The 70060-nt window shown below is 47.4% G+C and overlaps 3 protein-coding genes across 3 annotated transcripts in view; 1 reads left to right on the top strand and 2 right to left on the bottom strand.

Annotated features, from left to right (window-relative positions):
* Positions 1 to 1397: 1397 nt before the first annotated feature.
* Positions 1398 to 28533, bottom strand: LOC126644677 (golgin subfamily B member 1-like). Its single transcript, XM_050324297.1, is given in 23 exon segments — positions 1398 to 2641; positions 3016 to 3121; positions 4529 to 4663; positions 5289 to 5386; positions 5524 to 5682; positions 6587 to 6718; positions 7347 to 7512; positions 8195 to 8373; positions 9751 to 11701; positions 12526 to 15073; positions 15076 to 17563; positions 18452 to 18525; positions 20440 to 20536; positions 20827 to 20918; positions 21592 to 21730; positions 21732 to 21998; positions 22804 to 22917; positions 23355 to 23477; positions 23989 to 24147; positions 26867 to 27013; positions 27304 to 27456; positions 27869 to 27965; positions 28476 to 28533. Coding segments are annotated over 22 exon segments (9552 nt in total). The 5' UTR covers positions 27959 to 27965; positions 28476 to 28533; the 3' UTR covers positions 1398 to 2506.
* A 7039-nt stretch (positions 28534 to 35572) lies between these two features.
* On the top strand, positions 35573 to 40529 carry LOC126644720 (guanylyl cyclase-activating protein 1-like). The gene is made up of 4 exons (XM_050324388.1): positions 35573 to 35770; positions 38204 to 38353; positions 39841 to 39931; positions 40402 to 40529. Exons 1-4 carry the CDS (start codon positions 35573 to 35575, stop codon positions 40527 to 40529), a joined length of 567 nt encoding a protein of 188 aa, XP_050180345.1.
* Positions 40530 to 45437: 4908 nt separating this feature from the next.
* LOC126644420 (collagen alpha-1(VII) chain-like) overlaps positions 45438 to 70060 on the bottom strand; it is an 88516-nt gene continuing 63893 nt past the window's right edge. Inside the window, 15 exon segments of the mRNA XM_050323762.1 lie at positions 45438 to 45482; positions 46436 to 46606; positions 47123 to 47188; positions 48902 to 48940; positions 50186 to 50234; positions 51483 to 51536; positions 53357 to 53434; positions 55169 to 55285; positions 56265 to 56327; positions 56821 to 56883; positions 58330 to 58383; positions 58533 to 58586; positions 59569 to 59649; positions 61865 to 61900; positions 68541 to 68612. Coding sequence (XP_050179719.1) covers positions 45469 to 45482; positions 46436 to 46606; positions 47123 to 47188; positions 48902 to 48940; positions 50186 to 50234; positions 51483 to 51536; positions 53357 to 53434; positions 55169 to 55285; positions 56265 to 56327; positions 56821 to 56883; positions 58330 to 58383; positions 58533 to 58586; positions 59569 to 59649; positions 61865 to 61900; positions 68541 to 68612 — 1011 coding nt within the window. The 3' untranslated portion in view covers positions 45438 to 45468.

Consider the following 70060-nt stretch of genomic DNA (forward strand, 5'->3'; position numbering starts at 1 on the left):
CTCCCAGTGACCTGAAAACCCCTTTGATCAACCTTGGGCTTCTTGTTGCAACATCACCAGTACCCACATGAAAGAACCACAGACTGAAGGCTGCTCTGAGCTCACTCAGTCATATGATGACATCTCTGATTCAGGGCCCAGGGAGGCAGCAAACTGCCCCAAAATGAGGGTCTGGTCTGCACATGGGGGCCTCTGCTCTGCCCAGGAGTGACTGTGACCATCCCTCTCTGTTGTTCCTCCTCAGCTCTGGCCTTAATGCAGCTCTTGTTGTGAGAGGGGGATCGATCTGACCCCAGTGAGGACACCTGCAGAGCTTCCTCCTCTGCTACCTCATCATGTGCTTTGTCTGCCCTTCCCAGAGCCTCACACCTGTCCTGGGATGGGAGTGGAGGGTGGGGAGGCCTCCCTTTCCAGCTCCCTGCAGTCACTCCTCCCACCACCTTTCTCCTGGCACAAGACCAGACCCTGGCCCAGCCCCAGTGGTGGTGCTGAACTGGCCTGTGTGTCCCAGGGATGGCAGAACTGTTGGTCCACCTCCTTCTCAGGCTCTTTTGCAGATACATCAACACCAAGGCAGGGCAGGTCCACCAGAGAAGACACAAAATGTTGAAATGTTTGAGACAGGAAACATCAGCTAAAAGGCCCCATCTTGCATCAGGTCAAACCACAAAGCTGTTCAGTCAGACTATGATTATCAGACCAGGAGTCCTCTCTGAGGTTTGGTTTTATTTTTGTATTTAATCCAAGTGGCAACTGCTCTATACTGGCAGGTATAAAACAATTCAGTGTCTCTGATTCTGCAGAATCAGTTCAGGAAAACCTGCGTGGGCTTTAAGGAAACAAGACTTGGCTTATAATCCTTACTCCTGTTAAACACAGTGGAAAACACAGCCAGGGGGCTGGCTCTTGTCCCAGCAGAGTGTGGGACTGTAGGTGGTGACTGTGAACAAGGGTCTTTGCCTGCAGAAAGCTGAAAGGGGACAATTTAATTGTCCCATCTGAGTCAGGAGCACATTCCAGCTCCCTGGTGCCAACTCCTGTGCCTGTCCTGGGGTTGCACAACCCTGACTGGGTGCAGTGTTTAGGCAAATGAGGAAAAGTACACCCAAACAGATCTTGTTTTACTGGAATTGCTTTCACTGTTCATAAAACGGGACCTTAAAATCATTAAATCATTAGTTCCTCCCCCTCCCCACCACGGGACATTGTCTATTCCTTCTTTTGGCAGCTGAGCAAGAGGTGAGATGGGGAAAAAGGCATCCCATCATTGTATAATGAAACAAAATTTTGCAGCAATCACACACAGAGGGGACCTGAAATCCCACACTGTCCCCTCCAAGGTGCGACACAGCAGCACTTACACCCTCAAGAGACCTTTGACAGTGACATGACCCAAATTCCATCTGAAAAATAAACTTTATTATATATATATACAGGAGCTCACGCCCCAGGAAGCTACAGGCAAAGTATTTGGTCACTGAATTTCATGTAGTTGGAGGAAATCCACACCCATAGTCACGGACAGGGCACAGCTGGGGACGTAGTGCCAGTGCCCTGGGCCTGCCAGAGATCCAGCTGCTTGAGCTGCTGATGAAACCACAATCCATCCTCAAAAAGGGCTTTGTGCACTGGCCCAGAGCAGCCTGGTTTTGCCAGCAATATCAAAAGAACTACCTCTTTCCCATGGGAAAAATGCGACTGTTTGGGTCAGTCTCGTGCCAAGGGGCCAGTGGATGAGAATGCAGGAGCAGGGCTGCTCTTGTTTCTGTTGGTAAACCAGCACCTTCCACTGTCAGAGGTGGACAAATGCCACAGATAGCAAGGTTTTTAACTGAAGAGCTACAAAGTTTCTTGCTCCCTATTCCTTTTAAATAACTAAATTCCTGGCGTTATTTTCCAGGCTTGCCAGGGCAGACATGACTGCTTTTAAATGGAATGCTCTGCAGGGGCCAGATAAGACCAATTTTGGCCTTTCTTCAACAGGAGATACAACCGAGCAGGAAACGCAATTTGAAGGTTCACGTTCCTTAAAAGTGCTCACAATTCCTTAGGATGTGCCTTTCAGACAGCACTGAGGGATGGAAGAAAGGGAAGACAGTTCTGTGTCTTACATCCAGCTCCAGGCTTTCCCCAACTCCATTCATGGATTCAGCCTAAGGGAGGGAAGATTCTGCAGCTCTAGGAAGTGCTGAAGCACTGCAGCAACTCAGGAATATTTTTCTGACTCCTACCACGGCACAACACTACCTAAAATGAGTGGTTCTGCTTCCAGGTACGGGAGCAGACGCTGCCCTCGATGTTTGCAGCAGGACCCTGGCTCAGAAAACGAACCACTCCTGCAGAGACAGCGAGGGAATGGCAAAATATCCTGGGAGCAGCTGACAGCAGCACCCAGCTGCTGCTCCAGGGCTGCTTTGGGAAAGGAGGAGGCGGCAGCTGGGAGAAGTGCTGCCCATCAGCAGGGAATGCAGGCCCTCAGTGCACACAGAGGGCCCGTCCCTCCTGCTCACAGGTGGCCTGTAAAGCACAGGAAGAGCAGGACGTGGAGGGCAAGCAGATATGTGGCCACCAGCAGAGGCAGGTGGGTCCGGGAACGGAAGAGAGAGCGTAACAGGCGGCGCAGTCCGAGGGTATTCCGGGTCTGGAAGAGCCAGGAGAGACCAGTCAGTGCAAGGAATGGTGGTGTCCCCAGCCCCCTTCACCCAGACCACGAAGATAACTTTAAGCTAATAAGCATAAACCTTCCCAAAGTCATTACACTGGCAGGTCCCACCTCCTCTAGGTTAATCCTCATGAAACGCTCTCCTTCCCCTGCTCTCTGCAGGTTTTCCAGGAAGCACCCCCTATCCAATTCTGCCTCCAGCATGGAAGACAGAGCAAGGCAAGAGCCAAAACCCAGCCAGCCCCTGACAGATTTGGGTGTGCCCACAGAAGGATTTTAGCTGCTGTAGGTTCCCAGTTTCTTGGATTCATCAGGGCTTACATAATCGACAGCTGGGAATGTAAAGTTCTTACTCTGCTGGAATTGTTATCCATGGAGTCGATCAGCAAGGAGTGCTCATGACCTGGAGCCACATCAATGCTGGTACTTGAGGAGGACGCCCACTCACTTGACTGCAACCTGCCACAACAAACAGGATAATTAATTCACTTCCTTATGATGCCCCCAAACCAAGATTGTCACCGAGCTCAGGAAAGGACGTATTTCCCCAAAAAGGAATCGACCCCCCACAGGCACGCCCTGGCCTCACTGGACAACAGCTGGTTCCATTTGTACAGCTGGGGTGCCTTGGAGCTCACGCTGAGCAAAAGGATTGGGCAACCCAACCCCGGCAGGAATCGACCCTTCAAGCGGAATTTCACGGTGGGACTTGAAAGGAGCCAGGGCAGAGGACACAACTGCCTGGTGGAAATTCTGTGAGGTTATTTTGGAATAACCAGCTCTGGTTGCAGCAGTGTTGGTTCTTGGTAAGTGTTTTCTAGTGGCAGAGGCAGCACAGCCACGTCCTGGGGCTACCATTTGTCAGTGAGATCAGCTACAGGAGGCTTGAGAAGACTTCAGTGCCAGAAGGAGCTACACTTGTCCAAGCTGTGTAGCAATTATCAGGGAACTGCATCCAGAATTCCCCCACACAGATGGCTATTTTTTGGTCAGATCAGCAAGCATGCCAGAAAGCAAGCCATTGTTTTTTTTTGAACTACAAAATGGAAATGCACAGTTTAAGTGCCTACAGTCAGGTCATGTGAAAAATCCACCTCCACAGCTAATGAGGAGAAACAAGAAGTTTGAACGTGCCTGGGTACTGCAGAGGGGGGAGGAGAGGAGTCTAGGCTGAAGTTGAGCCTGGGAAAGGTGGGGGAAAGCATTTTTTTCCTCACTGTGTAACTGTTTCTTAATAACCAAATTAATGAAAAGTTTCTGTTAACTGGCAATACATTAAAATTGAGTGACAATTCTTCGAGTCGAGACTGTTTTCTGCAGGACAGACAGGTGCTTACTGAGGAGACAAATTCCCTGGGAGCATGAGAACTCCTCTTCTGCCTGTTCCCAGTCTCCAAATTATATTTTCCAGTAGTTAATTTCTCCAATCGAGAAAGCTACCATCTCATTTCTAGACAGAATTTATCTTAATGTCTTGTCATTTATCTGATTCTATCTGCCTACAGTTGAAGAACTGAATTTCCTGAACTCCCCAGAACGCTTTTTTTTTGCAGTACAGGTGACTGAGCACCACATGAGTCGCCCAGGGAGGTTGTGAAGTCTTCCCCCTTGGAAATATTCAACTGCCATCTGCACATGGTCCTGGGCAACTGGCTCTAGGGAGCCCTGTTTGAGCAGGGGCTTGGCCAAGATGGTCCCTGGAGACCCCTTCCAACCTCAACCTCTCTGTGATTCAGTGCCACAACACAGTGCAGCTGTTTCTGTGCCCCCCTCTGACAGAAGGATGGGATGAAGTGCAGATGAAGAACAGAGCTGGAGCCATCACACTGCTGTGGTGACAGTGCTTGTTTGTTTCAGCTGCCTCACCTCCTGATCTGATCCTGGGCCGCAGAAAGTGCCTCCTCTGCAGCGAGGCGACGGTCCCGTTCCTCCTCCAGCTGCTCCTCCAGATACCTCAGATCCTGCTTTGTGCTGCTGTGTAAATGCTCTGTTTCAGACAACCTGGCAGAAAACAACCAAGCACATGCCAAAAAAATTTGGGCACTCTTCTGTTTCTGTTGCATACCCTGATGTGAACAGACTCAAATTACCTCCCACCTCTCACAGAAGACTTCGTTGTCTTTAATAACATTTCAATTATTTGGAAAGCACGAGAGAAGATAAATTCCTTAAAGCTTCTGTTTCACATCAGGAAGGAATTCCTTGGCTGTGCTCACCTTCTGAAAATTATTTTGAAAGGATATGAGGAACCAGGTGCTGGATCTTAGTTCCAGCAGGTTATGAGGAATCATGTGCCAGGTCTCAGTTCCAGACACTCTCAGGCTACAGCCTGGAGACCAGAACCCCTGATACAACCACAGCAGACACTGAGGATGCAGCCCAGCAGATCCAGGTCTGGCTGGCACTGCTGCTGCATGTTGCCACTGTGGTTTTTTTGAAGCTCCATCCAAAGAGATAACTAACCACAGCTGCCCAGTGCAGGCAAAGTTCCTCCAAGTTCACAAGATCCCAGTGTGCCACTGAGTTTTCCCTACACAGAGTAACAGCCCTAACTCATCACTAGCCCCGAGCCCCCCATCAACATCAACATTCCCACCCCTATTTCCTCAGGCTTTTTTTTTTTTACCTCAGCTGCAGCTCCTGCAGTTCAGGTGTGTAACTGCCTCTCTGCTGCTCGTTCTTCTCCTGGGGGGCTCCTGGAGCAGCATCTGTTGCAAAGAGCTCCTGAAAGAAAGAAAGAAGGCAGGAGTGTCCTGCAGACCACGCCGAGCAAAGGGGACGGACACAGCCGCCACGCCGCACCCTCAGCAGAGCCACCACCCGCAGTTTAAGCGTCCCCCTGGCCTGCACCAAGCCCTTACCACGCCCTTGTCTGCAGCCTGCAGCTCCTGCAGCTGCCTCTCGAGCACCAGGCAGCGGTTCAGCACCTCGCTGTAGTGCTGGTGGCTCTCGCAGACGCTGCGGCCGCTCCCGCGCAGCTGCAGGGAGAGGGCGTTTTTCTCCTCGAACACCTGAGACAGCTGAGAACAGAACACAACAATGCCAAGTGAAGAACTGAGTTTTGTGAAAGTAACATTTTTACTTTGTGTAACTGAAGGGTAAGAATTCTGTAGAGAACATGGAGCTGTCACACTGCCCATCACCAAGGTCCAAAGACCAGTGATAATGCCCAAGGGTAGCTCGTGGCCGAAGTTCCCAGAACAGGAGCCCCCAAAACACCACATGCTGTACAGAACACTGCATGCCCAGTGCTGAGATTCACCTAAACCTTTCAGAAATATCACCAGTAAGTTATGAGTTTATTTCCTCACTTCCTCCTTGAAGGCAACTCTCTTTCTGAGGATGGGTAAATTCTGGGTCTCCCATTTTCAGGGTGGGAATCGACCGACTGTGATTCCCCACTGAGACAGAGGAACTGTTTCAGGCTGGCAGGCAGCAAAGGTGACAAGCTTGCCTTCCCAAAGAGGGAGTTCCTTCAGCAGCCCAGAAAGCAGGAGGAGAGGAAATACTTCCAAACAATAGACAAGGAACCTGGAAACAACTCTCTTCATGTGGTCTTGCTCTCAGGTCCCTCTACCTTGTCTTCCTCTCCCCCCACACGGCTTCCACTGTCCCCTCTCTCTGTCCTCTCTCCCCTGTCCTCTTCCCTCCTTCTTTCTCCCTCTGGTCACTTAGGAGAAAGGGCCCTAAAATTCAGTGGCAGAAAAGCTGCTGATTCAGACCCTGCCATTTACCCTGCTGGGTAACAGCAAACGCATCAGTGTGGTTCCAACACTGCTCTGTTGAGAGATGTATTTCTGATTTTGGGTTATTCACTGAATGCCAACAAGGACAGATTCATTCCTGCTCCCTGAACCCTATTCCAGCCTTCCCACATTCCTCATCCCAAGAAGACTGCAAGCACATATGGGATATGATCAGTACCTTGCTGTTTAACTGCTGAATTCTGAGCTCTTTTTGGTGCAGTTCTTTCAGGCTGTCACTCAGCTGGGCCTGGAGATGTTTCATCTCTGTTTCCAGGCTTGAAAAGTCCCCTTTCGAGACTTCTGGAGGAATCTGCCAAGGAAAGAACAGTGAAAAATATATTGCATGTGTGACAATCACTCTTGTGTCAGTCCTCTCTGTTCAGTATTCCGAGGTCAAACCCAATATTATTCCCAGACCTGGAACTTGACCTGCTCAGGCAAAAGAGCAAATGGGGAATAAACAGAAATATCCTGAGAGCCACCTGAAAATCCAGCTAGGAAAGCTCACTGAGCTCGCACATGTGATGGGTCCTTCTCAAAAGTTGTCTTAAACAATAGAGGAAGGAAGAAAAAAGGGCACGTGAATGAGAAAAGATCTCAGATTCAAAACCGGTGCAAGAAGCAATTCTGAAACAACCAGAGAGACCCCTGAGAAGTTCCTACTGCTCTGAAGGTGCCTGGGAAGCCCTGTTTTCTTCGACCCACTTCCTTGAAATATTGTGAACAATGAACTCAGGGAAGAGCACATAAGGCTATGCCATCATTTCTCCAATTTTCAACGACCCAAGTTAGATTGGTGGTACTGCCTTCAGAGGCCCCACAACCACCTCCAACAGTGAGCCTGGAGGAGCTGGATAACAGGCCACACACACCCTCCTCTGGCTCAATTTCAAGCCTCACATTTCCTTGTAGCAAAGAATTCGTGCCTTTCCACCCACCTTGGTTTGGTGCTGCTCCTCTGCAGTTGGAGAGTTGCTGTAGGGCAGCCTCATTTCCTGGGTGATTTTTTGTAGGTGGCTCAGCTGCTTGTCCTTCTCTGCCATGGCCATCAGGTACTGCTCCTTCATGCTGCTGCTCTGCTTCTCCCAGGTGCTCTTCTCCTGTCTGCCCAGCACAACAGGAGGGAAATTAATCAGGGGGTGACCAGCACCACTTATATCCAGCTGCACAACCCTGCAGAATGTTCCATCCTCACACTTTTGGTGTTCCCAGCCCCATTGTTTTGATCTTTCTGTACAGATGTGTCTCTGAGGTAGCTGAAAGGATTTTCCTCTGTTTTTAGAAGAGAGGATATGCCTGACTAGTTTTACTCCAGTTGGAGAGGACAATTTGACTAGATTTGAATTACAGGCTTTTTTAAATAAAAAGAAGACCGAGAAAAGTGAAACAAAGGATTGGGCAGTCATAACAAAATGAGCATTTTCTAAACTATGACATCACTGGGATAATAAAGAGTTGCTCAGCAGCAGCTCGGAATGGAGAGATCTGTGATTACACACACGAGTTCCAACAAAAGACACAGCCCATCAGATGACACCGACCACCACCACTGAATAAAGGAAATAAAAACTAAAAGGTCATTGATTTATTTCACACAGGTGTTACCCTCCAAGCTGCTGGGCTGTGATCCCAGAGGCAGAAGCTGGGGGAGGAAAATGTGTGCCCAGTCCAGGTCAGGGCAGAGTGACCTGGTGGCACTTTGTACGGCCCAGGCTGAGGCTCTCAGCGCTCCCTCTGCTCTTGGAGTGAAGCAAAAACACCCTGGGCAGGGAGCAGACCAACACACCTGAGCTGCTGGAGCTCCTGCTGGCACACAACCCCTTCTTGCTTCAGCTGCTCCTGCAGCCTGAGCTGTCTGTCTGCCTCTTGCTGCCACTCCTGCAGCTGGGCCTTCAGGCGAGAGTTCTCGGCGGCTTCCATCCCCACCAGGATGTACTGCTGCTGCAGGTTCTTCAGCTCCCTCACCTGCAACGAAAGGGAGACATCAGTGGGGGTGACAGCTCAGCCAGCAGCTGGGTTTATTCCTTGGAATTGTTGAAGAGCGTTTCTTGCCGTGGCGTTTGGAGGAAAATAAAAAAGTCACGTTCAGAGAACGGAGAAACTGGAAACTCAATCAGCAAGTACAGCAGGGCACTAAAAACAGCTCAGAAAAAAAGACCCTCAGAGAATTCTATTGGCAATGAGATCAGTGAGTTTTGAGCCCTGACATGCATTAACAAAGACTCCAGCCTGCAATATTGATTCTCTTCTTTAGAGGAAAACAAAGCCAGGCAGATGGAGCTGGTTAAGCGTTAACTCCTGAAGTTGGTATTTACTGTCAACCGGGGAACTGAGGAACTAAAATCCTTTTGGCTCCCCAGTTCCACTCAGGCTGGAATTAGAAATAAGTTGTCATCACACATCCATCACTGCAGTTGGTTTTGGAAGATGAGAAGGTGTGATGGACTCTGGAGACAGGGAACTACTTCAGTGAGTGGCAGTGGGAAGAGTGAGAGTCAAAGTCTGTTTTCTGACCAGCAAAGAGAACTCAAACTTGCTGGGCTGTGCAGTGTCAGAGACTGCACAGACACATCCAGTGTGTAGGCAAGGATGTCTGAAGGGAAGCTGCAATGTCTTGTGCCTGCCCTGAAAATCAGCTGCCAGGTGGAGGAGATGACTCAAGCCTCTCTTAAAAATCCAAGGCAAATCAAAGGCATCAGCTGGCACAGGGGTGAACTAAGCAGGTTAACAGGGACCTGATTTCCATGATTTCATGTTTTCACCCAAGCTAACAAGAGAAACCTCTCTGTGGAGTTCACAGTGAAATCACAGCTTCCATATTTCAGCACAATAACACGGATGGTCCACACCGAATCCATGGGATCTGGTGGAGAGTGCCCACAAATGCTAAGGCCAGTGGGAGGCAACTCCATCCCCTCTGAAATGTCATGGTGACTGCAAAAGGTTCCTTAAGGTTGGAAGAGAGCAAATGCCACCCTATGTAGTAGAAGGGCAAAAAAGAGGAATTTCAGTCTGGTCAGCTTTATCTCCGTTCCTGATTCTGGAAACCACCTCCAGATACATGAAAAAAACAGGCTGGCCAGAGAGGTTGTGGAATATCTACCGATGGAGATATTCAAAATCCAACTGGACATTGGCCAGGGCAAACAGCTGACTTTGTGCAGGGTAGGGGGTCAGACTACAGAAGACCCTTTCAACCTCAACTGCTCTGTGATTTCACAAAGACAGTGATCTCTGTGTCACACCCCCAATCACCACATCTAACTGTGCTGAATTCAAAAGACCCGAAGATCCAAACCTCCCACGGCGCTTTTAAGTAAGAAGCAGGAAGAGAGAACTTACTACTCTGTCCCTGTCATTCTGCAAGGAGGACAGGGCCTTCTTCAGGCTCTGCACTTCCGAGGGGGTGCTGGAAGCGCTCCCTTCTGTTTGTTGTTTCGCTTCTTCCACCTTCTGTGCTTTGTCCAGCTCGTTCAGCAGACGGTCTCGCTCGTTCTGCAGACTGGCCATAGCCTTGGAGAAAGATCTGACCTGGCTGGAAGAGCCTTCCAGTTCCGAAGACAAACGGAGGAGCTCGGCGTCTTTGGCTCTGAGCTGCTCATTCAGTCTCTCAATCTGGGCCAAGAAACCTCTCTCATCAGTGGCTTTCTGCAGTTCCATCAGTTCACACCTCGCTGTGTCTCGGTCCCTGGCAGTGGAATGTTGCTCCTCTTGCAGCTGAGCCACCTGTTTCTGAAGGTTCTGCACCAGACTCTTTTGCTCCTCTAAGTCTGCAGAGTATTTCTGCTTCAAAACACGAAGCTCTTCATTGGCCTGGTCCCGGCTGTCCTGAAGAGAGCTCATGGACCTCCCGAAAGACTGGATTTGAGCTCTGAGATCTTTGTTTTCATCCGTGACCGCGAGCAGTTTCTGCTCCATTTCCATTAAGTCCCGTGCCAACTCCGCTACTCTTTCCTCGGCCGTCTCCGTCTCGTTCCTCATTATCCCCGCATCGTGATGCAGGTGCTTCAGTTCCTTCCGAAGCCTGTCCTCAGCCTCTCCCACCCTCTTGGCTGCCTCCCTCTGAACACACCCTAGTTCCCCCTCGAGTTCAGCTATTCTTTTCTGGGAGAGGGAAAGCTTGTGACTCAGTTCTTGGGCCTCCTCCTCTCGGGCCTTCAGCTCTGCCTGACACTCCACGATGGGACTCCCCTCCCGCAGCGCTGCCATCTCACCCTGCAGCCGGGACAGAGAGGACCTGAGGGTTTCAATCTCCTGAGACATGCTGGCTTTATCCTCCCTCAAGCCTTCCACGCACTTCCTGAGCTCGTCCTGAGCGTGCTCGGACTCTTTCAGCTGCGTTTCTACGGCCGCCTTCTCGTTTTCCAGACTCTGGATCCGCTGAAGTTGCGCTTTGAGAAGCTGCTTCTGCTGGGAGTCCTTTATTGAAATGACTTGGTTCAGGTCTTCTCTGTACCTCACCAGCTCCGCGTTCAGCTTGGCGTTCTCCGAGTTGAGGTCGTCCATCCGGCTGTGGAAACCTCTCATCTCTTCCTTGAGGTTGTTGTTTTCGGCAGCAGCCTCTTGGATTAGCTGGTCCTTTTCCAAGATGACGGCAAGATGACGCTCCTCGAGCTGCTTGTAGTCCCTCAGGATGCGGTCTCGGTCGTCCTGCAGGGATGACATGGACTTGGTGAAGGAGTCCAGTTGGGCCTTCTGCCTCTTGCTTTCTTCTCTGCTCACGTTCATCTTTTCGGTGAGGCGATCGAGTTTGCCAAGAAATTTGTTCTTCTCGTTTTCCAAGGCTTTTTTCTCTTCTTCCTCCTTGCTTAGCCTACGCTCCAGCTCTTTAATCTCTTCGGAATGTTGCTGCTGTAATTCGGACAGAGCAGCCATCACTGCCTCTTCTTTGGCAGACAACAAACTCACGATCTTCTGATCTTTCGCGCCGGTTTCCTCGTGCAACTTGTTTGTGAGCTCCTTGGAAGCCCGCAGGTCGGCTTCAAGCTGTTCACAGCTGAATTTATAATTCAGGATGCTGCTCTCTTGCTGCTTGACCACACTCCCCAGCTCTTCCCTGGCCAGCTCACATTTGGTGAGGGAGTTCTGTAGGTCAGCCAGCTGGTCTCTCAGGCTGCTGATTTCTGACTCCAGTTCCTGCTGCTCGTTCTGGGACTTGCTGTACAGTTCCTGAGACCCTTCCAGCCGAGCCAAAAGCTCTTTTTTTTCCTCCTGCAACGTTTCGCACGTCTTTTGATGCTGCTGAATCTCCTTCCTGCAGTCAGACTCCAAGTCTTGCCTGCTGCGTTCCAGCCTGAAAGCACAAAAGATAAAGGCTGGTCAAAAATTTCGTGACGTTATCTCAGTATCCAAGTGCACAGCAGCACTGGCTTTATGCTAGTTTAGAAAAGCTACAGAAGTAGTCTTTGCTTGAAGAAAGCAAGTTGGAAATATCCCTCTGTGTAAAACTCAAGGCATCTTTTAAAGTTCTGACTGCACTGCTGTCTGAAGGGGGTGGTGCCAGGGCAATATATTATTTTTTTAAAGTTGTTCACATCGTAATATTGAAAAAAACTGAGGGGCTTAAACATTGAATGTTATCACCTCCTTTTCCTTACAATCCTTCTCCATTGTATGTAACAATACAAAACAATCTCCCCAATGAAGCTGCTGTTTTCATATAAACTTTGGTGTCCATTTCATATAAACTTCACAGAACAATTTTACTTAGGTAAGAACGGTTTGGTTTTGAATTTTGGAAATCCACAGATGTACATTTTGGTTTGTTTCCAGAGCTTCCATCTCTCTCTCTCAAAATTTATTTGGGGATTAAATTGGAATTACGTGGAATTAAATTGGAATTAAAATGGAATTATCAACGCTCTCTCGACCTCTCAATGCAACAACTCCATGCAAAAGAAACTCTTTCAAATTTCAGATTATTAAAGGCTCTAGGCAGTGCTCAGATGGTGAGTGCTTGTCACAGAGAATAGATTTAATTCTATTAAATTAAATAGAATGTCAGGAAGGAGGAATATTTTAGGGTGCCAATCTCCTCGTGTCCTTGTGCAGCCAACAAATACACAGCAACCTTTCCCTGATCTCCAGCCTAACCCTCCCCTGACACAGCTTCTTTACCTGGATATTTGAGCCTGGAGCTCTTCCACACGTGTGGTCATCTCCTTCAGCTGGTCCTGTAGCACAACGCAGGTCTCCTCTTTCGAGCGTATTTCTTCCTCCTTCTTCTGAATAGTTTCAGTGAATTTCTTTTCCCAGGTCTTTGACTCGTCTATCACTCTGTCCCTGTCATCCTGAAGGGAAGACATGCTCCTGGTGAAGGCTGCAAGCTGGGCCAGTGCTTTGTTTAGACTGCCTTCCAGCTGCTTGGCTTCCCGATCTTTGGTCTTCAGGGAGTCTTGCAGATCACCAATGGCTGTTTCCACACGCTCCTTCTCCCTCTGCAAAGCTGCCAGCTTCTCTTCCATGTTTTTCACTTCCTTGGAGTGCTTGTCTTTCTCCTGTTCCAGCCTTCTCTCGAAGTCCTCGTCCTTTTTCTTCATTTGAAGTTTAACGTTCTCTTTGTTCGCCTGCAGCTCTTCTTTCACCTTGACGCTCTCTGCCAGCACCCTGGCAGCCTCGCTCTGCGTGTCATCCAGCACCACCCTGCAGAGAGCCAGCTCTGCCTGGGCTTTCTTGGTGTCTTCAGCTGCTTTTGCTGAAGTCTCTTTGGCTACTTCTACCTCTTTCTGAGTCTCACTCTGCAGAAACTCCAGAGCTTTAACAGTTCTTTCTAAACTACTGGTTTTCTCCTGGCTTTTAATGCAGTCCTTCTGCAGCTGCTTGATCTCCTGCTGTTTCTGTTTCAGCAGTTCTTGAAGCTCCTTCACGTGTGTGCTGCTCTCTCCCCTCCAACTGCACTTCAGCTTTTCTACAGATTCCGTTTGCTTCTCTGAACTCACTTTGCTTCTCTCCTTTGCCATCTGACTCTTCTCCTCCTCCAGTTCCCGCACTGCTCTCTGCAAACTCCGAAGCTCCTCCTTCAGCTGGTCATTTTTCATCTGAAAGTCTGTTGCATCCTGCTGATAGTTCCCGATGCTTCCATTCAGCTCTGCCAGCTGATTCATGAGCCTTTCTTCCAAGTCATCCTTCTCGGCCTCCAGCGCCTCCTTCAGCTCCGTCATCCTGGCGAGGTCATCGGTGGCTTTCTGGACCGTCTGCTCCATCTTTGCCACTGTGGCCTGCAGAGCGTTCACTTCACGGGCTTTCTCTTCCACCTGGCACTCCAAAGCCCTTTTCTCACCTGCTAAAGCCTCCAAACACATATGGATGTGACCCAGCTGTTGCTCTGAAGCCCTTCTGTCACCCTCCAGCTCCACAATCCGCTTGGTGAGCTCAGCAATCTGCTGCCTGTAGGTGCCAGGATCCTCACAGGGGCTGCCACCTTCAAACACCTCCTGTTTCAGCTCTGCAGGAGAAGACTCTGCTTTAAAAGTTATTTCCACTCCATTTTCAGACCTTTCCAGTGGGGGTGGGGGTGGGGGTGTAGCAACTGCCTCATTTGTTTCTTTGCCAGTTGTCTTCTGAGCAACGTACCCGTCTACAAGTTCTCTGCTTTCCTTCAGTTTAGATTCTGTTAACTGCAAAAGACCCTTTAAGTCTGTGACCTCTTGATTAAGAGACTCCTTTTCAGCCATCACTGCCTCCAGCTGAGCAGAAAGAGACCGGCATTCCCTCCTGCAGCACTCCAGATCTTCTTTCAGGCTAGCATTTATCACGACCTCTCCGCTCCTGGCTGGCTCCCCACCTGTCAAATGCATCTCTGCTCTAAGCTTCTCATTCTCCTCCTCCAGTTCCAGGATCTTTTGCTGCTTTGATTTCGCGAATTTCCTCATTTTCTCCTTCATCCCCTCCATTTCCTGCCCAGCTTCCTGCAGCTGCTTATCCGTTTCCTCCTGTTTGGCTTCGGCGCTTTTCAGCTTCCCGAAAATGTCCTGCTTTTCCTGCCTAACGGTTTCCAGCACGCGCTGAATGCGCTCGGCCTCGTTGCTCGCGTTCTCGTAGGACTGCAGCAGAGTTTCGTACTCCCCCTGGAGCTCCTTGTACTTCTCCTGCCACTCAGAGCTCTCGATGGCTTGAGAGCACCTCAGCGATTCCATCTCCTTCTCCAGCTGCTCCTTCTCTGCAACGACTCTATCCAGAGTCAGTGTTAGGTTTTTACAGCATCCATCAAGATTCTGATTTTCCACAAGGGCTTTATCAACTTCTGCAATCAGTTTTTCTCTCTCTCCAGTGAGGCACACCAACTTTTCTGTTAAAGCATCTGTTTCTTTAACATAGCCACAGATTTGGCTTTCCATATTTACCAGCTGGACAGAAAGACTGTCAATAGTAGCTTTAGCATTAGCCAGCTCCTCTTTTAGAGATTTGGTCTCCTTTAGTGCCTCTTTTCTCGAGATAAGTGCAGCTTGCAGCTTTCTCTGCATTTGATTCTTCTGTTTAGCTGCTTCTTCACTGTCCTCTTGCTTCTCCTGAATTTCCAGCAGCTCTGTCTGCAGTCTCTTGCTTTGCTCCTCATGCACCTGAGCCTGAGCTTCTAACTGACCACACAGGCTTTGGACTAAATCCTCCTTTTCCAGCAGCTGTGCCTGCACATCACTGAGAGCTTTGCTCTTCTCCTTTAACTGCAAGTTAAGGATTCCATTTCTTCATCCTTTTGGTGCACGAGGGCTTTCCAGTCTTCCAGACTGGCCTCCGTGGAAATTTTCGCTTCTCTCTCCTCCAGTTCCATCTGAACACTTGCTGCCTTAGCCTCAGCTTGCTCAGAGCTTCTCTTCAGCCCTTCTATCTCCAGAAACAACTGTGCTATGTGCTGTTGCAAATCAAAGACTAATTCTGACTTGCAAGCAAGTTCGCTTTGCGTGTGTCTGACGCTACGTTCCAATTCCTCTTTCTCCACCTGCAGTTTCTCCAGGTGTTTTTTAAACTCTTCCTCAGAAACATCTGCAGCTTGTACAAGCTTGCTACTTGTTGTATTTTCTGCTTCCATGCACGAGGAATCCAATCCACCTTGACTCCCAAGAACACCCTCTGCTGGTCCTTTCTGTTCCTGGAGTTGTCTGAGCTGGGTTTGGATGCTCTCCTTCTCTTTGCTCTGTTGATCAAATTGTTCTTGCAGGATGTTGTAATCATCTTTCTGCTGTTTCAGCTGTTCTCTGTGATGCCTGTCTTTCTCCTGAGCCTTTTTTATAGTGTCTCTGCGAGATGCCAGGGCTTCCTGAAGTTTTTTTTGAAGCTGTTCTTTTTCTTGTTCGAGGACCGAAATCCTTTCTTTCAGGGCAGACTTCTGGTCTTCTTCCAGATTTGTGGCTGCCGAGCTCGGTTTTTCGTTTTCTTCATAATCTTCCGGGCTTTCCTTGGTTTCAGTTACTTTGTCAGCAATTGTCTGATGCTCCACGACTTCATCTTTAACTGAAACAGTGTCTGCCTTACCTTGCAAGCTTTGCCTCATCTCCTCAATCACTGCCTGCAGTTGTGCTTCAGCAGTTTCTTTATCCCGCAGGTCCTTCCGGACGCTCCGCAACTCTGACTCCTTTTCAGAAAGCAGCTGAATCAGATACTCCTCACTGGGCTGGTTTTCCAGACTCGCTTCTCTGCTGATCGTGCTTCTCATATTTTCTCCCCCTGCAGCTGCCTGAGCCACCGAGGTTTCTGATCCTTGCTCCCTGCTCCGCTGTGCTAATTCACTCTCCAACGTGCTGACCTTCTTCAGGAGCTCCTTCCTGTTCACAAGCGCCGCCTGCAGCTTCCGCTTTACTTGCTCGTTTTCTTTCCTCAGGAGTTCCACTTGATTCACTAATTCTTCACTTTCTTTATTTGCTGCTTCTGCCTCGTTCTGCTGCTCAGGTGTCCCGCATTTCAGACACTCATCTTTCGCTCCCACGTGTCGGTCTTTTCCTTGCTGCTCTTTTAACAACAGGCTCGCCTGCTCTTTCAGGCTCTTCAGCTCATTTCCCAGAGCAAACTTCTCTTCGTTCAGCAGGACCATTTTCTCGGACATGCTGATGCTGAGCTCCGTCATTTGTCGGTCCTTCTCCAGCAAGGCTTGTTGCAGGCCCTCTATGGACCTGGTGTGCTCAGCCACGAGCTGTTCCAGGCTTGCTGCTTCGTGCCCCTTCGAGGTTAACTCGTGGGAAAGCTCTTCCATCTCTGCCGTGTTCTTCCTCAAAAGCTGTTCTAGATTGAGTACTTCACGTTCCTTCATCTCCATCTGGCTTCTCAGATCCTTCAGTTGTGCGTCCTGGTCAGAAAGCTGAAGCTGTGCTTCGTCCAGGTCTTTTTGCAGAGCTTCGATTTTTATATCCTTGGATTTAAATTCATTTTTGAGGCTCTGGATTTGTTCTCTCAGAAGACTGCTTTGACTGTCAGACAGCCTCTGCTTTTCTGACAGGGCCAGATCTTCCTCAAGTTGCTTCATTTGCTCTTTCAGCTCTGTTATGGTAGGAAGTTCCTTCACCTGACACAGGAGCCGATCTCGTTCTTCAGCCAAGACACAAAATGCACTGTCAGAATCCTCTATTTTTTTCCTGTATTCCTCTGCCAGCTGGTTTAGCCTATTTATTTCTGCACTTTTTTCTCCTAGGTCTTTCTTAAAGGATTCTTCCGATTTCTGAAGAATTATTTGCAGTTCTGCAATTTGGTTTTGTAACTTTACCAGCTCCTGAGACTGAGAGGCGCCAGGCTCTGGATCTGCTGTGGAGATTCCTTGGATTGCCTCTCCCTCACCCCTGCAGGAGACAGGACTCCCCTGGGGCTCTTCTTGGAGACTGAGTCTGCTTTCCTGAAAGAGGTCAATTTGCTGCATTTCTGCTTCTCTCTGTAACTCACTCTGTGTATCTGAAACCTTCTGCTCTTCCCTCTCCACACGCTGGATCTGGGAATTCTCTTCCAGCTGGTTGGCCTCTTCTCCTGTTTGGCTGCCTGTAGAAATTTGCCCAGAGGGGCCCTTGAGCTGGTTTTTCAGAAAATCTATTTCTTCTTGGGCTTCTTTCAGTTCCAACAGCAAAACTGACAGCTCTTTGTGTTTCTCTGCAGCCAAATATTCTGGAATTCCAGGCGAACAACTTTCCTCAGCGAGCTGCTTGGGAAAGCTTCCGTTGGGAAAGCTATCTGTTCCTGCCTGAAAGAAAAGAGCAGGTGTCAATTTTCCTTGGAATCTCAGGAAAGGGTCACTTCTGGAAGTATCTGCTCTCCACATTTTGTAGCTTAAGGATGCCCCCTCTCTTGAGCATCGGTTTCCTCCTATCCCCCAAAAACAGATTACAAAAGAAAAGCAGTCCCAAATTCTCCACAGCAAGTGTGGATCAATAAGGCAACACACCACGTGGTAAAGGCTGTTCAGCAGTTTGGAGGGCAACCACTGAAAGGAGAGCTGCTCTGAAAGGCTGCTGCAGTGATGCAACAAACCCTTCAGGTTACAGGATGTTAAAAATAAAAAAATAATTTAAAAAAAAAAATCAACTCTTTGGGGCTTTTAAAGTAATTTAAAGTTTTCGTGTGTCTGTCAGTGTTTGCCTCGCTGCTTGAGCAGATAAAGAACCAGGAGTCAGTACAACCCCCCCCAACCCAACAATGGAAACGACTGAGAAAACAGAATTAAGTGCTCAGAATTAACATTGGCTGTAACTACAGGGCACTGACAGTCACACCATCTCCAGCCCCCACTCTCAGGGCAGTGGGAATGGGCAGGAATTGCTTCCCGAGATCTGTCTCAGCTCAGCCCACGGTCTTGCCCAAGAACCAACTCACAAGAGGTGGAAAAATAGCACAAATATGGATTAGGTGGGGGAAGGACACAAGAGATCCAGACAGCCAGCAAAGGGAAACAGTCTGATACAAACCCAGTGCAAGCAGTATTTGGAACCTAGATCTGTCTCCCATCGCTAATCCAGTTAATAATAACTTACCAAAGAGGATTTATAAAAAAAGGCCACGACAGCTTAGGTATTTTTAAGGCCAGTCCTTGACCTATTTTAGTTTTAGCTTATTTCAGCTGCTTAATCCTTACCTGTTTTGCATCTTCTGTGATGATCACAGCTTCCTGTCGAGGCTCCTGGAGAACCAGCTGCGAATGTGATATTTCTGAAACATTCAGACACAAAAAAAGTCTGTGAAAATTAAGATTCTGCTTTGGATAGCGACAGGGTATCCTTTCAGGAGCTTTAGAGAAAGGACATGTGGCTGGTTAGTATACATTTACGTGGTGGATATATAAAACACTGTCACTGGATAATGTGTGTTTGGTTGTTTGTTTGTTTTTAAGAGGCAAACCACCAAAACAACGTGCTGTTTTAAGCCCCTTTTGGAAAAGAACAATTGTTGTCATATAGACAAAGATAAATGAAAGCATTTGTTGAGTCTGCTTGAAAGTTGTCAGAAATTGCAAAATAAAAGGGTACTGTAATTCCTTATTATATTATAAATCCTTACTTCATTCTATTTGAGTTAGGGATGATGACTTTTTATATGCTTCATTAATATTTTGGTGGGGGGTTTTGAAAGAAATTACATCTCTCCACGTTTAAAATCTGAAAAAAAAAAAGGTCCATAACCAAGTGTTCAGCACACCCACTGAAAAAAATTACAATAAAAAACCCCTTGTTTTGAAGTAAATACACAGCTAAACGTGCATTGGGAAAGATGTTTTTAAGTAACACGACAACAATGTCGTGTTGTCATTTTTCACATTCCACTGCATTTTTCACATTCCACTGCATTTTTCAGGTGGAATTCCTTTCAGGAGGAAGGAGCTGCTTTTTTAAGAGAGCTGATGAAAGTTTTCCAGGTGCATTTTTGATACCCTCGACCATAACTCAGGGCACGGCATCAGATTCAAAGCTGGATTTCTGTGTCGTGTGCTCAGCAGTCACAAGGAGAACCAGCAGTAAGGGGTGTCCTGCAAAGTGCTGGGACCTTGAGAGAAGGCTGTGGAGAAGGACCTGGAGATCCTGGGGAACTGGAAACTGGACAGGAGCTGACAGTGTCTGCCTGCAGCCCACAAAGCCCACCACACCCTGGGCATGGGAGATGATTCTCACCCTCATTTTCGCTCTGGTGAGACCCCACCCGGAGCACTGGGCACAGTTCTGGGGTCCCCCAGCACAGGAGAGACTTGGAAATGCTGGAGTGAGTCCAGAGGAAACCACAAAAACGATCAGAGGGCTGGAATGTATCACCCATGAAGAAAAGGCTGAGGGAATGGGGGTTGTTGAGCCTGGAGAAGGCTTCAAGGAGGCTTTATTTGCAGCCTTTCAAGAGGGCTTGCTTCTCTTTGGGGTGCCCAGAGAAGCTGTCAGCTGCCCCATCAATGGACATGCTCAAGGTCAAGCTGGATGGGGTTCCAAAACCCTGACCCATCCCTGCCCAGGGCAGGAGGGGTGGACTGGATGATCTTGATGAGTTCCTTCCAACCCAAACCATTCCATGGTTCTAAATGATGTCCTGAAGTCCCATCACAGACCTGCCTCTCTGAGATTATGGAACACAAAGAGAGACAGGAGATGTTCCAGAACTGCAGGGATCTGGGTTATTGGTGATTGATTATTCTCCCATCAGGATTCTTACAAGGAGGTGCTGTCTTTGAGTGACAGGGAGAAAAAGGAATCTCTTCCTGGAAAAATCAAGGCAGTCTAAGGTTATAATGCAGCAGAGCCTGAAGGAAACACTTGAGGGAATCCACTGCTATATAATAATAATAATAATAATAATAATTCTGCCAGCATGGTGATATTGCTGCTACCAGTCCACATGCCCAGACACTCGAAACCAGTTTCATTGTCTGGGTTATTTTTATATCTGGCATATGTATGGGCCCTTTATTATTTCAGCAAAAGCCACCAAAAATAAGCCCCCTTAGAAGTGCCACCTGCAGGCTTGTCAGCATTTTGTACAAGGGGGAAACTGCTACTCAAGATATAACTGAAGTGGTACAGTCTAATTCTAGAATAATGTTTAAATATTTTAAGGACATTAACATAGGTAAGGTAATCATACAACCTTCAGTCTTCTGCCTTTCCAAGTTTTCTGTGGGTAGGAATGAAGTCTCATCCTGATCTTCCTGATCTATTATTTTTTCCTGTGAAGTTGATTTATCCTGGTGAAACACAGGATGAGGGGAGAAAGATAAAATTCAATACAGTTTATAAAAACACATTAAGTCTTTGATCTTAAAAAAAAAAAAAAATCAATTGGCAACTTTAAAATTACTCAAACAAACTCCTACTTCTTCTTAGGCTTTCCACAGTCAGAACATGTCTGAGAACCAAGAAGAGCCTTTCTCAAGCAATGCATGATAAAAAAAAAAAGGAATTCTAAACATTTAATTTGGTTTTAGTTCCTCAACACATGGGAAAATTTCATGAAAATCATATGAAAATATCACACCTGCTGCTCCAGTTCAGAGTCCTGCACCTGGGACTGGGATTTCAGCTCATTCTGGCAGCAGGAAAATTCTTCAGATTTCTGTACAAGTTCATCTGATGGAGGGGAAAAAGGAGAGTTAAGGTGTGTTCTGGTCTTTTTTTTGCTGAACTGCATCCAAGTTACACACATGCACAGTAGTTTATGAGATCCCTTCTCTCTTAATCATTGCTTCAGTTTTGGACCATAAAGCAGCTGGAAGAAAAATCAATCTGAAATAAGAGCTTGAGGCAAGATTAATGTTATTAGTTTTAATCCAGGTCTAGGGAGAAAATAGCATCATTTGCTTCTCTTGGTTGTTTTACTTAAAATTTCAGTAGAAATTCCGACTCTGAAGAATGTGGCACATCTAAAAAGGACTTCTGTAAGTTGATGGAAAAGATCCAACAGGTTCATAAAAATCAACTACAAAAATACGACTGGATCAAAAAAATCCATAAGCCTAAAGAGACAAGAGGCTGGGCCAGTATCCAAGGAAGGAAGGAAGGAAGGAAGGAACCACATTTGCTGCCCTGCTCTTCTGCTCCTCCTCTTGCAGCTGCCAACCACAGAGTGGTGGGATCACACCAGGTCCCCTCGCTTTGGGACGGCACCACCAGTCCTACGTCCCTGTGCAATCAGGAATTGTTATCCCAAGCCATTCCTAGTTTTAGGGTTAGCAATTATAAAAACAAAGCCAAAAAGAGAAGGCAAACCCAAGGAAGCTCAGGTTTCTGAGAACCTGCTCACCCCTGGAGGCTGCAGCTCCGCGTTCTGCAGATGCCACCAGAAGCCGGTCGAGCTCCTGCTTCAGCTGGCTGTTCTCAGCCAGGAGGGCAGCACGGCCACGCTGCAGCTCCTGCTCAGCCACCAGCAGACAGCTGAGTCTGCTGCTTTTTCTCTTCCACCTCCAGGCTGTGTTCCTGCTCCAGGTCTTTCTGCTTCACCTCCAGCTCAGCTCGTGCTCTCCCTGCCTCCTCCAGCTGCTCCGAGAGATGCTGCACCTCCTCCTGCAGGCGGTGGCAGGACAGCTTCCTCTCAGCGAGTTCCAGCTCCATCTTCTCCCTGAGATCCCGAGATTCCTGTCTCTCTGCATCCAGCACGTTCCTCACGGAGCTCAGATCCACTTCCATCTTCTGGCACTGAGCCAGGAGCGTCTGTAAAGTGACACAAATTAATTTAATCTCTCGACTCGCTCGACACCTTGAGAAAGCAAAGTACTTGAATTATACTTGAAGATTTCCTTCCTCAGATCCTTTTAAAGCCTCTGAGTAGCAGAAAGAACGAAACAAATAGGTCAGAAATCTCCTTCTGACAAATAGAAATGGCCCTACTGTTTGCAAATTGCAAGAAAGCAACGCTGGGAGAAACAACTCCTTGTCATTCTGGTGAAGAAAAGATGAGTCTTGATTTAGTGGAGGGGGAATTCAGACAAAAGAAGCAACATAACAATGGCCACGAGTTCTCTTTTAGGAGAAAGCAACCTTTTAAGAGGTTGTGTACTAAACCCTGTCTCGAGAGGGTCATGTATGCCCAGAGTTGATCTCATCCTCTTCGTGCTCTAAAATGACACGAGTGAGAGCAAATCCCACCCCAGAGGTTGTGCCAGCAGATCAGCAAGACACACTGAGCAATATCTGTTTCTGCTCTGCTCTGGCCTGGATCCTGCAGTCCAGGAACTTCTGCCTTTGGCAAACTTCGTGTCATTGGTGGCTTGGAAAGTCCAGTGAGGAGGGGGGGTATGGAGAGATGCAGTCCCTGCCCACCTGCCCAGAGCCTGGCTCACTCCAGATGGCAGCTGAGCTGTGCACACACAACTGCAAGCTCTGACACCTGACCTGAGGTGATTTCAGGACAGAAACCTGGCACCAAGAACAACCCAACCTGGGAATCTCCAAGCTTCTGACAAAGGCACCCTCCACCACACACTTGTGAGAGCAAAGCCATAAAAAGCACGACCACCTGGTTTTGTTGTTCAGCAGAGTGCAGCTCCTGCTGCAGCAGCTCCACCACCTGAGTTCTGCCCAGCAGAGCTGCCTCCTGCTCCTCCAGCTTCCTCTGCAGCGTGCGCAGGTTCTGGGGGAGAGACAAAAGAGGCTCTTCCAGGACTGGGGAGGCTCCCACAGGAAGGGCAGATAAATTCCCTGCTTTCACCCACACCCCTGGTTTTCATAACACAGCTACTTTAACAGCCTGAATCGCTTCATCTTTGTTGACACCAATTCTGGTGCGGCAGGGAGAGCTCCCCGTTTGCTTCCCAAATACAGAAGTGGAGCTCAACGATTTAAAACACCTTTTTTTAAACTGTTTTCCTTCTTTTCAGCTTGATAGCACAACAGCAGATTGAAGCTAGGACCCGAAGCCTAAACTAGCATTCCAAAAAACTCCAAACAATCATCTCATCTCTCTTCTCACCCCTTCTGAGTTACTTTAATGTGAACTGCTCTCTCAGGGTGTCTTCTGGTAAAAATTCCTTTTCCTTCCTCCTCCTGTAAAAAGATTTTTTTATGTACCTGTTGCATCTCTACTTCCAGATCTGACTGGGCCATCATCTTGAGCAATTCAGCTTGATGCTGGTGCCTCTGCTCTTCCAGGAGAGCTTCCTTCTCCTGAACCACCTCCTGCAGGGATCTCAGCTGAAAACATAAGCCATAAAATAAAAAAAAAGAAAAAAGCCAACAAGGTGATGAGCCTGACACGGTGTCTTTATCCCACTGATATGTGTATAATAACTGATAATATTTCAGATCCCACGAAGCAAAAAGCATAGACTTTCATCTACAAATATGCAGAACAATAAAATGTATGATTACTATTTAATTAACACAGTAACTCCCCAGTTACTGCAAAGCTCATCACAGAACAGAAAGTGCAGGCAGGGGAGAACCCAAATTCCAACTCAAGAGGAATGGACTATGGGGAGCAAGTGAAGAGCATTTGGGGATTGGGAACGACTCATGGAATATTTAGAGGAGGAGCTAAAGTCATGGAAATGGATGGACCTGGGTGATTTGAGGAAGAACAAAACTGAAAAAATAGAGGGCAAAGGAATTAAAGACCAGCTGTGTAAACACTGTTCTATTTTCTATCATGCTGGTGTGAGTGGTGGGGTGGGAAGCACACAGACTGATGAACAAACTCGTGTACCTGTGTTGCATACTTGATTTCAGCATCTTCCAGATTCCCTCTGGCTAGAGCCAGCTGTTCCTTCAGGTCCTGAACAGCCTCCTCTCGCTCCCTCAGCTGCTCTTTCAGCGCTTCCACTTCCTCCCCGTGCCCTTGGCTCGTATTTTCATTATTCTGACACTGCAGGAGGAAAGAACCGGGAAGAAGATAAAGAGAAGAAAGTAAATTTGTCAATATTACAGGTTAATTTAAAAGAAAGCTGAACTAGAATGCTCCTGCACTCTTGACTCCTAACCAGGTGCTTATTTCTGCTCCATTGCTTTGTTCCTTAACTTTACATTTCCTTAAATGAAGTTGTCCTGTGTTAAGTAACTATTTTCCCTGTTTCTGTGTAGATGTGCACAATATGCTTTATTTTCCCTTTAATGGGGAAGTGTCAAATCACTTGATACAGCTAATTGTCCGTGACTGCTTACCATATAAATTAAGGTAAATTAGATTATTAAATACACCATTTACTAGTTATGTATTTAATAATATACAACTAATAATTTAATACATAATTTACAGTACGACCACCTTGATTTGGGAGGTTTTTTAACATCACAGATGTCTTTAATACCAGAAATAAAAACATTTTTTAAATTGATATGGAAGAATATTCTCCACGTGACAAAGAGATTTCCCCTACAGAGATGGTCTTTGGTAGAACAACCAGACAAGACAAGAGAGCTTTAATTGTGCTTAAATTAGAAATAGAACAGGACAGAAAAGGCAGAACAGAAATGCAGGAAGCTCTAAGAAGCCAGGGATAGACAGACATAACTTCTAATGCTGGGACAGAGCACTTGCCAGGGGGCCAAGATGAGTGGATTAATTTGCTTCCTTGGAATTAACTCGCAGGATTTTGAGACTTTTCTGGTCGAATTTGGAAAAGCTTCTTATGAAGTCCTTGCACAAAGTGCCCCAGCTGAGGAGAACAGCACAGCCACAAAGCTCCCCCAGCTCAGGGTTTCAATGTTATGTTTGTCCAAAATGTATGAGCTCTTGTATCTGAACATAATTTATCTTTACCCCCCCTTTTAAAGTTTCACAGGAGCCTCAGTTGTTCTGTACACAAATGTTAACTCATAGAATGATACAAGCTGACATTCCCATGCTTCTCAAAATAAGACACTCCCCTAAAAGCTCAGAAAGTAATATTACTAATTAGATATTTCAAACACAGCCTTCCCCTAGTGCCCACACCATGGAGAGGAAAAAAACCCAGCCCTCTGCTAATGTTCTACACCTCAGCACAACATGCAACCCTAATCTAAATTTTTCATCTTCAAATGACAGGGTATCTGTCCAGGAAACACCACCATTACTCAAGAGAGCATCTACTTGGGGAAAAATAAGTGTGAATTAAGGACTTGGTGGGTTCTCAGTAGGTCTAACCTTACAGGAAAGAATTTAGAAAGTGTTTTCTGGGTCAAATCCATAATATTGCAGGTAACTGCCCTAATATATTTTCACTCAAACTGTGTTCTGACCTGAACCAAACAAGGCTCTGGTCCATCCCATGTCCACTGGAGACTGCCCCACGACCTCATTCCACTAATTAAAAGGCCATTTTCCTTACTGGCTGATTTACACTCATCCACTCACCTGCACTAGACTCTCACTTTCATAGTTCTCCCACTTTCTTGGGGCTCACCTTTCTCATACAATTATAGAATGAAATGTTTCCTCTGTGACACTGCTTGGCTAACCAACCAAGACACTCAAATGTCTCATAAGTGCAGCTGACAATCTGACAGGAGAACAGAAAGTCCTTTGCTGCTCCCAGGATTTCTCTCCCCTGATTCCAAATGAGAACACACAACACGTTCCTCAACTGAGAAATCTGAATTTTGAAGCAAGAACACTCACAATAGCAAGTCTACACCAAATAACCTGGCAGCACACAGCTGTCACACACACATCCTGCAGGTGGATAAGCTTAAAAAAGAGCCTCAGCAGCAGGAGAACAACGCCAAGTGACACAGCTGAGCAGCCTCCACGGCCTCTGCAGCCAGGATTTTATGATGCTCTCAATCAAAAATAGTCATCATAAGTCACAGAACCAACCTTCACTCCATTAGTGGTCACCTCTCACCTGACAGCTCTCACACTCACCTTTTAATGTCTCCTATAATATTTTAATTTTTTTTTTCAGTGTCTGAACTAACCTTTACCTTCTCCCGTTGAATGAACATCATCTGACGTCTTGCATTCTGTTCGGGCTTCTATCCCATTTCCATCACTTAATATCACTAACTTTTTTTGAAGAAAACTGTGTGGTCAGCATTAAGTTTTCAAAAACTACCAGCTCCAATGGGAGCTTCCAGCTGGTAGCTGGCAGCTTCTTTAATGTCTTGGTTGCCCTCAGTTTTTATTTAGCATTACAAAATCGTGGCTTGTCACCCATAAAACTTTGTGGTGGCTCAGGAAGTTACGTGGCTGGAAAGCATATTCATATTTATTTATTTACTTTTTAATATTTAAGTAACTGCCTTTTAGTTTTAATCTTTTAATCTCCTTGTTCTTTCACTCCAGCCAACCTTTGCAATACTCACACGACAGGTAACACTCAGACAGACCCACAGTTCCTGCAGGAAAACACCTTGGCCACGATGGATTAACAGAGCTCTGCAAGGGAAACTGCCCTTGAGGAGATCAAGTGGAGCACTCCAAGGGCATCTGCAGTTACAGGGAAGCTGGACAGATCAGCACAGGCACAGACATCCCTGATGGGACTCTGAACATCTTGATAACAACACAAACAGGACCTGCTGGCTCACTGGGACCTGAAACATCAGCACTCCCAGGTTACCAGTGGAAGCTCCATTTTTTTAAGTGGCCCTGTTCTCCTGACCTTGGGATGCTCCTGCTCCTCTGATGAGGCCTGTGTAGGTGCTCCTTTCCCTGTCAGCTCCTCGATGCGTTTGTTCAGAGTGGCCAGTTTGGCCTTGGCCTGAAGTTTCAGCTTCATCAGCTTCGCATCCGCAGCCTCTCGCTCCTCCTGGAAGAGAAGGACACAAACTGACTGCACCTCAGCCTCCTGCTGTCACCACCTGGAGAAGTTACTCCACTTGCAGGTCTGTCATTCTCTCTCCAGCCCTCCCCCCACAGTAACAGTATTTAAAACACATCCCCAAAACAAACTTGTTCTGAAACACCACACAGATCGAAATCGTAGCTTCTACCCCAGCACTTCCTCCCAGGGACAGAGTTCATAAAAAACCAGAGACTGGCTTGCAGAGAAAGCTGAAGCAGTGTTTTACTCTCGCTCCCCAGAGAAGGAAATGATACCTTGAGTGCAGTTTCCTTTTCCTGGAGCAGAGCATCCTTTTCTCGGATCAAATCCTTCAGCTGAACCACCAGCCTTTCTGTTTGGGCCAGGCGCTCCAGCAGCTCCTCGGGTGCCCCCTCCATGCTTTCTGCTTCTGGCTCCAAAGCTTGGACCTGAAACAGTGAAACAAGTGCTCTGAAGGATAAAAAAACCAAACTATTAACAGCTTGCAGCAGAGCATCCAAATGGTACCTTCAGCTCCACTCCTGAACGCTGCACTCTGGTCCCTGCAGATGTTTCATGACTGTATAGTGAGGTGAAACCAGGAGGAAAGCTCAGGGTATCCATGAGCCAGTACACAAAAACAAAGAGTACCTTGCTGAACACCACAGTTCATGATGAGGTGATGGTCTGCCTCACAAAAGTGCTGACTTGAGAGGTGAGGAATGTAGGAAAAGCAACAGAATGACAGCCCGGTGTAGTCAGCGAGGAAGAAGCAGGAGGCAGTTCTCCCAGCACTCTAATGAATCACACTCCCCAAACTGTCAGCAAGAACTGACAGTCTTTAGATAAGGCTGTACTTACAGCAGTGGAGGGTTCAGTAACTGCATCTCCATCCTCCCCTGACAGCTCCTGTAAGACTGTGCTCGCTAAACCCGACAAACGGCTCAGCATCTTCAGCCTAAAACAAAAGCAAGAGTCAGGACACAGTTACACACAGTCCAAACTGCTGAAAAGAATAAGTTCCCTCCATGCTGGTCTCGAATGTCACAGCAGCGACCAGGCTTGCAGGGAAGAGAGAAAAGCTGAAGTGAAACCTCAGGAATCAAGGAATGATCCCGACAACAAAAGCAGTGATTTCTTCGGTAGCGATTTCTTCGCCACTCTACACGTACGATCTACAAATATATCTTTGTACCACACGTCAAGTCATCCTCACAGTTCATTCTTGATCTTTCTTATCAATGACATTTACAGGTCAAATGTGGTCTGTAAATACCCAGAAGCAGCTTTCTGCTCATAAGGAGTGGGAATGATGAATTCAGCCCTGATTTTTCGCTAAGCAGATGCATTTGCGTCGCATTCGAGAGATGATGAGACCTCTGCACGTCACATATGGGACAGGGCAGGACCCTGGCACAGGGAGACAGTCTGGAGAGAGCACACATTGCCTGGCTGCTGCTCAGCATACCTTCTTTCCTTTCCTTGAAATTCAGGAGCCAAACTGATCCAGCAAGCGGAAGTGAAAACTGAAAAAAAAATCGGCAGCAGTACCAGCCAGCCACATAAAACCTGTCCTTTTGGGGACAGCAACAGATTAAACTCTCCATTATTAACCACCTCAATAAATCCATCAAATTCTAAGGAGCAGTTGATAAGCTGAAGTATAGGCCTGTCAATCAGAAGGATCTTGACAGGCTGGAGAAACAGATGGATAGAAACACCGTGAAGTTCAGAGAAGGGAAATGCAGAGCCCTCCACTCGGGATGGGAGAAGCAATTGGAGTGTTGCAGCCTGTGGAGCAGCTGGCTGCACAGCTGTGGTGCAGATGACAAGCCACTTGTGCCCTGAGCTGCACTGGTAGGACTGCAGGCAGCAGGTTCAGGAAAGCAACTGCTCCTTTCTGCTCAGCACAGGGCCCACTTTCAAACTCCCTGATGCCCAAAACTGAACAGGGGGCAAACTGATTGATGTTAGACATGCTAAGAGCAAAGGATTCGACCAGCTGAACGCCCTCAAGAATCACAGAATCGTCATTCCAGTGTTCTGGGAAGGAAGGTCACGTGTGACACTTGACAGCTCTTCACAGGAACACCACAGATTGTGTTCGTGCCTGTAAATGGCAAAATCATTTGTACAAACACAGAAGCTCCAGCAGTGCAAGCTGAAGCCAGGCAAGCTCACATTATCCATCAGATGGAGTTCACATCACCACAGTTACCTCCATCAAATGGAATCTTTTAACGTGACAAGAAGTCTGGGCCTCACTAGAAGGCTTCCAAAGTTGATCCTCACATTCCTCACCCCCTTTGTCTCAGGGAGCAAACCTTTACTCTTAGATTGCAACTTAAAGGTGGGAAATATTGACAGTGGAGAGGAGCAGAGCATCACTTTCTGTAGCAGCCACACCTTCTAACCACCTGATTTGGCAGAAGTAGAAAACACCACAATGTAAGAACATCAGCAGCATAAAAGGATGATGTGAGCACCAACCTGCTTTAGGCTCCCTGGTCTGCTGGCTCAGTAGCAAGGGGGTCTCCAAAGCAGAGCAGTCACACCCAGGTCCTTCATGCCATTCTTTACTGACAGTTTGCATGAGCTAAGACTCTTGATGGAGAGAGAAGAACCAAAAAAAAAAAAAAAGAAAAGGGAAATAAATTATCCAGTAGTAAAGAAATAAGCCCACCCTTCACCCTACACAGAATACTCCGGGATTATTGCAGTCAGTCATTTGCAATGGGCACAAAAAGTGAAAAGTCTGCTCTGTTTGGAAACCTAACCTGGATTCCTGCTGCTCTTGCAGAGACATGCCCTGGTTTCTCACCCTGAGTGGCACGAGCTGTGTCTCTTTAGCTGATGGAATGAAACGCTCGAGCAGCAGTTGGTGAAGCAAAAAGATGTGCAGGAAGAAGGCAGGCCCAGACAGACTCCTGCCAAGAGCTCCAGGAGATGCAACTCCTCCAGAAGCACGGTCAGAACACCAGGATTGTCCACGTTTTGCACCAACACAACAGCCAGTGAAGCAAGGACTGGTGCTTTGCTCACTTCTCAGCTGGCTGTGGGCGAGACTGAGGCACGGAATTCCAGAATAATGCAGCTTTACAGTTCCTGCCAGCGAGGTTTCTTCTGTCAACATCAACTGCTCACCAACCTGGTGATGCCAGAGACTCACTGAGACACCTGGAATTCCGGTTCATTATAAGGATAATAAAGTATTTACAGTTCTGTAAATCACCACTCCCACGATGAGGAACTGAACCTGCTCTCTTGGCAGTGGTGCCTTTTACAAAACAACCACCCAAATGCAAAAATGCCTCTCTCAGACTGTCACCCACACCTGAACAGGATGGATTTGACCTTCCAGCTGAGCATTAGGCCACAGCTTCTTAAAGTTACAAATTAGCAACACGCAGTTGGGGACTGAGAGAACCAAGAGATGAATGATTAGAATTGGTATTAGAAATATGGAAGAATGGAATCTAGGCATCTGCAAACGTCCACTGTTAACCAGGAAGAGGGGTGGAGCCCAGCACCTGTCCACACGCTGCAGGCATCATCATTTCAAGCGTGCATATCTGGATTTTGTCGAGAAAAATATTCCTTGGCCTTTGTCCAGGTTGGCTGCATCAACCTGATACTGCACACAAGCTAATAAACCTTCCTGGGTCTGGCTCAGAGTTTTCCTCCTCAAAAAGCAAACAGAGAAACTGAGGCCTGCCTGCAGCTATTTGCACAGAGCTGGACTTTAATAACCTGCACTCAAGGCTTAGAGATTCATGTCTGTTGAACTCACTTTTCAATTATCTTCTCAGCTCAGCTGAACGTGACAAAGAATGTGAATGGGAAATTGTAGGAATTGATTCTGCAGTTCTGTGAACAGCCAACGGGTTTGCTGTTTAGAGTAAACAGGGAAAACATTCCCATATCTTGGCCACTGCTCTGGATCCCTTGGAAACATCCCTGGAAAGCAGCTCTGCAGAGAAGGGCAGCTGCCCCCAAGCCATCAGTGCACCCTCATGGCAAAGGCCAGCAGCATCCTGGGCTGCAGATCAGCAGGAATGTGATCCTTCCTCCCTGCTGAGCCATGTCTGGAGCACCATGGCCAGCCCTGGGCTCCCCAGAAGGAAAGAGGGGGCAACCTGTTGGGAGAAAATTCAGTGAAGGCCAACAAATAAAAGGCCCATAGAGAATTTTATCACAGAACCCCAGAGTGGGTGAAGCTGGGTCGTCTGGTCCAAGCTCCCTGCTCAAATGGGCTGCCCAGAGCCAGCTTCTGGACATCTCCAAGGACAGAGGCTCCCCAACCTCCCTGCACAACCTGTGCCAGTGCTCAGTGACCCACGCAGTGAAAAAGCATCTCCTGATGATGGGGGGAACTTCCCGTGTCTCAGCTCATGGTCTCTCACCCTGACACCCCACACCCCCGTAAAGAGCTTGGCTCAGCCTTCTTTCAAACCCTTCCTGAGAGCAAATCCAGGAACAGGCATAACACAGCTTTAAATTCTGTCCCAAAGCCAGCAGTGGGGTGGTGGCTGCCACGTGCATGAGCTTCCAGGACCTGTGGCAGGAACATCCTGGTGTTATATAATGCTGGCTGGCTTCCCCACAAACACTGAGGGACAGGGGTTAGTCACAGTTCCACTGCCTCACCCCAGGAAAGCAAACAGAGCAGCTCTCAGAGACCAGACTGCTGCTCTCCCTCTCCCTGGGGTGTGGATTCCCAGCCCTGCATTCTGCCTCTAGTTGAAAATAACCTTTTGCTCCCCATTCCTATGGCTAATGAGCTTTCCCTGGGGAGACCTGACTTTGAACACTGGGACTGCCAGCAGCGACCTGCCAGCAGAGACTCCTCTCCTCTGCAACACATTTCTCCTCCTGCCCCAAGCAGCTTTAGCCCCCTGCAAGTGTCACAGCACAGCCTGCAGCGAGCAGGGCGTAAATCAGGCCTTCCTATCCCCAGGCACCAGCAACAGCAGAGGATTCATTCTATTCTAAGTTTATTACACACAAACGGAGTGAATTCCTTGCATTTCCTTCTTCTGAGCAAACCAAACAAGGCAGCGCTGCCGTCCACGAGCCCTGCACCGAACCCTTCACTCTGGGGCTCCGGAGCGCCGTGCGGGGCCCCGCAGACCTACCGGAGAACGCGGGAACCCGCCCCGGCCAGGCTGTGCTCCCGGGGCCGGCGGGCACCGGAGGGCACCGGAGGGAAGCACTGACCTGCCTGCACACGGCAGGGCAGCAGCACCGAGGGGAAGCACTGACCTGCCCCACGCGGCGGGGCAGCAGCACCGAGGGGAAGCACTGACCTGCCCCACACGGCAGGGCAGCAGCACCGAGGGGAAGCACTGACCTCCCGCACACGGCGGGGCAGCAGCACCGAGGGGACCGCCCAGAGCCGCCGCCACCGCCGCTCCTCTCCCGCCGCCACCTCAGCACCGGAACGCGCCGCCGCTTCCGCCCCGCCGGGGCAGCCACCAATCAGCAGCGGCGCTCGGAAGATGGACGGGACTCCCGGCCAATCGCCACGGAGCGGCATCGCCGCCCCGAGACACGGCACCGATTTACCAACCCCGGGAGGCCCCGCCCAAGAGCGGAGCGGCGGCCAATCAGCGGCGGGGGCCGGCAGGGGGCGGGGCCAGGCGGGTTCGGAGGTCCCGCCCGTTCGGGGCCCGGAGCGCCCGGGGCGGGTCCCGAGCTCGGAGCGATTTGGGTGGAATAGAATCATAGAATTATTGAATTAACTGGGTTGGAAGAGACCTCCGAGACCATCAAGCGATCCAACCCCACTGCGATCACCAGATCATGGCGCTCAGTGCCGCATCCAGCCTCGTCTTGAAAACCTCCGGGGACGGTGAATCCGCCGCCTCTCTGGGCAGGGCATTCCAGTGCCTGAGCACTCTCTCTGGAAAGAACTTCTTTCTAATATCCAGCCTAAAGCTCCCCTGACAGAGCTTAAGCCCGTGCCCGTACCTGACCTTTAGGATCATCCGCTCCCACCCCCTCTAACCACGGGTTCCGCTAACCCGGGTTACCCCAAGCTTCGTCCAGCCTTGGCCTTGGACCCCGGTGAAGGTGTCCAAAGCAAACCTGCCCTCTTTGCACAGTTGTCCCTTGTAGGGCATTTACGGCCCTTTACAGGCAGAAAAAGGGTTTTGTCTTTCTTCTGAGCTGCCTCTCCATACGGAAAGGTCGCAGGAAGGTCTCCCTGGAGCCTTCTCTTCTCCAGGTGATCCCCCCCAGCTGTCCCAGCCTGGCTCCAGAGCAGAGGGATCCAGCCCTGGCAGCAGCTCCGGGGTCTCCTCTGGACTCTCTCCAGCAGCTCCACGTCCTTGTGCTGCTGTTCCCAGGGCTGGAGACAACTCTGCTGGGAGGTATCTCACAAGAGCAGAGCAGAGGGACAGAATCCCCCCCTCCTCTGCTGCCCCCGCTCCTGGGGATGTGCACACTGCCAGCTCCTGTCCAGTTTTTTTTTTGTTTACTTTGAGTCATTCTCCTCAGAACTCTCATTCCATTCATCTCCCGGCCTGCCCTGTTCCCAGGGGGTGTCCCCAGCCAGTGCAGGGCGAGAGTTCACGCAGGGCAAAACTCCCCGAGAGGATTGAAGCAGGTGTGTTTATTTACAGCGCCGGGTGCGTGGGTTTATCCCCGCCCGGCATGCACACCCATTGGCCCTCTTCAGCTCCCTTTATGCGATATAAACTTACATATGCATCAGCTATTTTACATATACATCAGTTGTGTTCCATATGCATGAGCTGCGTCAGCAAATTCCCGAAAAGCGGGAGAGGAAATCATTAACATCCACCCCTCCTACAACTCCGCCTCAGAACGCCCCTCGGGAATCTTCTTGGAGGGTCTTTTGGGTGAAATGAGAAGTCTTCCTCGGCTCTGAACTCTTCACCTTTGTGAAGAGCTGCTGAGCTGGCCGATCACCTCCAAACCGGGTTCATCTTGTCCCTGTCTCTGGGAGCCCCCCTTTATCAACCTTCAAGGTCTCCTTCAAAGCCCCAAAGCTCCTTAAGGAAACTCCAAGGTTTTTTTTTTTGTTCCTGCTGGAATCCTCATTATAAAATTAACCATATCCTGTCTGAAAGTTAGCTCAAGCAAGGCCCTATTCTAACTCAACAGTAATTCTATCTAAAAATTAGCTCTAGTAAACAAACAACTAAGGCTACAATCTTTTGTCATCACTTTATATTTTGATCACCCCTTATCACACTCCCTTCCCCTCTGTGAGCACCCAAGGGAACCACAGATCTTAATTCCCAGAGGAGCACCAGGCAGTGAGTGTAACACCAGAAAAAAAGCACAGAAACAAAAGGCAGGTGTGTTGTAATTTTAATTGGATTATTGCTGGTAATGCAATGTTTTTTCTTGTATATAAGTACTTGGCCTACGTTATTTTTCTTCGCTTATTGTAATCAAATCTAGTTTAATGATGGCTCTTGAACTAGGCTGCACAGATGGAAAAAAAAAAGAAGTAGAAATGTTAGAGGAAAGGAAAGGCTGTGCTGATCAGGCACAGGGTATGGCTAGACATGCTAACCAACACCATTCTGCATGCAGCAAGCCTCTTGTATCCACTTTACCTCCATTTTCCCAAGCTTGTTCATCCCCAAACCGCCTCGACCCATCCCTTTTCCCACCTTTTGCTCCTCCCCTAAACATCTCACTGTGAGTCCTGTACAACCAATTCCCAGATGCTCTTCCCCTGCACCCCACGGTGTTTTCCATGCCCTCAGGTGGTACCCTCTTGGTCTGTGAGGTCCTCTGACAAATTCTCCCGTTCACTCACCACGATGGTGTCACCTCTAGGCCCGTGGGGCTGGTGGCTCCCCTGTGACAGGCTTAGAAGGAGCTGGGACAGGGCCTGCATTTCTCCTGCGGGGTGATTTGGTCCCCAGCCTGTGGTTGTCTCTCTGTTCCTACAGCTTTGTGCAGATGAGCCTCTCCTGGGTTGACTGCAGGTGATTCTGGGGTTAGCCAGGCCAGGTTCCCCCACCTGCCCTCGTTCCTCTGTGCCACTTGGTTTGCACGGAGGTGAAGTTTTCCCACACAGCCTCACTCTTACACTGGGCCACTTCTGTAACACCTTCTGGTCCTACTCACCCAGTTCAATTCACCGTGTCTGAGAAAACAAACTATCAAATCCAGTTAGAGTTGTAGATCGTTACTTAACCTCACATCCCACCTCTCCTAGCCATTTCCTCTTATCTTCAGCTATAATTATATCAAGGTTAAATCCAGGGAAGCCAACCAAACCAGTACAGCTCCCGATGCCTGGTGTCTGATTAACCTTCCCACCCTCTCTGGTTTAGCTCCCGAAATAGCAGTGATTTACCAGCTTATCTTGCACCCATTTTAAGAAGACTGTTTGTATCGCTGAAACTTTCCGATTTGTAGAGCAGCCTCTAAGCAGATTAACGTTTATAATTGGCTTAAATCCCTCCCATGAGTGACACTGGTGTTGAATGTGGACAGGGGCAGGCGGGCAGTGCTGTGAGAGCCACGGGAGGGAGAGGATCACTCCCATAGCATCATTCTCCTGACCACAGTAAGACACTCATGGGAAACAACAGCAGCTCCACGGTGGATGACCTGCAGGCTGTCGAGATCCACCACTGGTACAAGAAGTTCATGACAGAGTGTCCTTCTGGGCAGCTGACAGAGCATGAATTCAAGCAGTTCTTCGGGCTGCGGGGGCTGGACCCGGAGGCCAACAGCTACATCGAGCAGATGTTCCGCACCTTTGACATGAACAAGGTGAGTTCTCCAGCCAGGAATCATCCCTCTCGTGCTGCTTGAAAGCACTTTTGGAGCCCTCGCTCCTCTCTCGGAAACGCTGGTGTGGAAAGGTGCTGAGGGGTGTGAATGTAAAGGAGCGAAACGCTAAATTAATGTGCACAGATAATATCATGACAAAACGTAACCACAGGTAATGTTATAAATTAATATAAGAATTTAGACAACTCACTTCCAATTAAACATTGGTATATTTATTAAGCAAGTGATAATAAAGCAAAGACAGCACTGGGTGGTCTGGGGAGCCACATTAAAATGTAGTAAATGTCCCTTTTGATACATTTTCAGATCCTGGGTTTTGAATGCAAGTGCATTGTGGCTGTGAGTTCGTGGCTTGTTGTTAGGTGGCCGTCTGGGATTTGTCAGGGATGAAAGTTGTAGTTCTTATCAGTTGTAAATTCTACCGATACTGACGCTGTTTGTTTAGCAAGATGTCTGTAATTAATTTTACTGACACTTACTTGATTAACAGGATGTCTACGAAACTTATCTTGTTGGATTATAACAAAAGTTTCTTATTCCCTCATACACATAAGATTTTATGAACAAAGTTAACCCTTTTATTACAGGTAATAATACCTGATTGCTACCTACCCTTTTGCAAGTTCATCTTCAGATTTTGAGGGTTCCTTGTTGTTGACTTGTTTGACTATCAAAGTGCTAATTTCATTATACTTTTTTCTTACATGTTCTTATCATTCAAAAATAAATATATCTGTATGAGATTGCAGAGACCACAGGAATCAGACAGAACAGAAACTATCATAGCATTGAAAGAGGAGTGATTTCCAGGCATTTGGCAGCCAAAATGAGCAGTGAAATGTTGAAGGACTTTAAAGTTTGTTCAGGGATGTTGTGCATTCCAGAGTTCTCCTGTGAGAAATCTAAATAAAGTGATAGCCATCTCTAGAGGAATGAAGAAAGAGTGTGGCAAGCAGTGGAGATGGACCTGCATCAGTCAGTTAACCTCGTTCTGTTATTAGTTAGTCACTTAATTTAATCTCCTTTAGCTTCTTTTATGAACAAGTGCAAGGAACAAGAGCACCCAGAGGAAGATCCACCCTGTAGTAATGCAGACATGATGGATGGAATCGTTTGCTCTCTGGACCTTCAGAGTCTGAGGTCTGTGCTGAAGACAAAGAGGATAAGTTTTCAATAGACTGATTTTATAAATTGCAATCATAGAATTATAGAATAGTTTGGGTTGGAAGGGACCTTAAAGATCATCTCATTCCAACCTCCCTGCCATGGGAAAGGGACATTTTCCACCAAACCAGGTTGCTCCAAGCCCTGTCCAGCCTGGCCTTGGACACTTCCAGGGATCCAGGGGCAGCCACAGCTTCTCTGAGCAACCTGTGCCAGGGCCTGCCCACCCCCTGAGTAAAAGACTCCTTCCCAAAATCTAATCCAAATCTCCCCTCTTTTAGATTAAAAACATTCCTCCTTGTCCTATCATGACCTGCTCACATAAAAAGCCACTCTCCCCCTTTATGGAACCCCCTTTTAGGCTCCAGAAGAGGCACTGAGGTCTCCCTGGAGCCTTCCCCAGGCTGAGGAATGAATGTGAACAGCCCAGCAGACTGACAGACCCTCCCAGCCACGAATTCCTTCCTAACATCTAATCTAAACTTGCCCTCCTTCTGCTTAAAGCCATTTTCCCCTTGTGCTGTCACTGCATACTCTTGTCCAAAGTTCCTCTCCCTTAGGTACTGGAAGGGGCTCTTGAGTTCTCCCTGGAGTCTTCTCCAGGCTGACCAGCCCCAGCTCTCTCATCCTGTCATGCCCTTCTTCCCACCCTGAATGAATATTTTAAGTGTTTTGAGCCTTGCTTTAAAACAGCAGTGCACTGCTAGTCCACCTACATTCACCTTTCACATGCTTATTTACATCCATTCCAGAGAGGCACCTGACTTTATTCAAATACCTCAATAAATGAAAGTATCTTCTTTTTTTTTTTGCTCTAATTTGTTGAAGTAGCTATTTGGAATCTCTGATGGAGATAAGTGTTTTATTTGTAGTTTGCTTTGAAATTTCAGTGTTCAACCTAAGGCTTACAAGCCTTTACTGCCTGGCATTTTTCTCGCAGAAGAAACGAGAGCTTTGTGAGTTTCTTTGTAGAATCAAGAAACGGAGTATTAAAAAAATGAAATAGGGACCATTTTTCTGCTGATCAAATCATATTCTACGGATTTTAAAAAAAACATCCCTAGTCATTTTGCTTCCCAGAGGATGGAGAAGAGGTCTGTGGAAGGAAACTCGAAGCTCAGTGTTCTCTCCCAGCTTTTTCCTAAGTCCAGATCTGTGCCGTTTGTTTGCCTTTCAGTTGGGAATCTCAGGAGCAATGAGGTCACTTCCTCAGTTTATTCCTGCCACAGGAATTTTCTTTTCCCACAGGATGGGTACATCGACTTCATGGAATACGTGGCTGCCCTCAGCCTCGTCCTCCGAGGGAAGATGGAGCAGAAACTGCGCTGGTATTTCAAGCTCTACGACGTCGATGGCAACGGCTGCATCGACCGATACGAGCTGCTCAACATCATCAAGGTGAATCTCCGGGAGGGGGGGCTGTGATCTTTCCTCTCTCCTTAAAGACAAAAATCACATTTTTCTGTTCCCCACGTGGGGGAGATCTTTAACAGAGTTCCCTTTCCGAGCTTTCAGACTCCAACTCTCAGCTGCCATCTCTGTGATGGGTCCTTCCTGCATCCTTTTACTCGTGAGAAGTTACTCTCAGTTTGGGTTTTTTTTTGAACCAGCTCCTAAATATCAGTGCAAAAAAAACCAAACCCACATCTGATGCTGGCAAACAGCTTGAAGGAGAACAGTTTTGAATGGAAAGGGTTGTGTGTAAATAGCTACTCTGGACAGAGTTGGAACTACTGGTGTTAAGATCGCTGTGAATACCTCAGAATTAATTGTGCTGCAAGTTCAGATTATTTTGTAGGCAGTGAGAAATCACCAAGATGCAGGAGAGATTCAAATGAATGGCAGATCCCAAATAAATTCCATTTCTGTCAGGAAATTGGTGCAATCAAGATCTGAAGCCTGAGCTGCCCACAAATAAAAACACTAAGGTGTTAGTAAGGCATTCTCACCTGGATATGCATTTTTAGTGCTGGATATCAAAGAGACCAAACCAAAACCAATGACTAATAATTTACAGCCTCCAAGTAACAGTTTGGGATAGAAATACTCAGACATTCCAGTGAAGCAACAGAGCTCTTAAGAAACAAGTCCCGTAGGCAACAATTTAAAATTGCTAATTTATATATAAAAAAATTATATATAAAATAAAATTGCTATTTATTGCCCTTTGGATTTTGTGGGTGTAGTTCAGTGTCTTTTTTTTGGCAGCCTCGGGAAGTTGCTGAGGTGATTCTTAATTTTAGTAAAACAGGATTTGGGAAAGAATGAAGAAAATTACAAACTCTCAAAATTAGAAAATCAATAGTCTTAGGAATCAAGGGCTCTGGGATCACATATTTCATTGACAGCCTTAAAGAAAGGAGATAATCAGGCATGGGAAGCAAAGATGTTCTATGCAGTTATAAAACAAGAAGAATTGCAGCAAACAGTAGTGGATAATGCTTTGCCTTTCTCCAGCTGAAAATGAATTCCTAACCGAGCTTTCAGGAGAAGCCAGACACACAGGAAGCAGTATGTAAATGGAAATGGGGAAAGCAAGAGGTAGCAATAAATTACCACAGCACCTAACAAAGGAATTTCATGAAGTCAGAGGCAGAGGGCATTGACAGTGTTACTGGGTGAGCCACTGGATCAGTCATGTGGATCCTGATTCTGCCATTTCTGTGGCACCTGAACTGCACCTCAGCAGATTTAGGGGGATTCTCTGGGTTGTGCTGCTCATTCCACGCTCCAGAACCATCCTCCCTTTGCACTGTGAGGTGCCAGCCCTAAGCCCTGATGGTCTGTGTTGTGTTTTCCCGTGATGCTGATCATTTGTCCAGGGAAAGGGCCAGGCATGACTGACTTGTTGGATCTGACTTCTTATTCCTGCCCTTCCATTTTAGGCCATTCGAGCCATTAACGGCGGTGACCACGAAACCAGCGCAGAGGATTTCACCAACCGAGTCTTTGACAGGATCGATGTCAATGGAGATGGTGAGATCCCTGCCCTCGTCACCCAGCTCAGATAGCCTCTGTCCTGCAGAGAATCACCACTGTCTTCCTTTCCTGATTGAGCTTTATCCCTCTTTATTTTGGATTTTTTTATGTGCATTCTCTGAGAATCAAAAGGCATTTTTCTCCTTGCATCAGACATCATCAGCATGCCCAGATTTGTTCCCTGTACTGAGGGTCAGCTGTGTTCCTTCTGGCCACATCAGTTTGGGGTGTTGGAGTGGGAGTTTTGTTTTTCAGCAAGGAAAGGAAGAACTGGAATTTAATTTAACTCCTTCTATCACTTCCTTTATCCATGAAAAAACCAGCAAGTACAGGGCAGGTTAGGGCTAGGATAGGTTGGGCCAAAAAGGAGGTGGATAATCCAGCTTTACTCACAGGATGACAGATTACCGGGCTCCTTTTCCTCTCAGAGGTGGGTTCTGATGCCTTTTCGTTTGTGCCTGCCACAGGTGAGCTTTCCCTGGAGGAATTCGTGGAGGGGGCGAGGAAAGACGAGGAGTTCATGCAGGTTATGATGAAAAGCTTGGACCTGTCTCACATCGTGGCCATGATCAACAACCGTCGGCACAGCATATAGAGCAAGGGGGGGGAGAAAACTGCTGTGCCCGTGGGCAGGAGGGCACAGGAACACAGAAAGGAAGGAGAGAGACACCCTTTATTTTTAAAACCAGATTTCCATCAGCATGAATATGGAAGTAGAAAGACACTGCTGTGTTTGTATCTCGAGTGCGTGTTCCTGCACAAAGACTGAAGCTCAGCCACACAAATGCAGGGCAGGGTCAAAAAAAACTGGTTTTGACTTGTGTCAGTGTTCTGACTTGACTTCCTAAAAAAAATCTAAAGACCAAACTCCAGGGCCCAAATGTCCTCTTTATTCTGTGTCCCACACTGTCACTTTGCAACAGTCATGCCGAGTTTGTGAAGAGCACGGGAAGAGCTGGATGGGGGAGCGTGGAGGATTTCTGACACGCACAAAAGAAGAGCTTCAATCTGTTATTGATGTAGAGAACTATCAAAAGAGCGTGGCTTGGGCTGCTCTTGTCATTTTCCATCGGTTCATCAGCACCAGCGTGGTTGTCCATACTAGGTGTGCTTGTGTTTGGTAGTTTCTAGTCGTAAGATCACGGGAAGTGTTTTAGTCAGAAGATCAGGGGAAGTGGAAGGAAAACCAATCTGGTGGTGGCAAATCTGTCCCCCAAGCCCACACTGTCAGATGTTTGAGCTTTCTGTGATCAAAGGGCTCCACCAAACCAGTCGACAGTCTGGAGCAGCTCCTCAGAGGAAAGGTGCTGCTCAGTCTCCCAAAGCGTTGCTCGAGAAATCAAACCTTTTATACACTCCTTGTCCTGCTTGTTCTCCTCTCGTCCAGCTGAACCCCTGGAAGCGTTCAAGGCCAGGTTGAGCGAGGCTTGAGCAACCTGAAGCGGGTGAGTGGCATCCCTGCCGTCAGATGAGCTCATGATCAGAAGCTCCTCTGACTCTGGAGAGAGAACCAGGAGGAAGGAAGAAGGAAGAAAGCTCAGCCGAGTGCCTGTGCTGTGGCTGGCACCTTTTTTACCTGTGCAGGAGGAAGAACTTGCAGACTTTATACTGGACTTGCTCATATTTAAGCTTCTTTGATGTTCATGTGTTGGGTTTGCATGGCCATGTTTTGGCTGGGGTGGGGTGGGAGGGAAGGGGGGGCAGATACAGGAGTGGCTTCTGGGAGAAGCTTCCAGAACTTTTCCCCCTGTTTGGCAGAGCCAATGCCAGCTGTCCTCAGGATGAACCCACCACTGGCCAAGGCTGAACCCAGCAGAGATGGCACTGACACCCTGGGGATGAGGTGTTTAAGAAGCCAGAGAAGAGAGGGGTGAGAAGATGTGGGAGGAACAAAAGCCAGTGGAGAAGGAAGGGGAGGAGATGCTGTCAAACGTGCTGGGGCTGAGATTCCCCTGCAGCCCACGGTGCAGCCCGTGGTGAAGCAGCAGGTTGTCCTCCTGCAGCCCGTGGAGGTCCCACAGAGGAGCACAAATCCACCTGCAGCCCATGGAAGAGCCCCACGTTGGAGCAGGTGGATGCTGAAGGTGGTTGGGCCACGCTGGAGCAGGGGCCTGGCAGGGCCTGTGGAGAGAAACACGTGATGGAAAGGTTCCTGAAGGACTGACACCCTGGAATGGCCCTCACTGGAGCTGTTCCTGAAGGACTGACACCCTGGAATGGCCCTCACTGGAGCTGTTCCTGAAGGACTGACACCCTGGAATGGCCCTCACTGGAGCTGTTCCTGAAGGACTGACACCCTGGAATGGCCCTCACTGGAGCTGTTCCTGAAGAACAGGAGAGAGAGAATCAGGATAAAGTTAAGCCTGGGAAGGAGGAAGAGGTGGTGGTGGTTTTTAAGATGTTTTTAAGATGTTTAAGATGTTTTTAAGCTTTGTTTTGCTTCTCGTGCGATTTTGATTGGTAATAAATTCAATGAATTTCTCCAAGCTGGGTCTCTTTTGTCTGTGATGGTGTGGTGGTTTTGCCAGGTGGCCCCACGGCCCAGATCCCACTGGAGTGTGTGGTCTTGGAGCTTCCCACGAGGAATCCCAGCCAGGTGATTGGCAAACATTGTTCCATTCCCCAGAGGATGGTTGTGAGAGGATGTGCTTGGGCTCTGCTGTCCCTTTGGACTGAGGAAGGCACAGGTTTTTTTTCCCAAGACTCTCTTGAACCTGTCCTGGACTTTAAGTCCTGAGTCTCCTGCAGTTTTGGGGGCCATTTACATGTAAAACTGCATTTTAACTCATCACCTGACATGCCAGAACCTCCCCCTCTTTTTAGCTCTCAGGAACAGGAAGAATTTTTGTCAGTGGATCTGGTTTATTAATTAAAGGAATCACTGAGAAGTTGCAGGTGCCAGCAGTGCTGCAGCAAGTGTTGCCACATGCACTGCGTGGAACCTTCCTGATGTGCATAAAGGAGAAGGGAAATCCTCGAAAAATAATCCTAAATATTTGTAAGTGGAGTTTAATTTATTATTTAACTGGCATGAAAGAAAACCGGTTCTCCCTTGGCTGTTACTGCTGCTGATGAAACAATTCCCAGCTGAGATGCAGTGATGACACATTTGTAACAGATAAGAGAGCCCACACCGTGCTGTCACCACACTGAGTTGCAGATGTGTGTTTTATTTTTAACGTCCCAGTTCTTCTGTAGCTGAACGATTTCCCCTGGCTTTTGGGCACTTCAAGAGAGCATTTCCACATTATCCTTCCTCAGAATCTGGGAGAAGGGAGAGTAGAAATGGGGAGAGGAGAAAATCGGCAAGGACTGCGAGGGGACTGGGACTGGACACGGGAGGGGACAACTCAATTAACCAATTAACCAAATAACTAAGTAAACAACTAACGAACCTAATAATTAACCAATTAAAGCAATACAGCAGCTAACTAATTACCTAATTAATTACCTAATGAATACTCAGGTGGCAGCAGGTGACCCACCCCCCACTCCACTCTGCAGTACCGAATCATAACGCGTTAATAAGCAAATAATTAATTAACTACCTGATTTTTTTTCACCTGCCCACTACAAATCCCACCTGTACGTAAATGCACTAGAAAATGACGGTTGTGCAAGCAAGTAAATGATTAAAGAATGACATTTTCCAGCACTTGGTTGGTTTTCACTCATCAGTTAAATGGCAGGTGAAGTTTTTTCCACTAACGAAGGAATTAACCCGGCTTAGCCAATTAACAAAGGAGGGGTTTTTTTCTCCCGGGAGTTCGGGAATTACTTGTTGTAAAATCAGCGCTTCCACCCAGTGACCAAAGACGGGAACTGCAGGAAACTTTTGGAGCCGACATTGCCATCAACCGACAAAAAACGGGAGAACCGCAACAAAAACACGCGGGGAATAAAAAAAACCCGTGTGGGGCTCCCAGAGAAGGAAAGCGGGAAGTGCAGGGGGCAAATCAATGGAAATCCCGCCGCCTTGTGGACAAGCGGGGAACTGCACCCAAAATGATAAATCCTCCATTACCAAGCCGGGCATTGGAAATTGGCGACCTGATTGACAACCAATCGAGTCATTAACCAATTAACCAATTAACCAATTAACCAATCACCCAGTCACACAATCAGCCGGGCTGGAAAAGCGTGAAGGGACGGAGCCTGAGCCAAGAAGAGAGGTGAGGGTGGGGAGGGGGATTTTGGGGGGAAATTTGGGGATTTTGGGATGAAAATTCGGGGAAACTTGGGGAAAAATGGGGGAAATTTGGGGGAGTTTGGGGTGGAAAAACAGAGGAAATTTGGGGAGAAAAATCGAGGAATTAGGGGTGGAAATTTTTGGGGGGAACTGGGCGAAATTGGGGTGGAAAAATGGGGAGATTTGGGGTGGAAATTTCAGGGGGAAAATGGGAGAATTTGGGGCTGGGAAATTTGAGGGGATTTTGGGGTGGAAAAATGAGGGAAATTTGGAGGGATTGGGGGTGGAATTTGGGGGAAAATGGGGGGGGAAATTTGGGAATTAAGTCACTTTGTTCCCTTGGGGGCTGCTGCTTTGAGGGTGCCATGAAGGGTCTGGAGCCAAATCCCCCCCCGGGAGACTCTCCCCACCCAACCCACCCACAATTCTCTTTCCCAGCCCCCCCATTCCCTGTTTTCTTGCACACAGTAATTTAGGAATGATGGGTTTTTTTCCAGATGATTCCAAACCCTTCGCTTCACCCTCCCCATCCCAGGACGGTCTCACCTCTCCTGGGCACGGGAGAGCTGGAATTCAAATCCCTCCACGGTTCCCACCCCCACCCCCCAGCTGGGAATTCTGGAAGCTTCCCAGCCTGGCATTCTGGGGCTCTATAAAATCCCATTTTCGTTTGGTTTGGGTTGTTTTTTTAATAAGTAAAAAAGTGTTTCCAGCAAGGAGAATAAAACTCCCCAAATCTCTGCTGCTCCCTCTTCCCATGCCCGGGATATTGTGGATAAAGGGAATGAGACAACCCCAAAAGCAGGGAAATCTGAGCTCAGGGTCAGCAAACTGGGCAGGAATCTTGGAATAACCCCCCTGTTTTGTCCCCTGGAGCTGCTCCAAAAGCTCCTCAGCTCCAAAAATACCTTCAGCACCTGAGCTTGGAATGTTGAACCAATCCTTGAGTTTTGAATCCTGTTTTCTTCCCGTTGTAAATTCTAAATTCTGGGATGGGTCCTCTTGTCCCTCCTTTTCCCAGGGGAAAAGGATCCAGGAATTCCACAAAAGCATCAACACACTTTTATTTTACAAAAATACACTCAGGGTTGTTTTGGTTTTGTTTTTTTCCCCCACCTTCCAATCCCGTGGGATGAAGCCTTTGGATCAGGTGTCTCCCTCTCCTCATCCCACTGGATTTCCTGTTCAGAATTCCAGTTTTCCCACATATTTTTGGTGGGTTTTATTTCCCCCCAAACATCCCTTTTCACATCCAAAGGTTTCTCTTGCTCATCCAAGACGTTCCTGGGGAAAACTTTCTCCCAGCTCCTTTTCTCTCGGATTCCAAGGAGGGAATTGCAGCTGCTCAGCTCCCTCTGCCTGGTTTTTGGGGGAGAGAGGGAAGAGGAAACCAAGGGAATGTCCAGTTTGGGCTGGATCCCCCCAGGTTGGGCTGGATCCCTCCAGGTTGGGCTGGATCCCCCCAGGTTGGGCTGGATCCCTCCAGGTTGGGCTGGATCCCCCCAGGTTGGGCTGGATCCCTCCAGTTTGGGCTGGATCCCTCCAGTTTGGGCTGGATCCCTCCAGTTTGGGCTGGATCCCTCCAGTTTGGGCTGGATCCCTCCAGTTTGGGCTGGATCCCTCCAGTTTGGGCTGGATCCCTCCAGTTTGGGCTGGATCCCTCCAGTTTGGGCTGGATCCCTCCAGTTTGGGCTGGATCCCTCCAGTTTGGGCTGGATCCCTCCAGTTTGGGTTGGATCCCTCCAGTTTGGGTTTCAACCAGAGCTTGGGCAGCAGAGAGTCTGACTTGCTGCCAGGGCCCTTTTCCCCCCTGGAGGCCATGGAAAATCCACACAAATCCTGGATATCCGGTGATGGAAGCCCAGCCGTGCTTCCAGGAGGGAGTTTTTCCCTGGATCAGGTGGGACCCCGATGCTGGAGGTGCTTTGGGAATGCTCACAATCTGATCTGGAGCAGGCTTGGACACCCTGGGGGCTGCAGGTGCCAAGGAGGGGGTTGGATGGAGGGGTTTGGAGGGCACCACATCCCAAATTCCTGCAAAATTCCACCCTCAGAGGGCACAACTGGACCCTCCTCATTCCCAGTGGAATTAACCCAAAGGAGGGGACATCCAGGAGCTCCTGGAAAGGGATCAGAGCCGGCTGGGAATGAGAGGGGAACAACAAACCCTTGGAATTCGGGGACAGCGCTCCGGCTCTGTCGGAGGGGGGGATGGTGGGGACGGTCACGAAGGGGGGGTTTCCCACCTCTCCCTCCCTCCTGGCTGGGTTTGGAAGAGGTTTAGGGGGGTTGGAATCCAGGGGCTGCCTCACCTGCCGGGGCTCCGCAGCTCCTCTCGCATTCCCGCCGGGATGGGAAGCGATTCCCGTTCCCGCGGCACCCCCCAAAAACGAAGGGCCGGCAGGTTTTGGCCTCGGGGTGGAAGTACCAGAGCAGGGAATAATCCTGGCAGGGTCCCTCATCCATGGGCTGCAGGCAGGAGGCTGAGGGAGAACATCCCCAAAAAACCCCGCTCATCCCTTGGATCCAGCCGGGAAAAAGCCACAGCACTCGGCCAGCCCCGTTTTCCCGGGAAAACCTGCGGGGTCTCGGATTGGGGGGATCCACAACCCCCCTCGATCCCAAAGAAATGGGATTGGCAGAGCAGAAGGAGCAGCGGGGACCAGGAGGGGCATCCAGGGATGAGCACGGGAATGCTCCGTGATCCACCCCCGCCGTGCCCACCAGGGTGGGCTGGGACCTGTTGGAAGGAGGGGATTTAAATCCCTGAATCCCGCCAGGAATGTTGGGATGGGTTGGGAGGAACTGCCTGGAGGGCTCTCCCGGCGGATTTTCCTGGTGGGGCTGGATCGGGAACGCCCTCCCTGGGCAAACCCGGCTGGAAGCCGAGTCCTAAATCCAGTTTTAAGCTCGTGCCGCCACTTCCCTCCATCCCGAATTGTCCCAAAAAACCCTTCCCAGGTAGGGAATTACCTTCCCTAAACGTCGCCTCCCCTCACCTGGGAATTCCCCGCGGGTTCCTTGGAGCGGCTCCTGCTCCCAGGGATCCATCGTATCCTCAGCCTCTGGATCGGGGAGGGGGGAAGCGAATGGAAATCACACTTAATGAGGGCACACAAACCAATTAACCCCCTGTTTAAACAGGGAGCGCTGGAGCTTTCCCTGGATAACGAGTCCCTCTTGACGGGAATGTCACGGAGCAATAAAACCAAAAACCACTCAATGGCCACAATAAAAACAAACAAAAAAACCCACACTTAAACAGCCCCGGGGGGTGGAAATGGGAGCTGTTTGCCAGGAGATAAACGTCAGGCTGGAGCTTTGGAAAAGCTCGGGAGCCTCTGGAAAGCCGGCAGCGATGGAGCGATCGTAAATCAGGCGGCAATATCGGAGCCTTTGGAAGCGGCTCCTCCCCCCCCTCGGGGGATTTATGAGGCGGGATTTAATGGGATTGTTGGCTGGAGCAGCCCACGAAGGTCTGAGAACATCCAGGGTCCCAAATCCAGTCCCGACAGGAGGGGGAGGTCAAGCCCAGGATCCCAAATCCGGCCCCGAAAAGAGGGGGAGGTCAAACCTGTGACGTCCAACACGGACACAGCAGGTCCTGGGAATGGCCGAGGGGAGGAGGAGGAGGTGGGACAATGGGGATGAGGAGGATCCCTCTACCCCAAAAGCAGGGAAATCTGAGCTCAGCGTCATCAAACTGGGCAGGAAACTTGGAATACCCCCCTGTTTTGCCCCTGGAGCTGCTGCAGCCCTTCCCAAGGGCTGGAATGTTGTCCCATCTAGGACAGGACCCCCTCTGAGCTGGGTCCACGTGGCCACCCAAGCTTTGCATCCCCCTCTGGTTGGATTTCCACTCCTCAGCTCCAAAAGCTTTCAGGACCTGAGGTTGGAATTGATCCAAGATCCCACTGGGTGATCCAGGATCCCATTTGGTGATATGGGGTCACAGTTTGTGATCCAGGATCCACTGGAGGATCCAGGGTCCCACTGGGAGATCCAGAATCCCATTTGGTGATATGGGGTCACAGTTGGTGATCCAGGGTCCCATTGGGTGATCCAGGATCCCACTGGGAGATCCAGGGTCCTACTGGGTGATCCAAGATCCCACTGGGTGATCTGGGGTCACATTTGGTGATATGGGGTCACAGTTGGTGACCCAGGATCCATTTGGTGATCCAGGATCCCCTTGGGTGATCCAAGACCCCACTGGGTGATCCAGGGTCAGATTTGGTGATCCAGAATCCCATTTGGTGATATGGGGTCACAGTTCGTGATCCAAGATCCCATTTGGTGATCCAGGATCCATTGGGTGATCCAGGATCCCACTGGGTGATCCAGGGTCAGAATTGGTGATATGGGGTCACAGTTGGTGATCCAGAATCCCATTTGGTGATCCAAGAACCCACTGGGTCATCCAGGATCCCAGCTGGTGACCCAGGATCCCCTTGGGTGATCCAGGATCCCATCTGGTGACCCAGGATCCCACTGGGAGATCCAGGATCCATTTGGTGACCCAGGGTCACAGCTGGTGATTAGGAACCAGGATTACACCAGGAATTAAAGGTTGTGAGTGGGGAAAAAATGCAGCTCCAAACTTTCCCCAGCCAACAGGGAAATGGAATGAGGGATGAATGGAATGCCCAGGGAGGGAGGATTTGCAACACTGGGTGTTCCAGGATCCCATTGGGTGATCCGAGATCCCATCTGGTGATCCAGGGTCCCACTGGGTGATCCAAATTACTCTGCATTCCCATGGATTTCAGCAGCCTTACCCTTTTCCAGGAGCACCATTCCCATCTCAGCTCCACCATCTGCAAAGACAACACAGGGCAGAGTTTGCTGCCTTTTTTCCCTGTGCATAAAGAAGATTTTCCCACCAAATCCCGATTTTTACGGGCAGCAAACGCTTCCATGGCCCCTTTTCCATCCCTTTATTCCCCCCACTCTTCAAAGCATCCCAGTGTTTCCTGGAGTCTCCAGGCACTGGGATTCCAGTCTGATGGTGGGTTTGAGGAGGAGAGGTCTGTGGGTCCAGGGGTGCCACAAAAACAGGGAATAAAACAGGAATTAAAGGGTGTTCTCAGGGAAAATGCAGCTCCAAACTTCCCCAGTGAACAGGGAATGGATGACCAGAGAGGAAGGATTTACCACAAAACCACAGGGAAAGAAATGGGAAGAGAGGAGATTTCAGGGGAAAAAAAAAAATCAGAGTTTCAGTAGGAGAGCAGAGATCTGATGGCCCAGAATTCCAAACTTATTTCTGAGCAGAGAGAAAACAGGGATTGAAACAGGAATTAAAGGGTGTTATTGGGTAAAATGCAGCTCTAGACTTTCCCCAGTGAACAGGGAAAGGGAATGCCCAGGGAGGAAGGATTTGCCACAAAACCACAGAGAAAGAAATGAGAAGAGAGGGGATTTCAGGGGAAAAATCAGAGTTTCTCTAGGAGGGCAGAGATTTGATGGCCCAGAATTCCAAAATAATTTCTCAGCACAGAAAAAACAGGGATTGAAACAGGAATTAAAGGGTGTTCTCAGGGAAAATGCAGCTCTAGACTTTCCCCAATCAACGGGAAAATGGAATGACGGGTGAATGGAATACCCAGGGAAGAAGGATTTGCCATGAAAACACAGGGAAAGAAATGGGAAGAGAGGGGATTTCAGGGGAAAGAAAATCAGAGTTTCAGTAGGAGCTCAAAGACTTTGTGGCCCAGAATTCCATGCTTATTTCTGAGCATGGAGAAAACAGGGATCAAATCAGTAATTAAAGGGTGTTCTCAGGGAAAATGCAGCTCCAAACTTTCCCCAGTGAACAGGGAAATGGAATGTGGGATGAGTGGAATGACCAGAGAGGAGGGATTTGCCACAAAACCACAGGGAAAAGAAATGGGAAGAGAGGGGATTTAGGGGGGAAAAAAATCAGAGTTTCTGTAGGAGGGCAGAGATTTGATGGCCCAGAATTGCCCCCTCCTTTGGGAGCCCCCTGTGCTGCTGATGGGGTGAGCTGTGGATGTTTCTGGGATCGCTCCAATTCACCCACTGGCAGGTGCCAAACTCACCACATCTGCCTCTCAGCTCGCTCCTCACCACCTCCCTCACCTCTTCCTCCTGGGCCAAGGTGGGAAAGAAGGCTTAAAAGCAGGATTTGGGATCCTGGCACCGTCTCCCTCCGCTCAGGGATCCCAAATTTTGTCCCCCCCTCCCCTGCTGGGACAGCTCAAGGCAGAGACACCTTTGATGCCACCTCTTGGGATGGGATTTGGGATAAATTCCAGGTGTGGGGCTCATTCCCTCTGGAAGTTCAGGGCCATCCTGCCTCCTGCTCCTCTTGCCTGGAGGAATTGGGGTCTGGGATCTGGGACTGGGATCAGCCCCAGCACGAGGATCAGGTCACACCTCATGCTTGGCTTTCCAAGGAGCATCCCCACCCTTCTGGAATGATCCATGAATCCAAGTTCTCTGAGATATCCCCCAGCTCTGGGAAGCTCCATAAAGCTCCACCTTCATCCCTCCAAAAGGCCACTCAGATGATCCCATGGGATTGTCCCAGTGGTGCCTCATTTTGTCCTTCCCTGCCCTTTTCACCTCGGATTCTTTGGAAGGATCCCAAATTTCGGGGTATTTCCCACATAGGGTTTTTCATGGAAAGCCACCCCTTCCACGTTAAAAATTAATCCTCCACACTCTGGAAAATTTAAAGCATAAATCAAGTGGCACAAAACCCAATTTCCAACAGGATGGAGACCCAAATTTAAAGGGAGATCCAGCAGGGATTTATTAATGATCCACGTGGATCCTTTTCCTTCAGGATTGACAAGCCAAGAGCTTTTCCCTTTAAAAATGGGAACACATTCCTGTCTCCTGCCCTTCCCTAGGGTTGGATCAGCCCTGGGGTCAAACAGGAGCTGCTAAAATTATTTTCCACGCTCTGGAAAAATTAAAGCATCAATCAAGTGGCACAAAACCCAATTTGCAACAGGATGGAGACCCAAATTTTTTGGGATTTTCCCCTGATCCACGAGGATCGTTTTCCTTCAGGATTGACAAGCCCAGAGCAGCAGCTTTTCCCTTTAAAAATGGGAACACATTCCTGTCTCCTGCCCTTCCCTGGTGTTGGATCAGCCCTGCTGGCCCCCGATCCCACGTGCCAAGCGGGATTTGGAGGCCGGGAGATGGGAATTGTGCCTCAGGCTCTCCATCCTCCTTCGGGTCTGACGTCCCAGCTCTGTTCCCACCGCCCATCCCGCTGTCCCAGCGCTCTCATTCCCGCATTTCCTCGGGATGAAGCCACTTCCCAGCATTTCCCTCCTCTCTTCCTCTTGTTTTCCCTCCTCGGGAAGTGCCTGGAATACTCACCGAGAGCCCGGGATGTCCCTTTTCTCCTTTCCGGCCGGCCGGGCCGTTCTCACCCTGGGACAAAACACTTCAATCAGCACGAAAAGCTCCGAGAATTCACCGCTAAATGTTCCCACCTCAGCCCCGGGAGATGGGAAAACCCCTCCCCACACTCTGAATTCCCTGTAAATTGTCATGGCTAGGCTTCCCAAAGGAAGATTTGAGATGTAAATTATGTAAACTGTAGGGATAGCTGCGAATAAATCCCAGAGGAGACAGGAACGGGCTCATCAAACAGCAACAAAAGCGCCCATCAGAGCCGGGCGAAGCCTCCCAGATTTTTTAATTTATTTTTCTCGAACAACAAAGATTTTTTTTAAGAGCCTCGGCTTAAATCAGGGTTTTTTCCATGTGTTTTTTATTTAAGGGGTTAAAGGCGGAGCAGCTCCCTCCTGGTAGAAAATACCACCCCGCCAAATGCTGGGCTGGGAGAGGCTGAAAATCGGATTTGTTGATTAAAAACGCTTAAAACAATATTAAAGGTCGAATTAGAGGGGCGTTTTTCTCAATCCACGCGGCTGGAACATGAGGGGGGAAAAAAAATCCCATTATTTTCCATCAGCACAGGGAGCCAAAGCAAAGGAATCTCCTGATCCCAAAATTCCCTGAGACAGTGGGTGGGACCCGACCCCGGGCTGTGATTTGGGGTTGTGGGGGGGGAATTCCTGTTTGTTTGTGTTCCCCACGGGTGTTAAAAGGTGGAAAACGCTGCCCCGAGGGAATTCTCCTGGTTTTCCTGAGGATGTGCTGCCCCAAAAATGATGTTTTCCCAAGGAAATCTTATCTAAAACAGCCCCCAGGACTCTCAGGATTGTCCCAGCTGGAGAAGGGGAGCATTCCCATATCCAAAACCTGGTATTTGGGAGGGAAATTTTTGTCCCTGCTTTTGTAGTTGCAGGATTTGGAGATCTGGGAATCACAACCTGGAGCAGCCAGGGCTCATCCAGGGGGTTGTTCCCTGTTTTTCCATGGCAAACACACTGAGGATGTGCTGCCCAAAAATGATATTTTCCCGAGGAAATCTCATCTAAAACACCCCCCAGAGCTCCCAGGATTGATTTAAAACAACTGGAAGCCCCCAGGGCTCCCAGGATTGTCCCAGTTGGAGAAGTGGAGCATTCCCATATCCAGTGTGTGTTTTTTGGGTGGAAAATGTTGTCCCTGCTTTTCCAGAACTGGGAATTGCAGCCAGGCCTCTTTCCTGGTTTTCCATGGCAAACACATTAAGGTGTTTTCCCAAAGAAATCTGATTTAAAATAACTGGAAGCCCACAGAGCTCCCAGGATTGTCCCAGCTGGAGAAATGGAGCATTCCCATATCCAAATCCTGGTATTTGGGAGGAAAATATCCCTGCTTTTGTTGTTGCAGGATTTTGGGGAGCTGGGAATTGCCCCCTGGAGCATCCAAGGTTTACCCAGAGTTCTGCAGGGCTGTGGGAGCTGGGGAAGCTCCCTGGGAGGTGGATCCGGCTCATCCCATGGGAGCTGGATCTGGCTCATCCCATGGGAGCTGGATCTGGCTCATCCCATGGGAGGTGGATCTGGCTCATCCCATGGGAGGTGGATCTGGCTCATCCCATGGGAGGTGGATCTGGCTCATCCCATGGGAGCTGGGGTTGGCTCATCCCATGGGAGCTGGATCTGGCTCATCCCATGGGAGCTGGGGCTGGCTCATCCCATGGGAGGTGGATGTGGCTCATCCCATGGGAGCTGGATCTGGCTCATCCCATGGGAGGTGGATGTGGCTCATCCCATGGGAGCTGGATCTGGCTCATCCCATGGGAGGTGGATCTGGCTCATCCCATGGGAGGTGGATCTGGCTCATCCCACACTCACCGTGGCTCCTTTCGGTCCCTCCGTGCCCGGGGGGCCCCTGAGGCAGAGCTGGCACTTCCCTCTTTTCCCTGGAGGACCCTGGAGAGGAGAAGAGAGGAAAGATCAGTCAAAGCCCCTTCCAGACATTATCCCAGACATTGAGGGGATTTTCCCCCTCAAAGCCCAGTTGGGGCAGTGGCAGGAGAAGAAACATCCCCTGGGAGAATTGGGAATGCTCAGCCTGGAAAAGGCTTTGGGGGTGACCTCACTGTGGCCTTCCAGGACCTGGAGGGAGCCAAGAAAGGTGGAAAGGGAATATTTAGAAGAGTTTGGAGGGACAGGACACAGGGAGTGGTTTCTCACTGCCAGAGAGCAGGGAGAGATGGGATGTTGGGAAGGAATTGCTGGCTGGGAGGGTGGGGAGGGGCTGGACTGGATTTCCCGGAGAAGCTGTGGCTGCCCCTGGATCCCTGGGAGTGTCCAAGGCCAGGTTGGAACAACCTGGGATAGTGGGAGGTGTCCCTGCCCGTGGCAGGGTTGGAACTGGATGGGCTTTAAAGGTCTTTTCCAACCCAACCCATTCCATGATTCTCAGGAATCTGGAGGTTTAAACTCCATCCCCTTGTGCTTCCAGGTCTCTCTCCAGATGAACCATTCCCAGCCAAGGGAAATGGGGCATCCAGGAGGGAAAACAAAGCTCTGGATGCTCCTGGCACAGCCCACCCCCAAATTCCAGTTCCAAACGGGGCCACAGGGTCCTTGGAGCCACTTCCAGGGCCTAAAGGGGCTCCAGGAGAGCTGGAGAGGGACTGGGGACAAGGGATGGAGGGACAGGACACAGGGAATGGCTTCAGACTGGAAAAGTGGAGATTTGGGTGGGATATTGGGAAGGAATTGCTGGCTGGGAGGGTGGGGAGGGGCTGGACTGGGTTTCCCAGAGAAGCTGTGGCTGCCCCTGGATCCCTGGGAGTGTCCAAGGCTGGGTTGGAGTAACCTGGGGGACACCTGGGACAGTGGGAGGTGTCAGGGTCGGAACTGGACGACCTTCAAAGTTCCCTCCAAGCCAAACCACTCTGGGATTCCCTGGGAAGGCACCCTGAGCACTGTGGATCTTGGGGGCTCCCTGGGCAGAGTGGATGGGATGGGATGGGATGGGATGGGATGGGATGGGATCAGTGCCCTGGGATTTTCCCACCCCCTTTTGTCCTGGGCTACCCTGAGGAGGAGGAGGAGGAAGAGAAGGAGGGAGAGGAGGAGGAAAAAGAAGAAGAAGAGGAAGAGGAAGAAGAGGAAAAGGAAGAGGAGGAAGAGAAAGAGGAGGAAGAGGAAGAGGAGAAAGAGGAAGAAGGGGAAGAGGAAGAAGAAGAGGAAGAAGAAGAGGAAGAGGAAGAAGAAGAGGAAGAAGAAGAGGAAGAGGAAGAAGAGGAGGAAAAAGAGGAAGAGGAAGAAGAGGAGGAAAAAGAGGAAGAGGAAGAAGAGGAGGAAAAAGAGGAAGAGGAAGAAGAGGAAGAAGAAGAGGAAGAGGAGAAAGAGGAAGAAGAAGAGGAAGAAGAAGAGGAAGAGGAGGAAGAGGAGGAAGAGGAAGAGGAAGAAGAGGAGGAAAAGGAAGAAAAAGAAAAGGAAGAGGAAGAAGAAAAAAAGAAGAGGAAGAGGAGGAAGAAGAAGAGGAAGAAGAAGAAAAAGAAGAGGAGGAAGAAGAGGAGGAAGAAGAAGAGGAAGAGGAGGAAGAGGAAGAAGAAGAAAAAGAAGAGGAAGAGGAAGAAGAGGAAGAAGAAGAAGAAGAGGAAGAAGAAGAGGAAGTGCCTGGGTCAGGGCAGGCTCAGCTCATCTCACCTGTGGTCCTGGCTCTCCCCGGGGCCCTCGAGGTCCATCTGCTCCAGCCATTCCAGCCTTCCCAGGCCATCCCATCTGCCCCTTGAAGCCTCCCAGCCCAGGAACTCCCTTGGCTCCCTGGGAATCACCAAGAGCAGCAGGTTTGGAGGTGTTCCAGTCCAACATCACCCAAATTTGGGGGTCCCTGATGGAGGGGCACCATTCCCATGGCTTTGGCTTTGGACACCCCTTCCCTTGGGATGATCCCCCTGACCATTCCCTAATTCCCAGCTCTCCCAGCAGGTCTAAACAGAGTCCTTTAGCTGTGACCTCGGGGAAAAACAGGGAGCACCGGTCTGGAAATTCCCCCTGCTCCTCTGCACCCTCTGGGATCCATCCTGAACAGGGATGGGACACCCAGAGAAGGAAAAATCCGACCTTCCCCTTTACCCCAACCTCCTTCTGAGGGTGGAAAACGGAGCTCTGTGGGAAGGAGAAGGACAGGGAATGATGTTTCCCCAAAAAAAAAATAATCAATAAAAGCAGCAACTCCTTGGAGATCCCAAATCGCCCTGGGCAGTGGAAGTGGATGTAGGAAGGGCCTGAGGGGCTGGAAAGTGGAACCTGCTGGGATTGTTGGATGTTTTCCTTTCTCCTTTTTTTATTTTTAATTTTTTTTTTCAAAGCAGTTACTTTTTTAACCAAAATCCCCAATTTTTTTTTTTCCCTCCTCCCTCCGTGGAAAAACCCCAATTTTTTTATTTGTCCCTTTCTTTTAAAGAAAGAATTTTAAATTTAAATTTCAACCAAGGAGGCATCCCAGGAACCCTTTAATCCTGGGAATGCTGAGGGAATGAACTCTGCAACGCCCAGTTTGGGGGAGGGGGAGTTTGGGGGTGGTTTTTCCTCACACTAAGCAGGACAAGAGGGTGAATTCAAGGAGATCTCCCTCTCCTGCCTTTTCCAGGGGCATTCCCAACCTTTTCCCTCTGGAAAGGACACCTGGGATGGAACAGGTGGCTTATTTTGTTAACCCAACCTGAGAGGGGTGGGATTTATTTACCCTTTGCTGAAAGGGCAGCTCAGGGAAAATGGGAAAGGGGAGGGGAGTACAAACCTTCATTCCTTTCTCCCCAGGAATTCCCGAGGCTCCCTCCTTCCCTGCTGCTCCCTGATCCCCCTGGAAGGAGCCAAAGGGGAAATCATCATGGATAACAACATTTCCTAGGATTTCCTGGCATTTCCTGGGATTTCCTGAAGGACCTGGGTTTGCCTTCGGGTCATGGAGTTGTCGTTGGAATCCGAGCTCGGCACTCGAGGAGAGGGGGAAAATCCCAGGAAAAAACAGCCCATTCCTTGAGAATTCCAACAGATCCCCCTGGAGCACCGAGGGCTGGGGTGGATGAAGCCCCTTGAGAAGCATTCCCTGGCTGAATCCCAGTTCTCTGGGGTGGTCCTGGGGGTGGAGTGGGAAAAAAGTCCCCCATTCCCCAGTGTCCCAAACATCTCCACGTTGGTTTTCTGGGAACACATTCCAAATAAGTTTGGGCCTTTGGAAGGGAATAAACACTTGGCACCTGCAGAGCTTTTGGGAAGCCTCTTATTTATGGAACTGGGTGGGTTTTAAGGTCTTTTCCCACCCGACCCACGCTGTGATCCCACAATTCACTCACCTTCATTCCGTGCCGTCCGTCGGATCCTGGGATTCCCCGTTTTCCAGGACTTCCCATTTCTCCCTGGGGATGGAAAAGAAGCAGATTGGGGATGGAAAAGAAGCCAGGTGGACCCTGAGGACAAACAGGCCTTGAAACATTTTGGGGGAGGGGGAAAAACTGGCTCTGGAAAAAGCAAGGAAAAGGATAATTGAGGGTGCCGGAAAATCCAAAGTCTCAATTTGGGGCTGTAAATTTTAGATCCTCGTTTAAATAAGGTCTAATTTCACTAATTGGACCAGTGGAAAAGCTAATTAAGAGCAATTTAACTCAGATGGTTTTAAATCAATAGGAGTTTTAGGTTGTTTCCAGCTCAGCTCCAGGAAAGGAGGTGGGAAATTCCCTGGGCAACAATTTCCTGCTGATGCAGGAAAATATTAATAACAACAACAATAATAATTAATAATAATCACCACACCAATAATCCCACTGGCTCAGTTTACCTTCTTTCTTATCAAACATTCCCAAATCCTGCCTAAAAAGCCCATTAAAGGGTCGTTATCTTCGGTCATGAGGAGCTAAAACCGAGCCCAGGTTGTTGCTCGGTTTGTGCCCCAGATTATCCCAAAATTCCCTGCAATCCTTAAAAATCTCTCCATCCTCTGTGCTTCCCAGAGGGATTTTTCCCTCCAGAGCTGGGAGAGGGGGGGATTCTTCCTGGGGATGAAAGGGAAGAGAGGGGATTTAAGGGGAATAAAATCAGAGTTTCAGTAGGAGGGCAGAGATTTGATGGCCCAGAATTCCACAATAATTTCTCAGCATGGAGGAAACTGGGATGAAACCAGGAATTAAAGGGTATTATTGGGTAAAATGCAGCTCCAAACTTTCCCCATGAACAGGGAAATGGAATGACCAGAGAGGAAGTTGCCACAAACCACAGGAAAGGAGACAGGAAGAGAGGGGATTTAAGAGGGGAAAAATCAGAGTTTCTGTAGGAGGGCAGGGCTGTGGCCGAAATTCCACTTTTATTTCTGAGCCAGGGAATGGAATGACCAGAGAGGAAGGATTTACCACAAAACCATAGGGAAAAGAAATGGGAAGAGAGGGGATTTAAGAGGGGAAAAATCAGAGTTTCTGTAGGAGGGTAAAGACCCTGTGGCCCAGAATTCCACTTTTATTTCTGAGCAGAGAGAAAACAGGGAATAAAACAGGAATTAAAGGGTATTATTGGGTAAAATGCAGCTCCAAACTTTCCCCAATCAACAGGGAATGGAATGACCAGAGAGGAAGGATTTACCACAAAACCATAGGGAAAGGAATGGGAAGAGAGGGGATTTAAGGGGAAAAATCAGAGTTTCTGTAAGACCTCAAAGATCTTGTGGCCCAGAATTCCATCTTCATTTCTCAGCAGGGAGAAAACAGGGATTCAAACCAGGAATTAAAGGGTGTTCTCAGGGAAAAATGCAGCTCCAAACTTTCCCCCATGAACAGGGGAGCTGGAGGGGGATGGGAAGTTTGGGATTCGCTCACCTTGGTGCCTTTGGCTCCGGGAGCTCCGGCGTGTCCTGGGAATCCTCGGAATCCCTGAGGATAAAGGAGATCACAGGGTGTTGGATCAAGGAGAGGGGCAGGAGGGAGGAATTCAGAGCTGTTTGACCAGCCCAGAAAGCTTTGGAATCTCTCCAAGGATCGGGAATTCCACAGGATCTCCCCATCCCCATCTCCTTCCTCACCTTTGCTCCTTTCTGCCCGGGGTCTCCGGGGGTCCCACGATCACCTTTCCATCCCTGCATGGGGAAAAAAAAAACCAGGACAAAAATTCCATGTTTGGAATGAGAGGTGAAGGATCCAAGGGTGGGGATAACTCAGGAGGAATTCTGTGGGTTTTTTGTTGACCAAAAGGTCCGTGGAAATTCGGGGCTTGGGGTGGTTTTGAGGGGCTGGAAATGCAAGGAGCTCTGGAAGGAGGGGCTGGGAATGATCTGGGAGATGGAGGGAAGTGGGAAAGGATCCTCTGCTGAGCCACCACTGGGAGAAGTTTGGGAAAAACCTCTTGAGGACCTGAGGGAGGTTTGGGAGATAATGGAATCTTCCTCTCCTGCTCCCTCCCAAAAAAATCTCCTACTGTTTTTTTTGGGGGGTTTTTTTTGGTCTCACGGAAAAACAAAGCAGGAAAAACCTCTGGAATCCAGTTTGCCTCTGGAAAACAAAGCCCTGCTCCCACCAGGCATCCCTTTGAGGATTCATTTCTAAGCAATTATGGGTCACAGTCCCACCCACGGGCAGGAAATTATTTGGGATCAAGGGAGGGGTCCAACCAGCTCGTCCCAGGAAAACGAGGAGGGCTTTGTAGGGATTTATTCCATCATTCCCTGCTTTCTCCACCAGGCAGCTCAACACTGGGCACGTGGAGGAACTCGAAATTTGGGCCTTGGCAAAGAAACCAAGGGAAACCCAGGCTGGAAAAGATGGGATAACTTGGAAGGCTGGAAACACGGACAGGGTGTCTGCTGGGAGCGGGAAAATGATCCTCCCAAAAATCAGCCCAAGGAGCGCATTGGAGGCTCCTCCAGCAGATTAAGGAGTGATTTCCCTTCAGGAAAGACTCACCTGATGCTGGGAATGGGGTGTTGGAATGAGGGGTGGGGTGTGGGAAGAGAGATGAAGGTGGGAGCAGAGTCCCTTCCCGCTGAAAGATCCAGGTCCCTTCCCACCGAACAATTCACGGCTCTTCCCACTGAACAATCCACGGCCCTTCCCGCCACTCACCGGCTTCCCCATCAGCCCCTGGAGGCCTCTGTCACCTTTGGCTCCCTTGTTCCCGTCCTTCCCATCCAGACCTGCTGCCCCCTGCCAAAAAATGGGGAAAAACCCATGGATTTCAGTGGTGGCTGAAGGGGTTGGGAACAATCGTCGGGATGGAGGTTCACAGGGAAGATCCCGGGAATCCAGGATTCCACAGTCCCTGCTGGGAACATCCTTGAGGATCTGAGGTTGGGATTGAGCACAAACTCCTCTTGGGCTTGTAGAGCTGGCAAATAAAACCTGTGAGTTGGTTATAACCACATTATATTCCTAATTCCAGCTCGGAAAATCCAGGGAAGTGGTGGCTAAAGAGGCATCCTGGGCTGAGAGAATTCCGGTGGTGACGGCTGTGGTTGGAAAAGGGACACTGGGATTTGAGGAGGGGGGGTCAAACACATTCCTGGGCTCTGGATCTGCACCTTCAGACCTTTTATGCCACGTTTTGGAGCTGCTGGAGCCACCCAGCTCAGAGGGGACCCAGAGTCACGTCCAGCACCGGGACCTCCTTGCAGGGAATCTCCCACTCTTTCTGTAGCACATGGAAAGCTCCAGGAAATTCCCATTTATTTAGGGATTTTTCTGCAAGGCTGCCACGATTTTCCTGGCACTTTTCAGCCCCCCTGGATGTGAGGAAATGGGATTTATCCCCACTTGAGGCATTGAGTGCACAGAGGAGGCTGCTCAAAGCAGAGCAGATGGACAAGTGGTGGCCGTGGTTGGAGATGGGAACAAGGACATTAAAGAGGACACTGGGAGTGACTCAAAGGGGGTCAAACACATTCCTGAGCTCTGGATCTGCAGCTTCAGACCCTTTTTTGCCACATTTTGGAGCTGCTGGAGCCACCCAGCTCTGCAGGTCGTGTTTGGATCAGGGAAAATCCACCTGCAATCAACCCTCGGGCCCGGGCGTGTCCTGCAAACTATTCCTGATTGTTGACACAATCGATGGGGGAAGTTCCAGCTGGGGCAGATTTACATTCTGGTTCTTTCCAGGTAAATAAAAGCTTGGAAAAAAAGCAATTTAAAGGGAATTTGAGTGGTGGAAATGGCTCTTTCTGTCATTAAAGTGTTGCTGGAGCAGCTTCATCACAGGTACCACAGGCACTGCTGCAGCTGGGAGGGAACAGGACAGGGAGGGGAGAATTCCCAAGGAAATCTGCACTCAGGGCCAAGAAAAAGGGGGAAAAGGGGAAAAAAATAATAAAAATAAGAGAAAAATATTAATAAAATAAGAGAAAAATAATATTAATGAAAAATACAGAGAGAGAGGAAGAGGGAAAATGTTGAGCAGTTTGAAAAGGGAAGAGCTGGTGATGGAGGTGTCCCTTTCAGATTATCTGGTTCCTTCCAGGTAAATAAAAACTGGGAAAAAAAGCAATTTAAAGGGAATTTGAGTGGTGGAAATGGCTCTTTCTGTCATTGAAGTGTTGCTGGAGCAGCTTCATCATCTGCAAAGACTCAGGTACCACAGGCACTGCTGCAGCTGGGAGGGAACAGGACAGGGAGGGGAGGATTCCCAAGGAAATCTGCACCCAGGAGCCAAGAAAAAGGTGGAAAAGGGGAAAAAAATAATAAAAATAAGAGAAAAAATTAATAAAATAAGAGAAAAATAATATTAATAAAAGAGAGAGAAGAAGAGGGAAAATGTTGAGCACTTTGAAGAGCTCCCTGAACCCTCCTGGGAGTGGGAAGAGCTCCCAGAGATCTCCTGGAGTTGGGAAGAGCTCCCTGAGAATTCCTGGGGGTGGGAAGGGTTCCCAGAGAGCTCCTGGGGATGGGAAGAGCTCCCTGAATCCTCCTGGGAGTGGGAAGAGCTCCCTGGGAAAATGGAGAGAGGAGAGCAGGGGTTGTGTGAGTTGGAGGTTGGAAAAAGCTGGATCATGGAATCACAGAGTGGTTTGGGTGGGAACTGAAGGATCAGCCATTCCATGAGCAGGGACATCTTCCACTATTCCAGATTTCTCCAACCTGGCCTTGGACACTCCCAGGGATCCAGGGGAAGCCACAACTTCCCTGGAAAATCCATTCCAACCCCTCCCCACCCTCCCAGCCAGCAATTCCTTCAACAAACCCCGCTGGATCAAGGGTTGGACTCGTGATGATCTCGGAGTTCTTTCCCGTCCCAGTTGATTCCATCATTCCCTGATTCTCTGAAACCATTCCCAGAGCTGTTTTTCCAGCGAAACCTCTTTGCCCATGGGAATTTTTTGGGATCCCACTCCCCCTCATCCCATCCCCTCATCCCAACGTTCCAACTCACGGCAGGGCCCGGCGAACTCGGCTCCCCCGGCTCTCCCTGCAAGGAAAACAGGGATGGGTTATCCCAAAGAAAATCCCTCTGGGAATGGGGATGATGTGGGAGCTCGGGAAGAGGGGATGAGGAGATTTCAGGGGTCTTTTTTTTTTGGGATACCCCAAAATGTCTCGGGATTCCACGGGGTTTGAGTGGAGCATCAAAGTTCTCATCTCCCACCCGACCATTCCAGCGGGACATTCCCGGCCATTCCAGCTGGGAAAGATTCCAGGGCAGGATTTGGAAGTGGGGGAAAACCTTCAGGGCTCTGCTGGCAAAGAGCAGCGGCTTCTGCTCCCTCTGAGCGGCTTTGGGGAGGGAATTTGGGATCCTGGGAGGGAATTTGGGATCCTGGGAGGGAATTTGGGATCATGGGAGGGAATTTGGGATCCCGGGAGGGAATTTGGGATCCCGGGAGGGAATTTGGGATCGCAGGAGGAAATGGTGAGGGGGTTTGAGCCAAGAGCTCTGGGGAGGGATTGACACCAAAGGATTTGTGGGATTTGACAGTTTTGTGGGATTTTACACATATTTTGTGGGATTTTACACGTCTTTTGTGGGATTTTACACATCAGTGCTGTGGGATTTTAAATATCAGTTCTTGAGTAATTTACAATCAGTTTTGTATGATTTTACAGATCAGTTTTGGGGGATTTTACACACCAGTTTTGTGGGGTTTTACACATTGGTTTTGTGGGATTTTAAACGTCTTTTGTGGGATTTTACAGATCAATTTTGGGGGATTTTACACACCAGTTTTGTGGGGTTTTACACACCAGTTTTATGGGATTTTACACATTGGTTTTGTGGGATTTTACAGATCAATTTTGTGGGATTTTTACAGATCAATTTTGGGGGATTTTACACACCAATTTTGTGGGATTTTAAACATCACTTCTGTGGGATTTTATACATCAGTTTTGTGGGATTTTACACATTAGTTTTGTGGGATATTACACACCAGTTTCTTGTGATTTTACACATAATTTGTGGGATTTTATCAGTTTTGTGGGATTTTCACACCAGTTTTGTGGGATTTTACAGACCAATTTTGTGGGATTTAACCCACCAGTTTTGTGGGATTTAACCCAGCAGTTTTGTGGGATTTTACACTTCTTTTGTGGGATTTTTACATGTCTTTTGAGGGATTTTACACATATTTTGTGGTGTTTTACGGACCAGATTTGTGGGATTTTTCACATCAGTTTTGTGGGATTTTCACATCAGTTTTGTGGGGTTTTCACACCAGTTTTGTGGGATTTTAAACATCAGTTCTGTGTGATTTTACACACCAGTTTTGTGGGGTTTTACTAAACTTTTATGGGATTTTGGAGATCAGTTTTGTATTATGGTGATCAATTTTGTGGGATTTTACACACCAGTTTTGTGGGATCTTACACATCAATCTTGTGGGGTTTTACACATCTTTTTTTTTATTTTACACATCAGTTTTGTGGGATTTCCCAGAACAATTTTGGGTGATTTTACATGTCGTTTGTGGGATTTTACACATCATTTTTAGGGATTTTTACACATCAGTTTTGTGGGATTTTAAATATCAGATTCGTGAGATTTTTAGAGGTCTTTTGTGGGATTTGACACATCAGTTCTGTGGGATTTTACCCATGGATTTTGAAGGATTTAACACATTTTTTGTGGGATTTTACACATCAGCTTTGTGAGATGTGACACACCAGTTTTGTGGGATTTTACACACCATTTTAAGGGGATTTTACACACCTTTTGTGGGATTTTACACATCAGTTTTGTGGGATTTTTACATGTCTTTTGTGGGACCTAAACATCTATTTTGGAGGATTTTACACATCAGCTTTTTGGGATTTTACACCCCAGATTTGGGGGATTTTTCACACCAGTTTTGGGGATTTTAATTACAGGGTTTGTGGGATTTTTACATGTCCTTTGTGGGATTTCACACATAAATTTTTGGGGATTTTACACACCAGTTTTGGAATTTTACTCATCAGTTTTGTGGGATTTCACATCAGTTTTGTGGGATTTTTACTGGTCTTCTGTGGGATTTTACACACCAGTTTTGTGGGGTTTTAAACATCAGTTTTGTGGGATTTTACACATTTTTTGTGGCATTTTTCACACCAGTTTTTGTGGGATTTTACACAGCAATTTTGTGGGATTTTAAACATCAGTTTTGTGGGATTTTTACATGTCTTTTGTGGGATTTTACAGATCAATCTTGGGGGATTTTACACACCACTTTTGAGGGATTTTACATTTCAGTTTTGTGGGATCTTCACACATCATTTCTAGTATTTGACACATCAGTTTTGTGGGATTTTACACATCAATTTTTTAGGATTTTACACACCATTTTTGTTGGATTTTACACATGAGTTTTGTGGGATTTTCAACATCAATTTTGTGGGATTTTACACACGAGTTTCGTGGGATTTTAACACGTTTTTTGTGGGATTTTAAACAACTTTTGTGGGATTTTACACACCAGTTCTGTGGGATTTTTACACATCTTTTGTGGGATTTTTACACATTTTTTGTGGGATCTTATACACCATTTTTGTGGGGTTTTACACAGCTTTTGTGTGATTAGTTCTGAGTGATTTTCCACATCTTTCCCATGGGATTTCACACCTCAGTTTTGTGGGATTTACACACCAGTTCTGTGGGATTTTAAATATCAGTTCTGGAGTAATTTACAAGCAGTTCTCTCTGATTTTACACACCAGTTTGTGTGATTTCACAAATCAATTTACTGTCATTTTACACATCAATTTAGTGGGATTTTACACATATTTGTGGGATTTTACACCCCAGTTTTGGGGGATTTTACACCCCAGTTTTGAAGGATTTTTACCCGTCTTCTGTGGGATTTTAAACATGAATGTTGTGGATTTTACACATCAATTTTGTGGGATTTTACTCATCAGTTCTGTGGGATTTTTACAAACCAGATTTGTGGGATTTTAAAGATCAGTTTTGTGGGTTTTTACCCATCAATTTTGTGGGGTTTTGCACATCAGTTTTGTGGCATTTTACATGTTTTTTGTTGGATTTTATACACCACTTTTGTTGGATTTTACACATAATTTTTGTGGGATTTTTACACTTTAGTTTTGTGGGATTTTTCACTCCAGTTTTGTGGGATTTTAAACACAAGTTTTGTGGATTTTTACATGTCCTTTGTGGGATTTTACACATCAATGTTGTGGGATTTTTCACATCAGTTCTTGACCAATTTACACATCAGTCATAGAGTGATTTACACATCACTTTCCTGTGATTTCAAACACCAATTTTGTTCGGTTTTACCCATCAGTTCCTTAGTAATTTACCATCAATTTTGTGTTATTTTCAGCATCAGTTTCTGAGTGATTTACAATGAGTTCTGGTTGATTTTACAAACCAGTGGGATTTTTACAGGTCTTTTGTGGGATTTTTGACATCAATTTTGTGGGATTTTACAGCCCAGTTTTGTGGGACTTTACACATCAGTTTTGTGAGATTTTACACATCAATTTTGTGGGATTTAAAGAACACTTTTGTGAGATTTTTACAAGTCTGTTGTGGGATTTTTCATACCAGTTTTGTGGGATTTTACCCATCAGTTTTGTGGGATTTTACACATTTTTTGTGGCATTTTTCACACCAGTTTTTGTGGGATTTTAAACCTCACTTTTGTGGGATTTTACAGATCAGTCTTGGGGGATTTTACACACCACTTTTAAGGGATTTTACATTTCAGTTTTGTGGGATTTTACACATCAATTTTGTAGGATTTTGAACATCAGTTTTTTAGGAATTTACATATGAGTTTTGTGGGATTTTTACACTTTTTTTGTGGGATTTTAAACAACTTTTGTGGGATTTTAAACAACTTTTGTGGGATTTTACACATCAGTTTTGGGGGATTTTACACGAGTTTTGTGGAACTTTGCACATCAGTTTTGTGGGGTTTTACACAGCAGTTTTATGGGATTTTAAACAACTTTTGTGGGATTTTGCACATCCAGTTTTGTGGGATTTTTACACATTCAGTTTTGTGGGATCTTCATAACACCAGTTTTGTGGGGTTTTACACAGTTTGGTGTGACTAGTTTGGTGATTTTCCACACCATTTCTGTGGGATTTCACACACCTCAGTTTTGTGGGATTTTACACACCAGTTCTGTGGGATTTTAAATATCAGTTCTGGAGTAATTTACAATCAGTTCTCTCTGATTTTACACACCAGTTTGTGTGATTTCACAAATCAATTTACTGTCATTTTACACATCAATTTAGTGGGATTTTACACATATTTGGGGGATTTTACACACCAGTTTTGGGGGATTTTACACCCCAGTTTTGGGGGATTTTACACACCAGTTTTGAAGGATTTTTATCTGTCTTTTGTGGGATTTTAAGCATGAATGTTGTGGATTTTACACATCAATTTTGTGGGATTTTACTCATCAGTTCTGTGGGATTTTTACAAACCAGATTTGTGGGATTTTAAATATCAGTTTTGTGGGTTTTTACCCATCAATTTTGTGGGGTTTTGCACATCAGTTTTGTGGCATTTTACATGTTTTTTGTTGGATTTTACACATAATTTTTGTGGGATTTTTACACTTTAGTTTTGTGGAATTTTGCACACCAATTTTGTGGGATTTTAAACATCACTTTTGTTTATTTTTACACGTGTTTTGTGGGATTTTACACACCAGTTTTGTTGGATTTCAGACATCATTTGTGGGATTTCTCTCCTGTTTTGTGGTATTTTACACACCAGTTTTGGGGATATTACAGATCAATTTTGTGGGATTTATACATTTCTTTTGAGAGATTTTACACATCAGTTTTGTGGGATTTTACACAAGTTTTGTGGGGTTTTACACCAATTTTGTGGAATTTTACACATCAAATTTGTGGGATTTTACACATCAGTTTTGTGGGATTTTTTACACTTGAGTTTTGTGGGGTTTTACACACCAGTTTTGGGTAATTTTACACATCAGTTTTGTGGGATTTTACAAACCATTGTCTTTCGTGGGATTTTAGACATCAATTTTGTGGGATTTTACAAACCACTTTTGTGGGATTTTACACATCAGTTTTGTGGGATTTTAAACGTATTTTGTGGGATTTTACACATTAATTTTGGGGGATTTTACACACCAGTTTTGTGGGATTTTACACATCAGTGTTTTGGGATTTTACACATTGGGTTTGTGGGATTTTTCACACGAATTTCTTTGGATTTTTACAGGTCTTTTGTGGGATTTTACACACCAGTTTTGTGGGATTTTACACATCAGTTCTTGTGGGATTTTACACATCAGTTTAGTGGGATTTTAAACATCAGTTTAGTGGGATTTTAAACAACAATTTTGTGGGATTTTACACATCAGTTTTGTGGCATTTAACATGTCTTTTGTGGGATTTTACACATTTATTCCTGAGTGATTTACACACCAGTTTTGTGTGATTTACACACAGTTCTGTGTGATTTACACATCAGTTCTTGAGTAATTTACAATCAGTTTTGTGTGTTTTTACACATCAGTTCTGCATGATTTTACACATCAGTTCTGTGTCATTTTCCACATCTTTTGTGGGATTTTTCACACCAGTTTTGTGGGATTTCAAACCTCAATTTTGTGGGATTTTACACATCAGTTCTTGACTGTTTTACATTCAGCTCTGTGTGATTTCACACATCAATTTTCTGCCATTTTAAATATCTGTTCTGGTGTAATTTACACAGTTTTGTGTGATTTTACTCCTCAATTCTTATGTGATTTTACACACCCGTTTTGTGTAACTTTAAACATCAATTCTTTGTAATTTCACACATCAACTTTCTGTGCTTTTACACACCAGTTTTGAGTGATTTCACACCTCAATTTTGTCTGATTTTACACACCACTTCTTAATTTATAATCAGTTCTGTTTGATTTTACACATCGGTTTTGTCTGATTTTACACATCAATTTTAAGTGATTTTACACATGAATTTTGTGTGATTTACACACCAGTTTTGTGAGGTTTTGCACACCAGCTTTGTGGGATTTTACACATCAGTTTTGTAGGGTTTTGCACATCCTCTGTTGGATTTTACTCATCCTTTTTTTTAGGATTTTACACATCTCTTGTGGGATTTTACACCTCAATTTTGTGCAATTTTCACATCAAATTTTGGTGATTTTACACATCAGTTTTGTGGGATTTTTACATGTCTCTTGTGGGGTTTTACACATCCTTTTTTGGGATTTTACACATCAGTTTTGTGGGATTGTACACATCGCTTTTGTGGGATTTTGCACATCAATTTTTGGTGCTTTTACACATCAGTTTTGTTGGATTTCATATACCAGTTTTGTGGGATTTTTACAGGTCTTTTGTGGGGTTTTACACATCATTTTTGTGGGATTTTACACATCAATTTTGTGGGATTTTACACATTAATTTTGTGTGATTTACACACCAATTTTGTGTGATTTTACACATCAATTTTGTCTAATTTTCCACACCAGCTCTGTGTGATTTTCCACACCAGTTCCCGATTTATTTCTCACATCAACCCCGTGGGATTTTCCACCTTTGGGTGGTTTTACCCCTCATTTCTCCCAGGAAATGCCTCAAAATTCACGTTCCCTGCACTCACCTTCTGTCCCACGGGTCCTCTGGCTCCAAAGGGTCCCATCACTCCCTTGGATCCAGCGTCTCCTTTCACTCCCTAAAATCGGGAACCACCCTGTAAATCCACTTGGAATTCCTCCTGCTCTCCCAGCCACCCACCCCCAGAGAGGGGTGAGGGGAGGAACCCCTGGAGGTGACTCAGAGGGGGACAAAAAGCACCTTTTTCTACACCAAATTCTGTCCCTGGTGGGTTTTTATTGACTGAAAATCCACCCAACGGGAGCATCTCCAAGGGTTTCCTTCACAGTCCAAAGTCACTCAGATATTTGGCCAAGAGCCTTCTTGATTTATAAGCTTTTTATGTGTTATTTTAGATGTTATTTTTTATTATATGTTACTTTTTATTATGTATTATTTTTTATTTAATTTTCAGATGTCATATTTGGGCTCTCATTGACTTAAAATCCACCTTGTGGGAGCATCTCCAAGGGTTTCCTCCACAGTCCAAAGCCACTCAGATATTTGGCCAAGAGTCTTCCTGATTTAGGAGCTTTTTATTTGTTATTTTAGGTATTATTTTTTATTATGTATTATTTTTTAGTTTGTATTATTTTTATTTAACTGACAGATGTCATATTTGGGCTTTTATCTGACTTAAAAACCCCCCCCATGGGAGCATCTCCAAGAGTTTCCTTCACAGTCCAAATCCACTCAGATATTTGACCAAAGTCTTCCTGATTTAGGAGCTGTTAATGTGTTATTTTAGGTGTTATTTTTATTTTATATTCTTTTTTATTATTTATTATTTTTTATTTAAATAACAGATGTCATGGATGGGTTTTTATCTGACTTAAAAACTCCCCCACAGGAGCATCTCCAAGGGTTTCCTCCACAGTCCAAAGTCACTCAGATATTTGTCCAAGAGTCTTCTTGATTTATAAGATTTTTAGGTGTTATTTTATTATGTATTATTTTTATTATATATTATTTTTAATATATAGTATTTTTATTTAACTGACAGATACCATATTTGGGTTTTTATCTGACTTAACCCCCACCATGTCCAAAGCCACTCAGATATTTGGCCCAGAGTCTTCCTGCTTTAAGAGGTTTTTATTTGTTATTTGGGGTGTTATTCTTTATTATATATTATTTTTATTATTTATTATTTTTTATTTAAATAACAGATGTCATATTTGGGTTTTTATCTGACTTAAAAACTCCCCCACGGGAGCATCTCCAAGGGTTTCCTCCAAAGTCACTCAGATATTTGGCCAAGAGTCTTCCTGCTTTAGGAGCTTTTTATGTGTTATTTTAGGTGTTTATTTTTTATTATGTATTATTTTTAATTATATATTATGTATTTAACTGACAAATGTCATATTTGGGCTTTCACTTTCCACCCCATGGGAGCATCTCCAAGGGTTTCCTTCACAGTCCAAAGTCAGATATTTGGCCAAGAGTCTTCCTGATTTAGGAGTTTTTTAGGTGTTATTTGATGTATTATTTTTTATTATGTATTATATTTTTAGTTATGTATTATTT

The sequence above is a fragment of the Myiozetetes cayanensis genome, unplaced genomic scaffold (assembly GCF_022539395.1).
Source record: "Myiozetetes cayanensis isolate MyiCay16 unplaced genomic scaffold, myiCay2020 scf3, whole genome shotgun sequence".
Taxonomy (NCBI): Eukaryota; Metazoa; Chordata; class Aves; order Passeriformes; family Tyrannidae; genus Myiozetetes; species Myiozetetes cayanensis.

Excerpts from the sequence above, each read along its gene's own strand:
- LOC126644720 (XM_050324388.1), top strand. The coding sequence starts at position 35,573 with ATGGGAAACAACAGCAGCTCCACGGTGGATGACCTGCAGGCTGTCGAG. Across the intron at positions 38,354-39,840 it reads AGCTGCTCAACATCATCAAG|GCCATTCGAGCCATTAACGG; the intron begins GTGAATCTCCGG and ends CTTCCATTTTAG. Across the intron at positions 39,932-40,401 it reads GATCGATGTCAATGGAGATG|GTGAGCTTTCCCTGGAGGAA; the intron begins GTGAGATCCCTG and ends TGCCTGCCACAG.